Consider the following 60,948-nt stretch of genomic DNA (forward strand, 5'->3'; position numbering starts at 1 on the left):
TTAGTGGAAATGATTCACCCAACCCAAGTCCACAATGTCCTTCCCAATCAAAATTATTTTAAGGTGGAAGTTCATGACAAACAATTGCAAGATGAGTTGGATAAGATTGGCACATATAGCAATAGAACCTATGATGACAAAACTAAAACGTGGACCTACAACTTGTTCATTCTGTCAGGCTATTATTTCAGTGGTCATCATTTGGTCAGCGCCATAGCCTCCAAGTTTAATGGCGTGTTCCATAAAGCTTTGGGGAATGTCCAAAAAAGTGTCACCCTCGAATACCACAAAATAGCTCGTCGCTTTCTGATGAAATTTTCTGAGGGGTCCAAAAAATTCATGTCTTTCTTATTTTGTCCTGAATTGTTTGACATATTGGGCGGTGACACGGAGATGAGGAAGATAGGAGAACAAAAAAAGAGCCCCGAATTACCAGTCATTTATGACAACGACTCTTTTGCCAAGTATTTTCGTTTCCCGGTAGAACTGAACCAAGGACTGAATTTGATCTTTGTGTATTCCGATGTGGTGGAATACAACGTGGTGGGACACACCTCCGTGCCGTTACTGCGTGTCATTCCTTTCAAAGTGGATTCTGCCACAAACGCTGACGAGGAAGGTGGAAACACTTATCACGTCCACCGCGAATTTGTCCATCCTCAGTATTTACCTGTCAGCAAGTCGTATTTGGACACGGTCAACATTACTATAAAAGGAGATTTGGGACAAAATATTCCATTCACCAAAGGAAAAGTCACGGTGAAACTCCATTTTCGAAAACGGTTCTCTCACGACTCGTAAGCAAGTCATGTATCCAGTGTACCGAGGGGTGGCTCGACAACGAGGACACGGTTTAGGAGACATGTTAAAATCGGCCTTTCGTTCAGTGGCCCCGGTGTTGAAACCGATGGTGACACGCGGATTGCACGCCTTGAAAGATGCGGCACTGACGCAAGGCAAAGAATTTCTCCAAAATGTCATCATCGACAAACAAAACCCTAAAGAAGCCTTCATGAGGGCTGGCAAAAATGTCTTGCTGCAAACGGGCAAAGACATTTTAGGCCGACGAGACCTACCTATAAAGTCCCTGCACGCTACCGAGTCAGGCATTCAGCGAGGACAAGGCAGAAAGAGACGTCGAAGAAAACACCCTTTCACCAGACTTCAAGCTAGAAAGGCCAAGAAAAGAAGAACCGTTCGAGACTTAGACGTTTTCGATTATTGAAACACAGAAAAATGATGCACCGAGAGTCTTGCGCCTGTTCCAAGACGGAACTGGATCTGTTTGCCATGCCCCCCACCATGATGACCATGCAAGAATCCCAATGGGTGGAATTTTACCCCGTCTCCTCACTGACCGATTCCGCTCCCATCGAGTTTGAAATCAAAGGACAACCCGAAGATTACATCGATTTGAATAGCAGTTACTTGTACTTGAAAGTCAAAGTTCTAGATAAGGGAGGAGATACTATAAACGGCGAAGAGAAAGTAGCTCCCATCAACAATTTCATGCATTCCTTGTTCAGCTCAGTGGACTTGTACTTGAACAACAAACTGGTTAGCAGCAGCATGGATACTTACCCTTACCGTGCCTACCTGGAAAATCTCTTGACGTACGGAATAGATGCCAAGGATACTCATCTCAATGCCTGTGTGCTGTGGCAACCTGACGAAGCGGGCGAATTTGATAAAACAGGTCTTGACCCTGACCCTAAATCAAAAACAACCACCAATGAGGGATTTGTAGAACGAAGAAACAGAATCAAAGATGGACAGAGTTTAGAACTGATGGATCGTTTGCATTTGGACATGTGGTTGCAAGAGAAATATTTGCTAAACGGAGTGAATGTTCGCCTGAGACTGAATCGTAGCAGTTCCGCTTTCCATTTGTTGGCTGATGGTGATGCTACTACTGGTGGCAATCCCAAAAGCAAAATCGAGGAGGCCAAACTCTACGTACGACGCGTAGAAGTGTTACCCAAAGTAGGTAACGACATCAGTCAAACGTTGAGCAGAACGACCGCCAAGTATCCCATCCGACGCGTGGAAGTGAAAACGTTCACCATTCCCCGTAACAATCAATCCATAATCGAAGATCATCTGTTCCAAGGACAGTTACCCAAACGTTTGATCCTTGGTATAGTCGAGAATGAAGCCTTCAACGGAGCCTTCGCTAAAAATCCTTTCAACTTTCATCACTTTGGCGTGTCCAAGATCGAAGTCAGTCGCGATGGCAAGACCTTGTGTACCCGACCTTTCGAACCCGACTTTGCCCAGAAGAATTACTTGAGATCGTACTTGTCCCTGTACGAAGCCACGGGACAGTTAGGAACCAACATCAGTCACGGCATTACGTACGACGATTATGACGGAGGCTACGCTTTGTGGGCTTTCGATTTCACTCCAGACCAAGGCAGCGACGAGGGACATTTCCACCCTATAAAATCTGGCCAGATTCGTGTGGAACTTCAGTTTGCAAAGCCACTGGACCAGACAGTGAACGTCATCCTGTATGCAGAATTCGATAATACCATAGAAATCAACAGTTTGAGAGAAGTCATTCTAGATTACTAGAAATCATGGAAGACTGTCATCCCTCTTTACAAAGTGGCGAAACTTTGGAGATGGAATGTGAGGAGACCGTGGAACGAGAAGAATCTCAAGATAAAGACGAAGAAGTTGTCATGATGAAGTCAAGATGGCCAGAACAAGAAGCCCATTTAGTCTCCTGTTTTGCCAAACACTTGGTCGACAAAATGACGGAATTGATCAAGAAAAATTGCTATGGATGTCAAAACGATCATCCCAGTCAAATTCAACACGATAAATGCCTGATGTTGAGTCAAGAAGAAAAATTGGACGAGTATCTGGACGAAGCTTGGAGTCTCATCTCGAACAAAGACGTGTTGCACCAGTGGTATAAAGACTTGCGTGAACATTCTTGTCCACCATTAACCACTCAAGAGATCCATCGTATCGAAGCTCTCCTGAATCAGAGTGAGGAAACAGAACGAATAACCGTTTATTCGTCAGACATTTTCAAGCAAAAAGTCAGGATCGAATTGACGACTTATTATTACCTGTGAAGAAGAAAACAAACACAAATGGATACCTGGGAACTTTATTACCTTTTGAACCACAGTTCGTATACGTCTTCTTGGAATCCTGTCGTCTGTGCTAAAGATGAACTCCCTCATCGCAAACCTAAAGACCATCAAGCTTACGTGATCAACACGGACGACAGTCATCTCCCAGGAACCCACTGGGTAGCCGTCTACTTTCCTCAAGAAGGCTGTGTGGAATATTTTGATTCGTACGGATTGCCCCCTTTGGAAGACGATATCATCGACTTTATGAGAAGAAATGCTCAAACCACCCGATTCAATAATGTGAAATTACAAGGCACAGATTCCTTGGTGCGTGGACAGTACTGTGTGTATTTTCTGCATCATCGCAGCCTGGGCTATTCCTTAGAACATTTAGTGACTCATTTTGATCCTCGTTCTTCTTCAAGAAACGATGTGAAAGTAGATCGATGGTTCTGTGACCATTATGCTTATCTTTTGTCTCAAGCTAGGAAACGTAGTGTCCATCAATGGCCTAATGATTTCCAACAGTGGAAATCACAATTTCATTCACAACGTTGTCAGCCCTGTTCAAAGTAAATTGTAGATTGAGAAAAAAATGTTTGTGATTTGAAAAAAAATTGTTTGATGTTATAGTGTTGGATTATTATTAAAAATGTTGTTGTTTAGTGTTAAGTGATTTTTGAATAAAAAATGTTGTGTTTTGAAAAAAATGCCTTTGTCTTTTGTTTAGCTATAAGAATGTTGGATTGATGCTCTTTCATTTCTTACTATCCCTCTCATGAACGTTGCGGCTCGAAAACCGTGTGGGATGTTTTCCTTCACGTCCGCGCTTTGACTTTAAGAACCGGGTTGTTCCCAGTCTAGCCATCCATTGTCGACTCATCCTCCTAAGAAGATGTGCTCCAAACTAGCTAAGCTCAACGAAGCCTACGTGAATCTGCATAGGGTCAGACACAGTCTGATACCGAAGCCAGAAGAAATAGAGAATGTGAGAATGTTAAAAATCACTGAAGACCTGATAGAAGAGCTCTTCAGAGAAGAAATGAACAGGGAAAAAGAAGAATGGACAGAGAAGTACAGACTTCAGAGACAGCAGCAACAGCAGCAACAACAACAGCAGCAACCTGAACCTGACAGAGGCTTTGTCGATTGTCGTATCGACACCAAAGAGTTCTTCTTCTCTTTCCGAAGAAGCAGACCTATCGCCAGAAAGTCTATCCTCAGAGGCCATCGTATTCTTAGAAACTAAAAAAGAATGCCATAGCAAAAAACAAAAAAAAGCCCTTTTCAGGGCTACCCAATACTCTAGAAAAGAAATAACGATCAATTTGCCAATGTGTGTAGGTAGAGTGGTGTGAAAATAATCACTAACTCTTTTTTAAAAAAAATGTGAGGGTATGTGTTTGTGTGTTTGTAAGTGGTTAAGTAAGTTGGTATGGGTAGTAGATTAAAATGATGTTTGTTTTTTTGGCTGTTAGAGGTGTATATTTGGGGTTAAATTGGATTGCTTTGCGTATGTGTATAGTCTATTGAAGTGATTTATAAAAAATTTTATAATAGTGGTGGGTAGCATAAAAAGTGAGTGAGTGTTTCTTTTAGGTCCGCGCGTTGTTGTTGTTTTTTTTGGTTAGTTAGTTAGTTAGTTGGATTATAGTGGTTTTCGTTCTTTTGAACATGTACCACTTTTTTATTCACGCACTGCGTGATTTTTAATTACTCCTGGGGGAAGGAAAAGGAGCCTCATCCCCCAGGCTTTTATGTACTCAAAGAGTACTTTTTAATTTAGCCACTCAGGTGTAGGACTAACTAGTCCTTAACAACCTGACTGAAAGGCTAATAGACATGAGTGGGAATAGTCACACCACACACTCGTGTTTTTTTTTTTGGTCATGATCTAGGTAAGATGAATTTTATGTTTTTAGGGGATGTTTTCCATCACGTCCGCGCTTTCAGTATAAATTGAAACTCGCTGGGGCAGTCTAGCTACCCTTGTTGATTGATCAACACAAGAATGAATAATAGAATAGTGAAACTGTTAGAACTCCAGATGCACCTGGAATATGCCAGGCGCATAGTAAACGAACTATCAGCGGAGGCTATCGTAGAAGAAGCAAGAATACAGAAGGAAGAAGAGGAGAGAAGACAGAGGGAAGAGGAGGAAAAGAAAAGAGAAGAGATGATGTCGTTTAATATTCCCGAGACAGAGGATTGGGGTGCTGAAGCGAATCATCCTCCCTCTGCGCTCCCCAGAAGAAAGGTGAAAGAAGACTGGGGAAGAAGATGCGTGTGCGGCGCATGGCCAGGAAGGTGCAACCATTAGATAGGTGCATCTGGAGTTTAAAAAAACAGCCCTTTTCAGGGCTACCCAATACTCTAGAAAAGAAATAACTATTAATTTGCCAATGTGTGTAGGTAGAGTAGTGTGAATATAAACACTAACTCTTTTTTTAAATTGTGTGAGGGTATGTGTTGGTGTGTTAGTGTTTATAAGAGCTCAGGTATGTTTGTGTGAATAGTAGATTATGGGTTTCTTTATTGTTTCTTAGCGTATGTGAAGAGTATAGTTAGGGTTTTATTATATGAAATGAAAAAAGTAGGGGATGTTTTCCTTCACGTACGCGCGTTGTTGGGTCATGATCTAGGTAAGATCCATTTTATGTTTTAGGGGGATGTTTTCCTTCACGTTCGCGCTTTCACTATAAGAACCCACAGTGTTAGTTGTTCAAACCATTCTGCAAAGAATAAAAAGAAGATGGCGTCAAACCAAATGGACAAAATACAAACCTTACAAGACGTTTTAGACAACTTAGGAATAATGGAACAGATGCTAATAAGACTGGTTGAAGACCATTATTCCTATAGTCCCCATCGTGTAAAGATGGAAATTAACAACTTAAGAAAAGCAAAGGACAAGATTAGTGGTGTGATGAAGGAAATAAAGGAGGAGAAGGAGGATGAAGAGGAAAAGATAAGAATAAGAACATGGAACGAAAAAATTGAAAAAGAAGAAGAAAATGAGAAGAGGAAGAAAGAAGAAGAGGAGGAAGAGAAGAAAGAAGAGGAGGAGAAAAAAAAAGAAAGAAAAGAAGAGAAAGAGTGTTGGAGATAAAATAAGAAGTTGGTGGAGGAAAAGAAGAAATTAGAAGCAGAAGAAAACCCAAAGGCCCTTTTCAGGGCCCCCATATTTCTCGAAAATAGATAGCCTTTCCATTGCCTACCCCTTTTTTTAAAATTTAAAAAAAAAAATCCCATGTTAAATTCCCCTTGTACGTAATGTGACCCACGATTTATTCCCATGTTAAATTCCCCTTGTACGTAGATTGTCCCACGATTTATTCCCATGTTAATTCCCCTTGTACGTAGATTGACCCACGATTTTTCGCCATGTTAAATTTCCATTGTACGTAGATTGTCCCAAGGGGTTCTGTAATGCTAATTCCCATTGTACGTAGAGTATCCCCCTTCACTACTGATGCCAAATCAAACCCCAAAATCTACCATCCACACACGGGAGAAGCTAAAAACATAACCACAATCTACTATCCACACACGGAAAAGCAGAAACATAACCATAATATACTATCCATACACGTGAAGGTTTAAAAACCATACTCTCTACTATCTACACAAACGTACTTCAGCGCTTACAAAACCCAATAATCTATCATCCACACAAACGTACGTGAGCGCTTACAAACACATAAACACACACACACACACACACACAATTACACCAGGAAAGGAGGGAGTGTTTATATAAACACTACTCCACATTCTCACATTGGCAAATTGAATAGTGTTTCTTTTCTAGAGTTTTTGGTTAGCCCTGAAAAGGGCTGTTTTTTGGAACTCCACATACACCTGTTAGTGATGGCACCTTCCAGGTCTTGCTCCACAAACACATCTTCTGCTCCAGTAATTATCCCAGTTGATTGTAGTAGATGGGAGTGCAGAGGCTTGATGATTAGCCTCAGCACCCCAATCTTCTGTCTCTGGGATAATATAAACTTCCCTCTCTCTTCTTCTATGTCGCAGTCTAGGATGTTGTGGCCTTCTTATTTCTTCTTCCCAGCTTTCAGTTGGGCGAACCACAGGTAACTGTACTACTGGTGGAAGAGTCTGTGGCTGTGGTTGAGATTATGCTCAGAGAGCCGATTCCAGTCTTATCGGTTCATGCTAAATGTGATATTTTGTGATCAAAGGTCCAATAGACTATATATTTGGTTTCCGCTCCATATCACCCTTACATGTTGAGGGATTTTGAACAAATAACACATAATATTAGCTTAAATGTAGCAAAAACTTAAGAGATTTTGCTTGTTTTTTGGAAACTTGATTGCTCCCAACTATTCAATTATATTCTTCAGAATTTAAAAGATTAATGGAATGTTCGCTACCCAAGCACAATATAATTTAATTCCAAGTGAAGGATGCCATTTTTGGAAATCTTTAAATATAGATAAATCGTGCTAAATTAGCGATATTTTACGGCCGCGGGTTTTACGTTTTTCTTGTAATAAAATTAAGGAAGGTATTTTCAAAATTTAAATATATATATATATATATATATATATATATATATATATATATATATATATATATATATATATATATATATTGTTTACATTTGGTCTAAACGTAAACATTGTCAATTGATCTCTGCTTCTCTGTATTGTCGGCTGATAGTTACATGATAACCGTTATAAACATTGGTGTATTTATAGGGAGATAAGTTATATCCATGTATATTGATAACAGCTGAAATGATTCGCATTAAAATGCATGCCATTGTAAGCTTTTAAAAATCTTGTCTATCAAGAAAGGGTCATTGTTTCTATTCCCAATCGATATGATTTAAAAAAACAATATAATGCATAATACATGCCGATGCATATCTGAGATTTTTATTTGATGTAATATCATGACAAAACAGTTAGCATTATCGATTTTAAGAGTACCGGTGTGCAATTTTAAGATCGTATCAAAATGTCTTAAATGCACGTATATATAAACCGCAAGTGAAGGCGCGGTCACTTCAGAAACATACACGGCATATTAGGTCAAACAAGAGTTCCATCGCCACCCCTTTTTTGTCGTATCGCTTGAATATTATTTTGTAATTTAAAATGCAGAATGTTTACGAAAATAAAATAATATGCATTTCCCAAAAATAATTTCAAAAATACATTATAAACTAGAAAACGTTAGAACAAATTGCATATCAATACTTCAAAATTCAATTTGAAATAAATTAATAAAAGAGTGCCCTCACTGGGATTCGACCGCTTATACACATACTAAACATATATATATATATATATATATATATATATATATATATATATATATATATATATATATATATATATATATATATATATAACCTGCATTTTCATTTAATAAAATCCTAATTTTACCCGATCTACCTACAGTAACAAATAGACAAAGTCGTTCATTAGTATGCATCTTTAAACCGACTGTAGAAGGTTTTATTCATTATTCACGGGTTCTTATTTACTGTTATAATTATCCTCAGGGACGTAGCTAGTATATGATTGATGATTAGGCATGTTGAACGGCGAAGCCTCGAACTGCTAGAGGAGTGGGGTGTTTGTGGGTACGGGGCAACATTGTTACAATCCAGAGGCTCTGAGATAGCATTTCATGCATCTTGTTGAGACTTTCTGAACCTTGGTACTGTTTTAATACTGTAAAAATAAAAAGAAAACATCAAATTCTTATGAACAGACTCAATAAAATCAAGTTTGCTACTATCTTGTTCGTGTTTTTGCTTCTAATGAATCCTCTTTTCCGTATGTATTGTATTATATAAATATAGATTTCATATCGGTTTCGTGAGTGAAACTTAAACCATTGAAAAAAATCGTCAAAATTCTGTGTAGGCAGCTACGCTCCTGATCATCGCTAATATACTTACTGTTCAGTTGTTTACCTGACCTGTTGAACCTTGCGACTTTACCGAAGTGAAACATAGTCATTCATTTATCAGTTTGTCTAATTTGTCCAAAGCAAAGTTCAGCTATTTTGAAAATGTTCCGCATTTTGGGACATTTAAAAAAAAAGTATAACGGAGAGAATTACGATAGTGACAGATTAAGAACATTCTATTGCACACAATTGTTTCCTTAAAAGAAACAAAAATTAAGAAAGACACAGCTCAGTGAGTAATAAGTTGATTTCACTTTAGAAGTGGTTCAAAAATCAACGTTGAGTTTTGATAACAGAACATTTTACCCTAAGGTCATAATTTCACCTGAACGGGTCGTTATTTAACAGGACATTAAAAAAGGGTCAGTTTTTAACGTGAAATTTTGATCACGTTGAAAAATTACCGACCGGGTCAGAATTCAACGAGGGTCAAAATGTGATACTACGTCTGGGTCGTTATTTAACAGGACATTTAAAAAAGGGTCAGATTTTAACGTGAAATTTTGATCACGGTCGTTGAAAAATGACCCGGCGGGTCAGAATTCAACGAGGGTCAAAATTTAACACTACACCGCCTCTCCTCTCTTGCTATGATGGGGGAGTAGATCGATATCACTTAATCCGTGGAAACGTAGACAGTCCCTTCCCTTCACATCTAATGGTTCAGTTTGCTGTTGTGACGATGCTGTTTCCTCGACAGCTAACCGCAGACTGAATGTGAATGACCGACTGAATTTGGATTAAAGACGCGTTCGTCCATTCGAGCATGTACGTCTAGTTAATTCCCACACGGTAGGATCTTTAGTTACTCGTACGGGAGGGAATCAGAGCAACCCTCCCGTACACTTTAATGTATACACCGTATGCTTTTTAGTTGTGTCCGATTCCGTGACAATTAAGTCCCACGGAACGTTTGATGAGTGGGAATTGAAACACACTTACTCTTCATGATACAGTCTGTATAGCTGAACGACGCTTGGTGAGGATTATTACCCCACTCAAAGTGCTACCCCGGTTCCGTGCATACATGCTCATAGGGGGACCTGATTTTGTAGACGAGTGAGAATCGTCCCACACACTCGTTTTTTAATGTCCCGGCCGGCAGTGGAGTTGAGGGATCCGGAGAAAGGCACCAGACGTCAGCCGGAACGTTCCTAAAACGCCCATGAATACTAGATGTCAAATTATATCCAATTGTCTAATACGGGATATATCCTATTGCAAATTGTGTAAGCCACACTCGTAATTAGAGTCACACTAGTTAGATGTGAATTTTCCTATCAATGAATTTTGGACTAAAAAGTACATTGTGTACATATCATAATGATTAAAAAATATTGAAATAATAGGTCTAAGAGACCAGATGAAATTTGTTCACCGTATTAGAAAATATGGTTTTAATTTATGGATATAGATAATTGATCATGGTTGGTTAATAAGCATTATCGAATTGGGATTTCAAGCCAAACTGAAATTTCTTGATATGAGGCAATGGTTGTCTAGCCATAAGAAGGGCCGAGGTTAAACCTCGTCCAAAATCAGTTCTTGATGATTCTCAGGCGGTAAAAAAAAACAACGTAGGTCGGTAACCGTGACGTGACGGGTTGTAATGCCGCCACTGTGGTAGGTGTGTTATGGTTGGGGTGGGGTGCTCCCAATATTCTATTTAAATTATTATAGAAGTCCCACCCAGGCGCGATTATGGTTGGAAGTTAAATTAGTGAAAGATAGATGTAAAGCTCCGAGCCCCCAGTCAGCAATGCCAACAGTCACATGATTGAATATGATTGAATATGCAAACAAGTGAAATTCAACGAATAACAATTTAATGACAATTCAATAGTCAAATGATTACAATTTCTCAAATACTCTACTTCTACTCGACCCTGTGATATCATATTGCATCATTTAATTAGCAGCGTGAGATAGCTTTCCACCTGCCTTTGTATTCTACTCATCTGTGTATTCTTCTCTCCCATTCCTCCAATTCCTTCTCCTCTTCCTCCCGACATCGCCCAAATTTCTTCTCCTCATCGGCTTCTCTATACTCCGCCTTCTCCTCCTCGACTCCTTTTCCTCTTCCTCCTCGACTCTCTCCACCGACTAGACTTGTCGACTCCGACTGCTCTGCTATTCTCATTTCCGTCTCCCCTCTCAAAGACGCTTGACTCAACTGAACCGGACGTTCTGTCCCCCAAAAAGCTTACTGTGAAAACACGCATTTCTTTACATTATAATTCATACAAAGTACACAAATATTCAAATATCCATGCTCCGATATATCCGTACATCCATATTAACTAATCTTACAAACTTCTACCATTTTCCAAATTTACAATTCAAGCAAGTGTAAAATAACATATCACATGAATAAATGAACTAGTTTACTACGAAGTAACCTAATAGCGAATTATCAAATTAATTCTGACCACAAGCTAACAATCTTCATAATTCTCTACATAATACTCAAACACGCCTGTAAATGAACACTACAAAGGTAGTTCTATGTACTACTATCCTAGTACTTAAGTATACATACTACACATAATTCCAATTACAATGCTGTAATATTCTGAAAAAATCGAGCTAATAACTCACTGACCTTTACGAAGCTTCGTATTTCCTTAGAATCTCCTCTCTACATTTTACTGCCAAATTACGAGTGGCTTCCTCGGAGTAACCCTATATTGCTCAACAATCTTCCTAGGCGAGACTACGTTTTCGCTTGCTAGTTAGAAGTTATAATTCTGATCGAAATTGTTATCACACCCTCTATCTCAATTCCAATTGGGGATCGCTGTGGTCCGATCCAATCAAACTTAGAATGTCCTTCTCGCTATTTGTCCACGTGGGGACGGATTTAGAACACGCCCCGTTCACTCGCGGGTTCCTCTCATCTTAGGACAAAGCTGTAACACATAGGCTGGAAGTCGCTCTATCTAACTAACCCATGTGCCGATCCAAGGTCGGGTCTTCTCTCTGGTCACAGTAGCCTTGCGTACTATCCTGCGGAAATATTCAGACATCAAACCATGGCTTGTAATAATACCGTTGTTTATACATGACTTACGAAATGGGACTGAGCAAAGGTGACACCAACTACTAGGTCTTCCCAGTCTGACCTCATCTGGAGTTTACTTTGTTTAAACTATTGACTTTGATCAGTTTAATCGACATTATTATCGCTCGAATGTCCGTGATCGCGCCCGCTTAATATGCGAGATCCCACTGGATGGAATACTGTCCTCTCATTAGTTAAAAGAAAATGACGTCCTGTATTTATTTATAACATATTTTCAGTTGGCGAGTGAGAAGGTAGTATTCCATTCAGCGCGTTGTTTTTGCATATTAAGGGGGCGCGATCAGGGCCATGTCGAGCAGTAGCGTGGGTCGATGACTTGGCATTCCTTAAAGGTATTATATGAAGTCAGACTTTTGACAGGGATAAACAGTTGAATGCCTGAGCTAAATATCGGTACCAAATTTATTAAGCTACGCAAATCGTAGCTTGAAATATCAGCGTTTATTCTTAAATAGGTCGCGCGAGCAAGGAGACAAGTGTCCTCCTTTGTAGTTATTACATAGTACATATATGACAGGTCAATTGTGAGCAACGATACGAGCCCCTGTGGCTGTTAGTACCATTTTTGTAATTCTTTGGTATGACTCAGCCGGGGATCGAACCCACGACCTCCCGCAACCATTAGGCCATCGGAGCGGTCCATTATTGGAGGAAGAAGAACCCATGTATTACCAACAAAATGACAGGGGAAAAAATACTCTAAAAATGAACATGAAGTAATTGTGACCAGAGTCTCCTGTCGTATGTATGCCTCTAATTACCATTATGAGCGGTAACTACATCCGGACTGTGGACCAGGTTATTTTTAAGGCCAACTCTGCGTGAAAAAACAAGCTGGCCGACTCTCTCTTTTTGGAGCAGATTCCAATTCTCCTGGACTCTGGAAATTCGATAGGTGGCAACTTGATTATTCTTGGAGATTTCAACTTTCACTCTGACTGTCCCGGAAACTCAGATACATCAAAACTCATAGATTCCATTAATGTTTTCAACCTCAAACAGTCAGTTAACCAACCCACCCATGAACATGGTCACATTTTAGACTGGATTCTTCATAGACCTGATAATAACATTCTACGGTCCTCCCTGGTATCCCATGACCTTGCATCAGATCACCTCTGCATTATATGCCATCTTGACGTATCAGTCCCAAACCCTCCACCTTTATCTGCTACTAAGACAAACCTCCGTATGATAATCAGAACCAAACTAATGCACGACATCCAATCTAACCTAACAACGTGCTTACCTCCTACCGCAGAACAACTCGATAACTGTCTGCGTTCATTGCTTGACAAACATGCCCCAGCAACCAAGTGCAGACTATCAATTCAAAAGAGTTCTCCATGGTATAGCAGTGTTAGGGACCAACTTCGCACTGCTAATAGAGACCGCCGTAAAGCTGAGAGGCTCTGGCTTTCCACCAGACTCACTATTCATAAGCAAATCTATGAAGTCGCTAAGAAGAATGTCACAAATATAGTCCATGCAGCGAAATCAGCCCACGACACTACTAAGATGATGGAAAGTTCCAGATGCAAAGAGCTCTTCGAGATTACTAACAAGCTAATGTCGAGGAACAAATCAACACCACTTCCAACTACCTTCTCTCCAGTCGACCTTCCGGATATGTTTGCAAATTTCTTTCGTGACAAAGTACAAACCATTAGAGATGTGCTTGACACCACAATTTCAATAGACTCGTCGTCACCATACAGTTGGGATACAGAATTTTAGCGGCAACCATTAGCAGCATTTGAACCTGTCTCTGTGGATTTCGTACGTACAATCGTGATGAAGAGTGCACCAAAGTCATGTGAACTTGATCCAATTCCAACATCACTGCTGCTTGAGTGCTTAGGTCCAGTATTGCCTTCACTAACTGATGTTATTAATACCTCTCTCTCTCTCTCATCCGGGGAATTCCCATCATTTTTAAAAACTGCCATTGTAAAGCCTCTCCTGAAGAAACCAACAGTAGACCATAACGATTTAAAGAACTACCGCCCAGTTTCTAATCTCCCATTCATATAAAAAATCTTAGAAAAGGTTGTTCTATCCCGGCTTGTATCTCATCTAAATTCAAACAGTCTTTTTAGCAATGTACAATCTGCAAATCGCCCTTGCCACAGTACTGAAACTACTCTTCTAAAAGTAGTTAATGACATTCTCTCTGCTTTGGATAGCGGAAAGATTACAGTCCTCACCCTTCTTGATTTGTCTGCAGCATTTGACACAATAGACCATGATATATTACTTCACCGTCTCCAGCATGTATTTGGCATTCATGATACAGCCTTAGTGTGGTTCAAGTCCTACTTAGTTTTGTATCTGCAAATGGAATACACTCCAGCCCAGTTAATCTATGTTGTGGTGTTCCACAGGGGTCTGTTCTTGGACCTGTTCCCTTCATTCTGTACACTCAGTCGCTTTCAAGTGTCCTAGATCATCATCCAGTGTCTCACCAATTGTACGCTGATGACACACAAATATACAAATCTAGCCACCCAACTGAAGTTGATGCTACCATCCAAGGTGTAGAGAGGTGCATTTCTGATGTGAAATCATGGATGACATGTAACAAGCTGCAGATGAATGATGATAAAACTGAGGCCATTCTGATAACAACACAAAGACTTTCTCATTCACAACCTTTACCTCAAACAATAAATATCAGCAACACCAACATTAAATTCACACAATCAATACAAAACCTAGGTGTTACTCTGGACAGTACTCTCACATTGAATCAACATGTCATGAACATATGCAAGGCTGCATATCTTGAGCTGAAACGTATCAGCTCAATTCGCAAATATCTTTCAGTTGATGCCACTAAAACACTTGTGTGTTCATTAGTACTTTCAAGACTGGACTACTGTAACTCAGTTCTGTCTGGTTCATCTCAATATCTACTCCAGAAACTTCAAAAAGTTCAAAACACAGCTGCTCGGATCATAGTTAGAGTATCACGATCAGAGCACACCTCCCCGCTGCTCTGTACCCTACACTGGCTATCCATTCGATCCAGAATCAAACACAAAATGTGTTCTCTGTGCTACGTTTCACTGTCGGACTCTAGTCCAACATACATATCCGATCTCACCCATGTGTACACACTAGCAAGATAATTACGCTCCTCTTCTGACAATCGTATACTCATTATTCCCACTATGAAAACAAAGTCGTATGAACAGCGTTCTTTTGCATACCAGGGCCCAGCAACGTGGAATGAATTGCCCACTGAACTTAGACACAAAGACACAGTGATTACATTCAAGAGGCCTCTCAAAACTCACTTATTTCGACTGCAAGAACAAACTTATATCCCTAATAATGTTTCCTACCTGAAATATTCTCAGCATGTTTTTTTATTTTTTAATGTTTTTTTTCTTCTAATTTCATGGTGTTTGAGCAGCAGAGAGGGCGGACAGCCTCTAATTGATTCACCCGTATTTCGCCAAAATAGACCCTCCTGGAAAATCGCAAAATAAAAATAAAAATCGCGATATCCCATCATATCACTGATAAGTTTTTCTAATCGCCATACATCGAAGGAAAATACGCGATTGTGTCGGTGCCAAGTTGGAGACAGCACCCTCTCTGCTGCTAAATATTAAATCATTATTATATCAATAATGGCAAACATCGGAGAAACACATTCCGCTAAATTATCTCGAGAGCGATTAGAGGCAGGAAAGAAATATCTTCCTGTTCGTGATTCTGTAAGACAAAAACTTCAAGAACGTCAAGAAGCACAAGTTGAATTTGCTACGGGTACAGAACAGTTATTTAAACCCATTACAGCGGTTACTGAAAGAGCTATATGGGGAGATATTAAGGATGAGGAGGAGAGGAAGAAGGTTATTCTTCCGGTATTAAAACAAACCGCTGAGCAGACTGAAAAAATAGCAGCGAGAACTTTAAAAAAAACACAAAAAAGATTTTACGAGATCTTCCAACTGACATAGCTGCAGCTCAACCTCCACCTGATGAAAAAATACTTGAAGGTATTAACAAAATTCGTACTGAAATAGATGATATGAAAGATCGTGTACCAGAAACGGAGCAAAGGGCCAGGGTTGACATAACCGATAAATTTAACTACAGCAGTATTGATCAGATAAGAGGATCTAGAAACGTAAGTGAATTAGCTGGTTTTGCTGTAAGAAGTTATGATAAACGAGATAGCGTTTTAAAATCCGAGTATGCCAATGATCCCGTAAGTTGATCAAGCTAGAAGCAGTGATACTAAATATATTGAATTTATTGACAAAATAAATGAATATTCTACACTATTACAACAACGACGATCTTCACCGCGGCGACGAACTACTCAACGACAATCTCCACCGCAGCAACAAAGTACTCAACCGCAATCTCCAGAAGAAGAATTTCATGATGATGCACCTGGAGCAACCGGAAGTGGTTTTATTACCTGTCCTAATAATATCCTCGATGACGTGCAACGGTTAGAAGTTCTCATAGGAGGAAAACGAGCTGGAAATAACTCACCGGAAATAATTAACGAGGCAGCTGATATCTGTCCATGATTATTTCAAGGCGGTATCATGGATACTGATATTTACCGAGAACTTATTGATGAGCTCGTTGATGATTTTCATAGTGACTAATTGTATCAGTGATTGGATAAATAAATAATTAAATAAAAATGATCGTACATAGTTCTCATCGTAGACCAATCATGGTAAGGGTTATAAACTCACGATTACCAGTATACTGGATGACTTACGGAAATGGATTAGGTGATGTTGTTCGGGGTTTATTTACGAGGATGGCCCCTAAAGCAATGCCAATTGCAAAACAATTATCGATGAAAGCAATGGATATTATTCGTGATAATGCTCCTGGTGCTATTGGTAACGTTGCCAGTAAAGCGTTCTTGGCAATCAAGGACACACTAGCACGATTAATATGCAGACCGCCACAGCCAGTCAAATTACCAAGCATTAAAGTGATGCCCGAAAATGTCAGTAAAGTAATTAATCAAGCCTCAAATCAAAAACTAGCAGCGCTGATAAATCAAGGGGCTGAACAAATAAATACAAGTCTGATATCAGGAAGTGGTCTTAGTTTTAGAAGATAACAAATTATAATAAATGTTTAAACGTACATCTGACCCAGCGTTTGACATGGATGCACCAGTACTCAAGGATGAGTCCGTGCGTGATTATCAGTATTATTCTTATGAAGCAATATCGCCAAATCAACGCGGACGAATTGAATTACGAGTTCAGGATACAAATATATATTTCTTGCCCGCTGAAGCGTTTATTGAAGTCACGGGTGAACTTGTAACAAACTTTGTCTCTAATACAGAATACGGAGCTAATGTCAGAGTTGGATTTGTTAATAATGGCATCATGGCGTTATTCAAAAGTGCCATATACATGATTGATGGAAAAGAAATTGAGACAACCCAGGATAATGTTGACGTTGCTACAGCGATTATAGGCCTAGCAAGATATTCAGATGATTATACTAGATCAGCTGGTCCGACTATGATGTTCGCTAAGAATAATTCTGAACATCCCGATGGGAGGCCTGATATTGTAAGACGACCAAGAAACTTTGCCAACAACGCTGACGCTGATGTGTGGCCAGTGGTTCATAACAACCCAGATTACAATTTAGGATTTAGAACACGTCAATTAATGCTGAAAACTAATCGTAGAAGATTTTCATGTGCAATCCCACTTTCCCACATCTTTGGATTTTGCAGAAATGTCAGAAAGGTCATTTTTGGAGCCAAACACACAGTTGTACTTGTGAGAAAAGGTGATGATAATGATGCTATCTGGCGAGAAAATGGCGCTGCTGATGGTAAAGTAATATTATTTAAACCCTCATTGTGGATGCCGGTAATGACTCCATCGATCGCTGAAGAACAGCGGCTACTTTCTTTTATGGATCAAGGCGGTAAATCAATATTATCATTGTTAAGAACAACTACCGATAGTAATCAAAATCACGTCAATGAATTTACTTGGCAAATATCATCAAAGCAAGGTGTTTCAGCACCAAGACATATCTTTGTTGCTTTTCAAAATATTGCACGATTAAACAATCAAGAAGGAAATCCAATGGTATTTGACCAATGTCTCTGAAGTATCTTTAAGGATAAACGGATATCAAGGACCATCCGAGGATATATTATTGAATTTTAACGATAATCAGGTAGCGCGTGCATATCATCGTTTGATGACATTTATGGGACGCGATCAAAATATTGATACTGGTTTGCAAATATCACAGTTAGATTTTACATCACTGTATCCGATTTATTACTTTTCGCTGGAACACCTTGATTTAGTTAAGCAACCTGTCGTTCAGAGCTACCGTAGCCCCAAGTGGTCTTAATTACAGAGCAATTGCTGTTATAGTCAGCGATAAAACAATGTTACTTGAAGGTGTTGGTGGACGAATGAGAGTCATTGATACACCAGTGGAAAACATGTAGATAATTAGATCAATCGTGTTAATTATGAAAATGTCATACAATCACGTTAATGTCACTCTGACTCCCGGTCAGGTGAAAAAATTTACAATCGAAAAATGCGAGCGCGGGGGTAACAATAAAACTAACGCGGGATCAAATTACCAATGGTGGTCGGGTCTAAGACTTCCAAAGGGAACGGGTCTAAGACTTCCAGGAACTCCGTATGGAGCGGGTCTAAGACTTCCAGGAACTCCGCATTCATGGTACTCCAGGCGCCGTTGACGCCGATGTCAAATTTTGATTTACTCGATGCCGCTAAAAAATTAAACATAAAAAATTTCACAGGTGTTTTTATGCGAGATCAGTTACCGCGTGAACCAAATAATCCAGAAACTGGAATTATTAATCCCGATAACAGCGATGGTCCAGGAACTCATTGGGTTGCTTACCCGACACATCCACGTGGAATTGTTTATTTCGATTCGTATGGGTTAGCATCGCCAGTTGAATTTCTAAAATACGTACAAAGCACTCCCATTCCAGTCTGGTATTCAACGCTACCAACACAAACATTAACTGATCCACCAATATGCGGCCGTGAAGTAATTAATGTACTTGACGCGTTATCGAGATCAACCAAACCACCTCACAAAGTCGTCCACGAGTATACCACGGAACGATTTAACATTTTAAACAATCCCTAAAGAATAATGGTTGATATTTACGGAAGACCTCTCATCAAAACAAAGACAACAAACGCAACGACGTAGATTTATCAAAATATGCGACCAAGGATGACGTCGACAATCTTTTAAACCTATCTGGAATAGACCCAGATGAAGTTGTTATTTTTACAGGACCGACATGGAAAGCTAAAAACCAGCAATATCAAATGGAATGACATAGTTCGACGAGTACTCGATACGGTCACATCCCTGTGTTTACTGACAGCGGAAAAATCAGAGACTCAAATATATCGTTCATAACCATCAAAGATGAAATTGCAAAAAATGTCGCTAATCGCTTAAAAAATACCGGTGACTCAATGACAGGTGAACTCAACATGAACGGAAATAAAATAGTGGTGTAAGAGATCCAACATCCGACGAAGATGCCGCGACGAAAAAGTATGTTGACGTTAACTATGGCACCGATGATGGTAAATTATCCACGTTGCGGGCCGAGTATGATGTTCACGTAAGCGCGTTTACAAATTTCCGTAGAAACTTTGGAAAAATTAATGAAACCGCAGAGGAATTCTTCGGTACTCCGCCCGCCGCTTATATGAAACTTTCTGATATCAAAACTAACATTGACACAGCCAAAAAAACACTAGAAGATGTCGTAAATGGAATTCCTGAGATCGTTAACAAAATTAGTCTGATTAAAATTCCATCCGGAGTAACTCCAGGGCATATCACCAATATCGTATACACGGTATCATCTGGATTCGCAACATGGTCAAAACAAAATAATACCATCAAATATACCGCAACAGTCACTGGAGTGTATAGACTGTCTGTGTTCAGTGCTGCAAAATTTGAGATTTTCACAACATATCTTTGGAGACATTCAACTGATAAGTTATCCGGGGTTGTGACTATCATATTAAATAGCGGAACCGAAGAAACATTTATACTGGAAGCATCCGATAAGAAATTAACCGCAACATCTTTCTGGTGGTGTTCGGAATTCGTAGCTGAAACACCTCAATTGGTCACTGCGTAAAATAATAAATGGCCCCCTTAACAGAGTTAAGGATGACGAAAGTCAACAGATGCGCAACAATATAGATACGATCAAGTACGTAAATGGCAGTCAGAGTTAAAAACCATCATCGATAAATACACAACAAAATTAAAAAACATACCGGCGACGTGTAATTGCGCTTGATGCGCTAGCTTATTCAGTATCCGCGTTAGTTGTGTCCACTGGGGTAGATATCAGCGCTGACCCCGGTAACAACTGCAATCGCGGTAACAATATGTGTTTCATCATCAGCGGCACTTGCAGGTTTTTTTAATATAATCACAAAAATATATCAACGTGCACGAACACAAAATACCATGACGCGGTTACACGATTAAACACAGCAGCAGCAGCATACTCAAAATTATCGTCGCTGATATCATCAAGCCTCAACGACGAAACAATATCAGATTCCGAATTCGCGTCAATAGTTAAGACATACAATGAAGTCCACCATTTGAAAACAACGAAAATGAATAATGACAGAATTACTTCAGCAGATAGCCGCAAATACAACTCCTGCAAGGACCACGATGATAACAGTGAGCTTAACCAAGCCTGAATTCAGTATTAATTTTCCAACTGCGATTCCGGTAAGCGAGTTCGCGCTGGCACAGTTGCGAGTATATCACAGTTGGCCAACTATCAGATCAAAATCATTTGGTGGATTACCAGCAAATAATTCGTTTGTGTTTGCAAATAAAAATAAACAAGATGGTACACCCGACTGAAATGTTGTTGGAATACCAACCGGGTGCTATCAAATCGAAGAAATTAATGAGGAATTGCAACGTCGAATAAAAAATATCACAGGGAAAGAATAAAAAATAGCAATAACAGTCCATGAACCAACGCTGTCTTCTGCAATCTAGATAAACTCTCCCGACTACGCCGTAGATATATATCAGAGTTCGATCAGAACAGTGTTAGGTTGGCCTGAAATTGCGCCAGAATATCATGGACCACCAGAACCACGTCGGGATGATTTTATTACAGATGAAAAGAAATTTATAACAATTCCATAATATAGAGAGAAATTTCCATGGAATGGAGCCGGTGTGTTTAAGCTTTATGCTTTTAGTGGTGAAGAAAGAAATTTGGAAGTTTATGAAATGTATTCCTGCCCTATTAATTCTGAAGTCAAACAATCAATCGACAATATACAAAATCTGTTTTTGTCGTTATCGCAACATTATAACGATGATATAAAACAACAAATCATTGAGTCAATAAAACATCTAAATCAATTGGAATCAGATCATAATTATGTTAAGGAAACTTTCATTAAGGAAGTATATATCCATACTCTTTCTTTTCCCCGCCCTAGAAAACCATTTATCAATTATTATAGAATAACATAAAAAGAATATGAAGGGGAAGGCGATTTTAAAATTTTAGTACCAAAATTTAATAAAGATGAACTAAAAAAAAATTATTGATACAAATTTTCCTAAAATCATCGAATCATGGAAAACAATAGCTCCACCTCCGGTTATTCTCCGGTACAACAATGATCCACAAGGGCAAGGACGACATGTATCTCCGGAAATCGTAAATATAACTTCTGTGGTCGCGGTCAGTCTTGCGTGTGATGTAATTCGTAACATCTACAGCACAGACACAACAATATCAAATCAAGCCCAACAAGGATTTATTCTTTATTCATTCACGCCAAAAGACCCATCTGGATTTTTGACTGTGCAAGAGCCGGTCTATCCGCGATGCCATAATCAACTGTTACCAAGAATAAATTTCAAACTAACAGACCAATCAGGCCACTTGTTGGATTTGGGAAATAAAAATGTAAATATTAAATAACTTTTGAAATCATGAAAGTTTTAAATCTACGATTAAAAAAAATATAATTCTCCTGACAGTCAAGGTGGATATTTTTTTTTACTGACTGTCGCTCAGAAATTAATTTTTTACTGAAAATCTGTCGAATTTGTTAATTGTGAAGGGTATTTAGGTAGTCAAAATCGTGCAAATAGTCGGATTTGTTAATTCTGGAGGGTATTTAGGTAGTTAAAATCGTGCAAATCGTCGGATTTGTTAATTCTGAAGGGTATTTAGGTAGTCAGAATCATGTGCATTGACTGATTTCACAAGCAAGTATAAAATTTTTATTTTGGGGGACGGGCAACATTTAGTTATATATATTTTATGCACATCATTCGATTCGCTAATTCTGATAGGGTGTTTGCTAGTAAATATCATGGAAATCATTCGATTTGCTAATTCTGATAGGGTATTTACTAGTAAAAATCGTTGTGCAATGTGTAACCGTAGTTATTTTTTCTGTTTGGAAGTTCGAAACTATAAATATCCTTAATTATGACGTAGATGGTTAATTATTTAATTACGACGTAGATAATTAATTAATTACGACTACAACTACGGAGAAATCTACGTTACAGAATTATCTCCCTTCGCTCACGTCGAAAAAATAAGTAGTATGCGAGTGGATGCTGACACCCAACAAATAAATAGTTAATAAATTTAATTCGAGGTAATTACTTGCTAAAGATGATACTTTATCTCCATCATTGATATTGGAAGATGATTCTTTGTTTATATGTTTTGAAAGGGTGGACTTGGTTATATTTTCTGCGACGTATTTTACCACCCGCCGGTTAATATCAAAATATTCTGCAGCAGCATTCATTGATTGAAACATTTTCTTTTCGCCGGTCACCATGTTTATAGACACAACTGCTCTGACACTCTTATCATTATAGCCAGTGTTTCCAAATCTACAATTCTGGCTTTGTGTGACAAATAATTATGGGTTTTTATACCGTCGATATGATCGATCACAAGACCATCCTTGATCTCTCCAAAGAAACATTGGAAAATAAATCTATGACAAAGATAATTTTTCTTCCCAACAGTAAACATTAGATAGCCATGATTATTAAGAAAACCAACTGGTCTTTTCAACCGACAGTTTGTAGTCACGCCATCACGATTTACTTCATAATTCTTGATGATGTGATGCGGGACAAATTCTTTTTGCTCCATTATATATAATGTATTTGTCTAAATCACAATTTGTCTGAGAACTTATTTAAATAATCCTCTTCACGTTTTATAACTCTGTCACTGTCATTATTTTTCTTGTCATAATATCTTTTAAGTTCCCTGTACCGCTTACCAACGCAACGCGCGCACATCTGTGTTTTTCTCGTACTCCAACACCACATCGCAGACACGGTAAGCCATTTACATTGATTCATTATATATAATATTTGTTTTAAATGTTTGTCTTAATTATATATGGATAAGTTTGAGAGATTATTTGCAATCAAGCCCTGGAAAGCTTCTAGATTCGATCTTGACAGACTAACCCCTGACAGACGAGCTCTGACTGATCTGATTGATGTTATAAGGGAGGCCAAAAATGAATTTCGTGATGATGGAGCATCTCACGTGTGGTCGACATTCAAAATTATACGCAACACCGAAGTTGTTGATGCTACAATGAACGATACACGAGCGAAAACGATTATCGATTACCTTAATCAGAAATATATTTTCAGAATAATTTTATTGTGCAAGCAGATTCCGATACGTGGATTATCCGTGACAAACGTGATCCTGTCCTTGCTAATGGAAAAACTGCTGTATTAAGTAAAGATTACAAACCAGGAATGTTAACTGGGATTGACAGACCATATTACGCTCGATCGTATCCTGTGTTCGCGGTTATTTATGGAATTTATCAACTAAATGATAGACCTAACATTAATGATCTTGCCCCGATGAGATTTTCATAATTGAATTGTGTAGCCGAACGAGGAACAGAACATTTTTAGAATGCGAAACGTGGAAACGGTTTAACCGATGTTCGACGTGAAAAAATAGCGAAGTGGGCTGAATCGGTAAAGGATACCGGAGCGTCAATAAACGATGTCGCTGAGTTATCAAGTAAATTAAAATTTCCAATAACTGTAAAAACATTCACCGGAGAGGTCTTATATGAATCGCCGAATAAATCGGGTAGGACACCAATTGAAATTATTGATCATAACGCTCATGCTTGGACCTCCGCGGTAACAATATTTCCACGAGATCGTGTCGTGAGATTTTACTCCCCAGAAAGTATGTTTGATTTTATTAAACAGATAAGTAAAAACGATCCCGTGTCAGTGTGGTTGTTTAAGAGTTCCGAAGATGAAGAATACGATCAATTTGTAAGACCCAACGGTGATTTATATCGTAAAGAATCTCTCCAACTCGCAATTAGAAAACTCGCGGAAGGATATTCAGAAAATACTGAGCAATTATTAAAACATTGTTTTACAGTCCGTCAGTTGCTGCCTACGCCGCGAGAGAGAGAGAGAAATTCATGGAGACCAACACGCGCTGAGTTCCTCGAAGATGTTTAGGCGAGTTGTATTGAATATGGACATGGCGGTTTGTGGAATACCCAATATAACCACAACGAGATGATATCCGTGGACGTGGTCGCGTGTTATCCGGGAAGTTTTCTCGGGATGGGTGAATGCGCTGGATATTTTAAAAGATTCGGACATCCTACAAACGAGGTGACATTAGTGGCGATTAATGGTCCATTACCCGATTTTGACCTGACAGGATTCGCTCGTGTAATGTCGTTTGAATTCGCTAAGAATCTTCATCCGTGTTGTTATGTTTGGTTTGGTAGACACTTCTCGGAACGACGCTGGGCACCAATAGTGTTATTACGATATGTGCTTGACAGTAACGTATTAATATCGTTGACGGTCAGTGAAGCAATTATATCATATCGGACGCAGACTTCCGTTTGGTTAACAGCACCGGAGCATATCAGTGTAGATGAGGTCATCGAAGAATATAAGCAGGAATGTCCAAATACTCCTGTTGATATCATCGTCGATATTCTCAGGATTAAACTCAGCAACAGTGAAAAAACCGCAAAAGATCTCAGTAGAAGAATAATCGGTAAATTTACTCAAGGTGGAGCATTTGATCATAAACGGCATTGTGCAAGATTGATTATGGATGATGTTGAATTAGATTTTATAATTGCTGATGCCGCTGCCAGAAATATATTTTGTAATCGGGAAGACGCTTACTTGTCTGACGGAACACGGTTGGGCACAATTGTTAGTTACACTGATGGAGAATCTTCTCAGTATACACATGTAAGATCTTCAATGCTCTCTTATGTTTCTATAAATTTGCTATCGATGATAAATAGATTTCCTGACACTGCAGTTCGAGTTGCAACGGATTCATTTAACTTGAATAAAAATATTCAGAATTACTGGCTCGTTTCACAAGCACTAATGAATCATGGGGTTCGTGGAGAATTAAAAAGGAAATGTTACATTGCTATTGTGAATCCACCGATGTTGCGGTTAAAGATGAGAATTATCGTCGGAGCCATCCGTGTATGATCCAGTATCCAGACACAAAACGGTTTATTCGAACGGACCGGGAGGTTCTGGTAAGACAACTCGGGTAATCGAATTATTTCGACAGAAACACGATGATATGATTGTGCTAACACCAACACACAGACTTGCCAGGGAGATGAAACAACGAGGAGTTAATTCTTGTGTTTATCACTGATTGTTCAAATACAGAGATGGCACATGGACTCCAGATCGAATGGGAGAGAAATATATTCCAAAGATCATCATTTGGGATGAAGTGTGCACAGTATCGTTGGAAATATTAAAAACATTTCTCGATTGGTTGTTATTGAAAAATACAGCTGTGATAATGTGCGGCGATCACGGTCAACCACCTCCGTTTGTTGGGCCATCTCCACACGATTGGTTGAAGAATTTTGTTGATTATTACTCGGAAATAACTGATGATCACAGATCTCTTGATGCAGAATTAAACGAGTTCAAGAAATTAATCAGACTACAACCGAACAAAATTCGATGTGAAATAGCGCGTAAAATAATTTCAGACACTTCTATGAACGAATTTCTACAAACGTGGAGACCAAACGATTTGATAGTGGCAAGTAGAAAGATAGTCAGAGACACACTTCAACAACACTTATTTCAGCTACATAAAGAAACGTTTCCAACGTTTCCAGTGCCGCTGTGTTATGGACCAGCTGATACGCGACGGCAGAATATTGACGTTGATATACCAGGACAAACCGAGAAACAGAATCTCGTATTAAATGATATTGTCGCAGTTGATGTCAGTGTTGTTCAGGATGCTCTACACGCTGACCAATCTCCGTGGACGCTAGGATACGCAATGACGATTCACTCATCTCAGGGATTAACTATTACTAATACAGTTGTTTGGATCGTTGATGATCGCATCGAATGGTCGATTTAGTTTATCTCGCGGTGTCTCGAGTCAGAAGAATATCTCAACTGCGGAGAATCGTCATGGACTCGTCAGAAACCATTAATGATGATATTGACAACGATATAACAAGAAAAAAATTGGCTGATTATAAACAAAGTGACAAAAAAAAAAATAAACGCGACTTTGATCTCGACGTTGAATTTATTAACGCGCTGAAACAACGGCAGAATAATCAATGTGAGAGCTGTAATTGTATAATGGTGTGGCAGTACTCGAGTAATAATCCAAGACAATTTACCGTGGACAGAAAAGATAACAGTCGCGGTCATACACGAGAAAATACGATGTTGACCTGTCTTGAATGTAATCGATGTAGGGGTGCTAGTTAAGTGATCGTGGTGGTAATTGTGTGTTATAGGGAATTACTTGTACTTGTTCACGTGTGAATCCGCGCTGAGGAGCAGTTAAATCCAGTCTGTAGGTTGCGGGTCTACCCGTGGATCTTGTTATGTTAGATATCTTGTGTGTTGTAATACTCCAAATAGGATCAGTTGCTCTTTTTGTACCGCCTTCAGGTTCACCGGGTTCATATAAATATCTCACAGTGTCATTGCCCAGCACTTGCTGTGTTGAAAAATCATGTCGTTGTATTGTTATACGTGCACGCTTGATTGCATTAATTGGTTTCAACGCAGTTGTTCGAGTTATTTCATTATTTAGAGCCGTTATCACATTCGGTAATCTTGCAACCCATTCAAGAGATCTCTTGTCTTGAATGAATTCCTTCGCGTATTGATATCCAAATAACCGCTCAGCAAGTGTTCAATTAAATCGTTCAACGATTGCCTGATCACGGTGAATTGCAGTATGTCCTCGTTTGATGGTGACGTTATGTTGCTTCATCAACGACGATACTGCACCCTGAAATTCTTTGCCAGGATCAACATGTAACAGTTGTGGCCATTGCATGGGTCCTCGTTCATAAATTCGTTCAAACGCAGAAGCTAACTCAGTTGCTGTCTTTGTTGACAACGGCTCTGCTTCTTTATATCTACTTGCAACATCAACTACAGTTAGCGCGTACTTGCATGCTATTTGACGTCTTTGGATTTTAATAGTATCATGTGGTAAAAATAAAATATCAGCCTGATGAACTTCATTAGGAACTCCAACATCAAAATGTGCAAAGTGAATTTGTTTAGGTGGTGGTAGATAAATTTGCCATATTGCTTGTCGTGCCAAACATTTCTCAGTAGTGGCACGTGTAACTTTTGCTGCTTCGGCGAGTTTACTAATCGCTGTTTTACCTCTCCAGTATCCTCTTGGGGAATAATAAATCGATTCCATTATAACTAATTACCAGCTCCTAATACTAGTTTACCTATCATTGCAGATCTTACTAAACAATTAGGGGCCCCGAATGGCCGAGTGGTCTAAAGCGCTCTCCGTTACGGATCACTGCCATCTCACCTCTGTCTGCGTAGATTCGAGTCTCAGATTCGGCCAATGTGAGTATGTGAGAAAGCTTACCAGTAGCTTCTCGAGGGTCGGTGGTTCTTTCCGTGGATTTCTCGGGTTCTTCCTCCACCATTAATACTGGCCGCCATGTGTAGCCTATCGTGTGCTGAAAAATGGCGTTAAACCCTACAACAACAACAACAACTTACCAATTAGCCAATGATTCCTTGAAAGATTTATTCGTAATGGAATTTAGCGCGTGAATCAATTTCATATCTGCTATGTGTCTATGCTGCAGATCTTTACTTTTATAAGCTACATCATGAGCATGACACGCTTTATCAATAGCGTTTATCGGATACTCACCTGGTTTTGGTTGGTCTTGGTTCTCAAGCCTGATATCAAGTCGGGTTCCAGGGCCACAGTAATTATATCCTGGGAGATGTTTTTTTTCCCTGGGTATTTAGCCCACGGAGCTCCCGGCAATTTTGTTAATTTTACTGCAATATCACCTCCTCGTTTTTTTTAAAAACCCGACTGCACTGACTTGTCAGCGGGAATAAATTTAAATTTCTTTGTACCGCATCGTTCACACTTACCCGTAACCGCTGATCTGTTTTTTTGTTGTTGTAATAGTTGTTAGATCACCTGTTGGGGTACGTGTCCTGCATTTCACATACTATAAATCCATATTATTTTATATATTTCTTTAACATGGAAATCACTGACTTTTCTGCAACAAGAAAACGAGAATCAGTCAAGCATCATCCGATGCTACCAAACTCTGTTCGTATGATTATCATAGGTCCATCTGGATCGGGTAAAACACAACTGCTACTCAGTTTGATAATGAAGTGGATGAAGTGGGATAAGTTGTATTTGGTAACACCATCATTTGATGATCAGTGTTGTTATGATGTACTTAAAGATTTTAATGAAAACGCAAGATCGTTAAATGAGCGGCATGATGATGTTATTGATTTTATAACTGATATCAATGAAGCGCCGAGTATTGATTCCATTGATGGATTTGTTAACAATTTAGTAGTGTACGATGATGTAATGCTTGATAAACAATCAAACCCTGCTCGGATATTTTCTCGAGGCAGGCACAAAAACACTGATGTGATTTATGTAACTCAGCGGTATACACAAATACCAAAAGTGATCACGGATAATTGTAATATTCTTACTGTGTTTAATGGAGTTGATACACATACACTGAGAAATATTCATCAAACCTGGTGTAGCGGTGACATGGATATAAACAAGTTCAAAAATGTATTTAGTCATGCTCAGTCAAACCCGCACGGATTTATAACGATAAACATACATGATCCTCAAAAACGATACTGAGTTGGTCTTGATACAATTTTTAATCTATAGCAGCAGAGTGGGTGCTGCCTCCAACTTGGCACCGACACAAATCGCGTATTTTCCTTCGAAGTATCGCAAATAGAAAAACTTATCAGTGATAGAATGGGATATCGCGATTTTTTTTTTTTTTTGTTGCGATTTTCCAGGAGGGCTTATTTTGGTGAAATACGGGTGAATCAATTAGAGACTGTTCGCCCTCTCTGCTGCTGTTTGTTTATGGTTTTTTTTATCTTATAGGTGTTGTCTAATGTTGTAAAGCGCTTAGAGCTTCTAAAGATTAGGCGCTATACAAAGTCCTCATTATTATTATTATTATTATTATTATTATTTTCTTCTTTAATTTAATTAAATTAAGGCGGCAATAGAATTACGTTAGGCGGAATTACCGGAACGAACCGGAAAGCATCTTTTACAGAAGAAAAAAACAAAACACCGGAACGAAGCCAAAACTAAATCCAATTATGACCCCCCAACACACACAAAAACACACGCGCGCGCGTGAGTTAATGTTTTTAACTTGTTCTAGTTTGAAACATAATTAATAAAAAATCTACTGACACATAATACAAATAGTTAAATAACACTGGATCATGCGCAGGCTTCACGTGGAATGAAATGGATAATCGCTTATATTACCATTATAAAAACAAAGAAGAAAAAAAAAACCCACACAAACAAAACAAAACAACACAAACAAAACACCCACCCACCCACCCCCACCCGAACAAAACAAACAACAACAAACAAACAACAAATGACAGATATGCATAAGCAGCAGAATATTTAAAATTTTCCAATACTGAGTATAACTGGTTTGAAAAGCCGCGAATCACATAACATATTAACTGATAGTAACATATCCCCCCCCCCCCACCCGATGGACAGCAACATTTACATAAAGCATGAACAGTATGATTATTTCCAGTCAGATAGAAATGGTTTCTACTTTATTTTCATCCTTGTATCGTTATTGTTCTTTTTAAATTAACCCGTCCCATTTTCTCGTATCCAATAATGGTCACTAATTTACTGTATGAAAAATATATTACCAAATTTATAAAATAAAATAAAAATCACTAATGTAGCATAATCCTTATATAGGTCAAAGCACGTATTTTTCTTACTTGTTCCTAAAAGAATGCTTGAACATCATACATATACTGTATATTTTGTTTAGGTGTGAAAACGTTCGTTCCGGTTTACTCTAGTTCGTTGTGTTTATTCATACATACTTGCAAGGACAGGTGACCCAAACGGATTTAGAATTTTTCTTGCATCATTTTTCAACGTTTCGTCAAAAAATGTCAACGAAATACGACAGGGTTTCGTTCCCAGACAGCGTTAAGTTCGCAAGCCAATCTGACAATGAATTCGAACCAGAAATGGATGCGTATTCAACTGGTGTTTACCACGACCACACCATTTATCCCAGACGGCGAGACCGCACTGTTTTCAAACTTGCGTGCCTTCGAATACGTAACCGCCAAACTCTGTTTTTCTTAATAGCCGGACTTGTGGTGGCTCTTTTGACTCTTGTGATTATAATTGGCATCACGGCTATGCATACAGATTCATCCAAAAACAAAACTTCCGAAAGAACGACAAATAATAAAAACTATGGTGAGGAAACTACATGCGGATAGTCCTAAGACTATAGTTGTAAATCGGTGTGGGGGTTGGGGTTACTAACAAACGGGAAGGTATCTTCAGACTATATCACGTTAATTGTTATTTATGTTTTTTGGTGCTACGTCTTACTGCCCAAATAACGACCTTGTGTAGCATGTTCAGATGTTGACTCATTGGAACTAGCGTCCAAATTTTAAAGAATATCTCGCACACTTGGCAGCACATATCGAAGCTTTTCCACAAATTAAAATCCTGTTGATTTAGGCGGACTTTGCATACTTAGATGTATTTTTTTTCTTCTCTCGAATAAATTCAAATTCTCACACAAGCAAATGGATGTGTTTTAAGTTAAGTTGACCAACATTTCATGATAGGAGTTTTGACAAATGTTGCTGTTTGTGTGAATCGGCATTTACCATTGTAAACAAGTGTCATCACTGAGAGATGTGTTGTCATAAAAACTTGGCATTTATGACAGTGCATCAGAATTTTACAGTGCCTGTCAGATGAGTGAGAGTTATTTTCCAACAGATAAAATAAACTTGCCTGCTTCCTGTACATTTGGTAAGCTCTGTATGCTTAATGTGCAATTATAAATAGGACATTGAATCAGCCATGAAAATTTAGGTACATATTGATGCAGCTTATCTTGTCTTCCAGAAAATTATCCTGGTACTCACTGTTCTGGGGTAAATATGGGGTAGAAAAATTCTGAACGTCCCTGGTTATCCTTGGTAAATTACAGAATTATTGCAGTTGCCCCAAGATTGCTGTAATTGAACTTCCACAACTGTTTTCATATATTTTTAGATCAAATTAGTTGTGGATCAATGATCTTGTATCCTATAATCAATAAAATATCAGTTGGAAGTTAAATGTTTTCCATTTAAAATATTGCTTGTTACATAATTGCAGTCATTTACTTATCTCACATAACAGGATGGACAAATTAGATATTTCTTTTGTTAGATTTCTTTTATTTTGTAGATAATAATTATCATAACTCTATTTCAACTACATAATAAAATTGGCATCAGCATCTGTATGAAGATGTGCACAAAATGTGTCCATTTATCATGTGCTCGTAATCCATCTAGTAACAACTTCAAACAAAACATTAGGAATTAACAAATATTCTCATATGAAACATTTTAAAAAAAAAGATTTTATTGACATTTGCAATTAGCACAAAACAAGAAAAGATACATTATTGTTTCATGTTCCATTAAATTGGTATTAAAACTTTAATATGGTAGTAAATGTAACTCGTGTCACAAGGACGGACAAACAAAACTTTATTTCTCTGTTTAACTCATTCAGCATTGGAGGTTTTTGTCATTTTCGCCTGAAATGCAAGTAGGAAACACATTTTGTTGGCTATTTCTGAATACATCCTAATATATCGACTTTCAAGAGATTTTCCATTAGCCTAATGCCTAGTTTTATTCGAAACATTGTTTTCCATTGGTTATTTTGCTCGCGCATGAGCAGAAGGAAGTTGGAGTTTTTTTTTTTTTTTGTGGACCCATCATTTTCGTATGGAGATGACTCTTTATTCCAAATGCACACCTTATCCTACTTTTTGCAAAGGTTCACCTGTCTGTGTGCAGTTCTGACTGGTCTGCCTTAGATCTGAGGCCAAAAGGTCTAAAATCTAGACACAAAATTGGATTCCGACCACGGGCGAATTTTGGGTGAAAAAAATACAGGGTCCAAAAACTTAGGATTTTCCTTCTGTATTTTGTAGTGTAACTAGAACATCCAGATTATTTGGTACCGTTTTAGAGCTATATCGGTCTGCTTTTTTGTAATACCACTGACTTTGGTGTATCTTAAATGACCTTGATGCTGCAGAGATCGGAAGTAGGGTACAGCCTCATCACACCTACAGGTGGAGCTGGAAGCAGCTACACCACATCTGTTGATAACATTTTATATTCAGATTTTTCATTGCCTCTTAATTTGCCAACTTTCTTGACAAATTTGGCCACCTATGGTAATTTTGACTTAATCTGAAAACTAATATTTATGTACAATGCCTTTTTTCATATTGAAATTACATAAAACTAAAGCTGTTTGGTAAAAACTTGTGTATTCTGATTTCTAACCCGTAAAAATGGTCTTGATGGTTGGAAAGATAAATTAAAAAAATTAAATTTTTATCAGCAAACTGTAACATGTGATGCATGTGTCTGATAGGTTAAGTGATGTTCAACAACTAGCCCTTTCATAATACTTGCAGTAAATTAAACAGTAAGATGTGCATTGTGGAGTAATTTTATATTTTGTCTGAATAAATAAAACTTGGATACTTTTCATATACATTCAGCATTTGACAAATTTATGAATTTACATACCAACTGTCCGTATCCATCCGCTTTCACCATTACGTGAGTAAAACATTGGATTCTATTTTTACCATAAACCTAAACAGTTGCACTTGACATTCATTTTGCACACAGCACACTTGCTATTATATTGTGTAAAACATGTACCTGATCATAGTTTTTTAAGTTAATCGGGATGCTTCTTGCTGTAGATGAGAATTGTTTAAACAGGTAGCAAATTGACTTAGCATAAATTGTTTATCTTTAATTGCAAATACATTAAAATGAATGTATTCAGCAAGGAAACACCAGTATTTTCTCAGCCTTCAAGATGGTTGTTTATGACTGACATCAAAACCAGTCTCTTGTAACATTATGGAACAGAAGTGATCATCCATGTTATGTTGTTGTGCATAAACAGCAGTAATGTTAATAAAAGTAACTGAAATTCTATACCATTTTATCCAATTAACATGCCAGAAAGTTGCCTTAGTACTGAAATATGATCTTTTGCAGCATAATCAAAATTTACTATTTTTTTAGTGATTCTTGTCTATTATTATTTTAAGATGATAGAACTCACATGCATCTAAAGAGAGAGAGTTTTTGTAAACCAGTCACATTTATTTAGATGGGCTCTTTGTGATAATGAAAGTAACAATTTTAGTTTATATATTGTTCATAATATGTACATGGTCATTTTGGATGAGTCTGATCAGTTGACATTTTGGTTGTAACATTCAAAGTAAACCATTTTGCCTAATGGTAATTTATATATATTTTAGTGTGGATGTTTATCTCTAGGCTGAGAATATGAATTTATGTTGGAAAGCCCAATATAAAGGGTTGTGTTGGCAGTATTTTTTCTGATCGCATACAAGTCAGCATGCTGTACCATGAAACATGGAAAATATATTGTTATTTTTTCTTCAGTTATTCATTGGACTAGAGTAAAATCTAGTACTACAGTAATTGGTTTAGAAATATTAAGCGCTTTTCGAGCAGTCAAATCAAATTCAAAATTTCTGTCATAATAATGACATGAAGTCATATTCTGTTGACCTTTTCAATTAATGTCATGTTAGAAAGTTCATATTTATGAATGTAAATAATTTAATTCAGAACATAATATTTCTAATGACAGCTTTCCCCAACATGAAATGCAGTGCTTAATCAGATGAGTTGCTAAATTAAGTTTCCAGCAGTCACAAAGAACATGAACTTTTAATTTGTTCCTGACTGTAGGTTTCTTTTTTAACTGGCTTGTTTTTTTAGCTGTTTTGAATACAGTTGTTGATATATATATCATGTGTGCATTATCCTTTTTCAGGTTTATTCTTCTACCCTGAAGTTGATGGCAGCTCATTTATCAAGTTTGACCCTACATCTTCAAGTTCCTACAAACCTTATGTGGATAATTTGGACTACCATATGCATGGTAAGGGTGGAAAATGACCTTTGAGAACTCTACCAATTCATAATAATGATTCTTTCTGAGACGAATTAAAATTTCAAGTTGGTGTTGCAGAGCATTTTAAAAATAAGTCTTTGTTTTTGGCATGCATGATATCATCTGACCATAGGGCTAAGGGAGATTATAGTATGATCCTGTGTCTGTCCATCAACAATTGCTTGTTAACATTATGGAGTCCATATTTCTGATTTGATTTCAATCAGATTTGGAATATGGGTTTATATTATCAAAATCTAGGATGACTTCGATAGTGGGCAAGATCAGTGCATATTAATAATGAGATCTTGTACATGATTGGCTCCCCTTGTTATGACTCTGGAGGCCATATTACTGATCCTGATTTTGATCAAACTTGGAATGTATGTTTATATCCTTAAGATCTTGGACGAGTTTGATAATAAGCTTGATCTGTTTATACTAGTGTGTTCATCTTATAACTGATTGGCCGAGCCTGTTACCCAGATGGGAGACATCAAGATTCACTAACAGGTTCCACACATATTAATGAGATACTTATGTGTTTGAAAAGCTGAAGTGGTTATTATTCTTGATGCCATATTTCTGATCTGATTGTGGTCAAACTTGGGATATATGCTTAAATCATTTAAGATCTTGGGTGAGTTTAGTAATGTATGAGATCCACAAGTATTAATGAGATGTTCTTGCATCTCATTAGCTGATTTTGTTACCCATCTGGAAGTCCTGTTTCTTGTCCAGTTTTGGTCAAGCTTGAAATACAAGCTCATCATGGTCTTGGATGTGTCCATTAATGATCAAGATCCCTGCATATTAATGAGATAATGTTGCATCTGATAAGTGACTTTGTTAAGACTGCAGTTAAATACAAAAATATCTTTAGGAATGTTCAAGTGAAACATACATGGGATCCAGGGAAGGCACTTTTAATGTAGGGTATTCACCCATAGATACAGTTTATAATTTTCTTATCATTTTAATTTAAACTCTGTGAAATCAAAGTTGTCTGGCATATATTTTAAAAAAACTGCCTTCCTTGGGTACCATGTATGTTTAAATGGAACAGCCCTTAGAAGAAATGAGGAAGATTCTTTTGTTTCTGTATAGATTTTGAAAAGGGGTTTGATTCATTGGAGAGGGAGAGGTTTTGATAAGCATAATGACATTAAGTCTTGAGACACAATAAAAGTTGGAACATCCTTAATTATTTTCCAGAATTTATTTTCATGCCATGTAATATTTGAAACAAAGTTATAGCAATTTTTTCTTGTACTTCGAGTGTTGGGACACCTTAGAAATTTCTTCCATGTTGTTAATCTTTTTGATGATAAAGTTACTTTCTTTTAAAACATGACTTGGCAGTTATAAAGGGAGAATAGTTTGTTCTGAACAGAATGTCGAAAGATGTCTGCATCTGTTTCCTATTGAATTTTCACTTAAGCATCTTATAATGTTGCTAAATTTACTGAATTTGTTTTATTCATGAATGATTTAAACTTAATTCATATTGCTATACAGCGCAACACCATTCATTTGATTCATTCTGAAAATGATTGTCAGTGCTTATGTAATCCTCCATGTTGGTCCTGAGTTTTGAAAGAATCCATTTTTTATACTGCAAGGAAATTAAAGGGAGAATAGGAAAGCTGTTCACAAGTTGCTTGATCAAATGCCTGAATACCTTAAAGTTGTTTGTACATAGGCACTTTTATGGTACAGATTAGTTGGAATATACCCATCACATGCTCTTACTTACCACTTGGCTCACTGTTAAGGCATCCATGGACAGCATTATAAAGATGGAACTCAGCATTTTTATTTGTTGTAAAAAATTTATTCTGTTTTCTTTCAGACTATAGTCCTGTACCACAGATGCATGATGCTAACAGATACATTGTGTGCACTGAGAATACAACCCAGCCTCTGCCTGATGGAAAAGTTTGCAGATTTACTGCGGAAGATTTGGGTGAAGAATGTAACCACATTAATATGTACGGTTACAACGAGGGTCGCCCATGCATACTTCTTGTTCTGAAATTGGTGAGTACTGCATTTTAGCTCACTTCTGTTAGCTATTATCCGATTGTACAGCCTGAATGAATGTCTACTATTCTCCCTTGGTTCTAGGCAACAGTTATGAGTGTGTTTCATATCAACTACCACAGCGGAAGGGGTTGAAGGAGCTTGATAGGTACTATTTATGCATTAGGTTTTTTGCACACAGTACAAAGTTAAAGAGCTTGGTGCAGGTATGCATCCTGTTGAGTACTAAAAACACTAATTACAAACAAGAATAATGTTGGTACCAGTAGAGGACACAAACACAGTTGCATGGAAGAAGGAAAGAAAGTTAAGTGGAAGGTAAAATGTAATTATAGAAGGGTCAGTCAACCATTACAACAATTGCCTAAACAATAATTCCACAAGAAAGACAGTAATGAAATGAAACTGAATGTAAGGACTTGACATTTGTACAAATAATAATAGAAGGTGAAAGTGAAATATAAAAACATTTATTAAGAATGAAAATTATAACAACATATTAAAGTAAAGTTGTAAACAGTCAGCAAACCTGTGTTGGAAAGATAAGCGGATGGTTGAAAAATAACAGTATGTAACATCCTATATTGAAACTAAACTTTTATAAGTAGAAATCAGAAAACTGAAATGTGGCAAATTTTTATGGAAGATGTTCAAGAAACACTAATATGCAATTCAAATATTATGAAGAAAAGCAAAACATGAAAAATTGGTTGAAAAATTCAAAAATATCTAACATCAAAAATGAAATATGAAAATGAGGAAAGAATAATAAATACATTAATTGACAGAAAAAACAGAAATGATTGGGAAAAATACTGAATATGTTTGCAAAAAATTCCGAATTTAATATCCAACAAGAAATCTTTAAAAATTGGAGAAATAATATGGGAGAAATCAGATGTATGTAATATCTAGCATGTAAGTTAGGTAATAATGCAACATTTTGGTACGCTAAACTGCAATATGTTCAGAAACTGTAATTCAGAAAATGTTTAGCAAAGTCAGAACAGTTATTTATTATTAGGCCAACAGGTGTCAGACAATAAATATCTACTAGTTTGCAAGATATGCAACTAGTTATCAGTTACTATTAGACTTAACAGAACTGAGAAGAACCAACTATTGTTCATTCACTTTTAGAATTAGCAGAACTGAGAAAAACCAACTAATTATCAGTCACTTTTAGTCTTAACAGAACTGAGAAAATCCAACTAGATATCAGTCACTTATAGACTTAGCAGAACTGAGAAAAACCAACTAATTATCAGTCACTTTTAGACTTAACAGAACTGAGAAAAAACAACTAATTATCAGTCACTTTTAGACTTAACAGAACTGAGAAAACCCAACTAATTATCAGTCACTTTTAGAATTAATAGAACTGAGTAAAACCAACTAGTTATCAGTCACTTTTAGAAGTAGCAGAACTGAGAAAAACCAACTAATTATCAGTCACTTTTAGAATTAACAGAACTGAGAAAAACCAACTAGATATCGGTCACTTTTAATCTTAACAGAACTGAAAAAAGCCAACTAGATATCAGTCACTTTGAGAATTAACAGAACTGAGAAAAACCAACTAATTATCAGTCACTTTAGAATTAACAGAATTGAGAAAAACCAACTAGATATCGGTCACTTTTAGTCTTAACAGAACTGAGAAAAACCAACTAGTTATCAGTCACTTTTAGTCATAACAGAATTGAGAAAAACCAACTAGATATCAGTCACTTTTAGACTTAGCAGAACTGAGAAAAACCAACTAATTATCAGTCACTTTTAGAATTAACAGAACTGAGAAAAACCAACTAGATATCGGTCACTTTTAGTCTTAACAGAACTGAGAAAAACCAACTAATTATCAGTCACTTTTAGAATTAACGGAACTGAGAAAATCCAACTGGTTATCAGTCACTTTTAGACTTAGCAGAACTAAGAAAAACCAACTAGTTATCGGTCACTTTTAATCTTAACTGAGAAAAACCAAAGAAAAACATAATTTGTGTTGAAATATAGAAAATGTTTACCTTCTAAGATGACATAAGCACTGATTAAAGAAAATACATGTCCAAAGGTCCTTGGGTGAAGAAATGTCTAAAGGTTAGACTTAGAAGAAAAGAACATTATCTTTTTTTTCTGATGCAGCTGTCATTTCAGGAAAGTCAGTAAATAGCATTTGTAACTTTAATTAATAAAGAAGTAGTGTTCTAATTGTTAGTTGCAAGTTTGACTCCAGTATTAGTTGAACATTCTGGTTTTTGGCCCCAAGCAGGACATTTGTCATCCTTCACTCTTCTGCAGCCTGAGGTACAAAAAATAAGTGATGCAAGTTAAACCAATATTTATTTTGATAGTCAATGGAGAGAATGATTGTGTTGAAAATTTCTGTGTACCTTTTTTTCTGTTTACTCATTAACACCTGGCGCCTTGTTTACGTGGCAGGAGGTAGTAGCCTACTGACGAGCTTTGTGGCATCAAGGTCATGTATGGTACACTAAAGTGGGTGGTATTATAGAAAGGTAGACAGATGTAGCTTTTACAATGGTACCAGATAATCTGGAAGTTCTAGTTGCACTACAAAATACAGAGGGAGAAACCTAATTTTTGGACCCAATTTTGTCCACCCAAAATTTGCCCATAGTTGGAATCTGATTTTGTGTTCGGATTTTAGACTTTTTGGCCTCAGCTCTAAGGCAGACTGGTCTGAACTGCACACAGACAGATGAACCTTTGCAAAAAGTAGGATAATATGGGCATTTGGAATAAAGAGTGGTCTTGATATGAAAATGATGGGTCCATTAAGCAAAAAAAAGGACTCCAACTTTTACCCTTCTGCTCATGCACGAGCAAATTAGCCAATGAAAAATTATGTTTCTAACACAACTAGGCATTAGGTTAATGGGAAATCACTTGGAAGTTGATGTATTAGGATGTATTTAGAAATAGCCCACAAAATGTGTTTCCTACTCGCACTTTAGGCGAAAACGACAAAAACCTCCGGGGTTTAATGAGTTAAAGATGTCATAAGTTTAGGAAAAGTCAACCAGGTACCCGTTGATGCTGATGATTGATTATCCTGGTACCCAGTCAATGAAAAATTGTATTAAATGTGAACCTGCACTGTTTTGTTGTAAGTTCGTACATGCCACCCACTCATTAAATATAAGTGTAATGTGAGTGGCAAAAAAGTGCAGTCTGTGCATAAAAAGAGTAATCTATATATTACATGCCATAATTACAGAAAACTGTTTGAAAAACATACATTTTTTTTGGCTACTTACCTGGATCTATAGTTAGTTAAAATCCTTCTCACAAGTCGGCTAAATCCATGTGAATTGGTATGAAAATACAGACACAAAACAAAATTATAAATTATTTATACACATCATTCACTTAAACTAGTCTACATCACATGTTTAACTTTCACTGAAGGGTTGTAAAGTCAAGTCCACAAATTTTGAATGCTGTTTTATATCACTGTCGAATTCCTCTTTCAAAATTTGTAAAGCGCTATTGATTTGTCCTTTTCCTGATGCAACATGTTCTTCAGTTTAACAAAATCTCCTTTAACATTTTTTACTCGCATAACATCCACAAGTTACATGGAAAAAGCCTGTTTCACTTAATATTTGGTGCCATGTTTTTTTCAATACGTACTGGTCTGCTACTTAAGTGTATATCAAAACTATAATGACTCAGTGACACGTGGTTTCAAATTCAAGAAAAATATTTGTTTTCTTGGAAGTATGTCATATACAGTTACTATAAATAGAAAATAGGGAAACTGTTTGACATACATAGCCAAATAATCACATACATCGAAAATATATTATCAGTAGCTGGAGGTCCATGATGGATAAGAGTGCAGCAGCCATAGTCATATGACATGAGCCTCGAAATGTACTTGTTATTCTGTTTCTTGCTCACTCCTGTGTTGAAAGATATAATCTTTCATTTGATCTTGGAAACTAGTTCTTTTTGTTTTGTTTTGTTTTGTTTTTACATGAACTAGCCCAGTACCTTGTAGCTGATTTTATTACCAAGGTAATTATGAACACGTGGGTACCTGAGTTCCTGGGTACTCATTCCTGTCCCTGAAAGGTATAGTTTGAAAAAATAAAGGATCAATTGGAATAGTTGGCAGTTATCACTGGAAGTAATTTTTGTGCGCAAGAAGATGGTATAAGGAGGCAAACCAATCTGATTTTTTGATTTATGAGGACTTTTCAAACAGAAGGTAGATTCAATGTTTTTAATGCAAATGCTCACAAGCAAAAGATGTAAAAGTTGCTGTTAATATGGCATAAGACCCTGTAGTGCACTGCTATCACTGCCAATATGTGAAAAAGAATTCAGATCTGGTATTCTATTTTAATAAAAGCCCAATGTTTAATTTCATTGATATTGAATATGTTTCAGCAAGATTTACTGAGTATAGCTTGATTGGAATGAAAGAGTGAGAAATTTAATTTGAATCGGTAAAATGATACTTTTACATATTTTTATATGTGCAGAAATATTACATACTGTTATGTGCAATATGTTTAATTTATGGAAATTTATTGGTAAGATAGATCTGTATGTAGAAGTTAGGTGATGAAAAATATATTGATGAATATTGGACATTTATATTAAGATGTACCTATTCTTTTCAAAATCAGTGGGAAAAGTTGTCAAGACAACAGTTTTAAAGCCAGTAGTGTGCATACCTGCTCCAGCTGCCTAGTGGTTAGAGCGTCCACCTTGGATGCGGGAGGTCGTGGGTTTGAACCCCACCAAGTCATACCAAAGACTTATAAAAAGGGTACTACAGCTGCCTTGCTTGGCACTCAGCATTAAGAGGTTAGTGTTAGGACTGGTCAGCATGGTTTCAGGATAATATGACTGGGTGGAACATGATGCTACATGTCTGCAGCATGATGCCCCAATGCTAGACTTTACTATAAACTCCCACACTGCTGACATCATACTGATATGACTGAAATTTTTTAAAATTTGCGTTAAGAATCCAGATCACACACAGTAGTGAGTACAGATCATTGACCAGACTTATCAGTGATTGCCTTTAATATTCATGATTGTAAAGACAGTAGTATTCAAGACAACTAAAGGAGATGCCAGTTACCAGTTGCATCACATTGTTGAAATAGTGAAGACTTTTAAGATGGAAATTTCAGACTCTTCAATGTCATTCTTGTCTGAGAGGAAATCATCATGAGAGTCAATGAAATTCAAGTCATCAGATGTGATTGTTAGGTGCTGTTAGTGGAAATGTGAAATGAATATTTTTACATTTATAATCTGATAAGTATCAAAATAAATATTTAGTTAAAATCTGATAAGTATCAAAATAAATAATTTCAGTTATAATCTGATAACAAGTATCAAGATGAATATTTTTACAGTTATAATCTGATAACAAGTATCAAGACATCTGTTTACAATCTTTTACCTTTATAATCTTGCCCATAACTGTTGAGGTATCACTTGACTTAAAATATACTTCCCTTGACAATCTTGCCCACAACTGTTGAGGTATATATATATATATATATATATATATATATATATATATATATATATATATATATATATATATATATATATATATATACACATACATACACACACACACACCATGATGGCAAGTGCTAAATTTTGAAAGGCTTTTATAGATGAGGGAAAGGCATTAAGTTTGGAGGGGAAGAACTTCGTGATTACTTAGAGAAAGGGTTACTGAGAGTGAAAGAGGAAGCAGAGAGAGATTGTTACTGGAAGCAACAGAGGATGCTGAGTAAAAGAGATTATTGTTACTAGAAGCAACAGAGGATCTAAAGAAGGAGAGATTATTGTATAATGAAGAGAGAATTCCAGAGGCAAATGGTATTTAAAGAAAAAGAGATACAGATAAAACCCATAGAGATAAGGAATTCAGAGACAAATGAAATCGAAAGATAAGGAACTTGAATTGGAAAATATCAGATTAAATTTAGCCCAAGTTCAGTCCCAAGAGTATTTCGAATTCCAGACAAGAAAAGATATTAAACGATAAATGCCTATATTTAGGGAGGAAACAGAAGACTTAGGTGCATATTTGTATTATTTTGAACAACATACTATATATGGTAAATGGCCTCGTGATAACTGGGTTACATTTCTTGCCACCTTCCTTCCTGGTAGAGCACTTTCTGTCTATCACAATCAGGCTCTTAAAACTGATATTACTTATGATGGTTTAAAAAATGGGTTGGGTATGTTTCATATGCCACTTTTATAGCGTTATCATAAATGTTAATGGTATTCAAGTTTTGTATCCAGGCTGTAGCTCTGAAGCTGTTTAAGATATGAAGAATGTGTATACACTGATACATAATGTGTGTTGCATACAGTGTTCTATATCATTTCTCTGGTCAAGGCAAGAACACTTTGGTCTCATACTCAATTATGATGTGACCATTGATACATTTTTACATCCATCTTAACTCAGGAAAAATTATGTTAATGCTATATCCATCCATCCTTCAGTTAATATTTGCTTGTGCAGCCCAAAACTTTGTGAGAGTTTGAGAGATTTGGTGAAACTGTCCATTTTTCATGTCTGGTAGATGTGTCGCATGTCATACACAGACCCTTCCCTGCCCCACCATAGCAAGGCAGGGGAAACTGTATTATGACTTTAGTCTCAAGGTCAAGGTCACAGCCATGGAAAAGATAAATCACCGGTCCATGTGCAAGTATAACATTTGAACCAGTGAAAGTATATTTTCATGCAGCTTTAGCCTGCTGTATATCTTGACTTGATCATGTCTCGTGTATTCATAGTCCTATCCTCTGCCCCAAGGAAGAGGTCAAAAACAAGGCAAGTCGCTGTCTGGCCTCTTAAAATTTCCTTTTGTGAGTTCACTGCGACTGAACAAACCTTTTCAGACCACATCTTTTGTAACCTGTCTTTAAACAGCTTGTTTAGGCAGACCTCAAGAGGTTGTTAACCCTCCAGGTATCCATATATGCAAACCGTTACACTTTTGGCATAATGATTATACTCTTTTTCACCAAATTACATTTTACACAAGACTGGGGCCCCGAGTGGCCTAGTGGTCTAAAGCGCTCTCCATAACGGATCACTGTCATTTCATCTCTGTCTGCATGGGTTTGAGTCTCGGATTCAGCCTATGTAGGTATGTGAGAAAGCTTGCCAGTAGCTTCTCGTGGGACGGTGGTTCTTTCCGGGGTTTTCCCAGGTTCTTCCTCCATCATTAATACTGGCCACCATGTATAGCCTATTGAATGGCACTAAATCCTACTAAAACAACAACACTAGACTGTATATAGATTATGGTTTTTTGGTACATTAAAAAAAATGAAAATAAAGCAATAAAAAGTTGTTTTTGTCTTTTTTATTATCATCTCTTTAATTCCACTATTGTAAATTTGAGAATATTCTTTAAAAGGTGACTGCTGCATGAGATTATTTAAGAGTACCTGTTCGCTTTTTATACAACTCTATATGAGTCATTTCCAAGAAAACACGGGTTTCTTCAAATGTGAACTTTGCCTGACAAATTCATTTTATTGATAAGGTAAGTAGTTAGTGAACCAGTCTATAGTTTTTAAAGAAAATGGCACCAGATGTTAAGTGAAAAGTTTTACGTTGTGAGTTGTGGATATTATATGACGGAAAGTGTTAGAGATGGTGAATCTTTTCAAACTTCAAAACATGTCAGACCAAAAAAGGACAAATCAACACCTCTTTACAAACTTGAACAGAAGAATATGAGAGTAATGTAATGCAACACTCTGAGCTTCTGATCACGATTGTTGCAGAATTCCAGTTTATGATCATTCGGCAAAAGTTGCACATTTTAGATTAGTAGAAGTGAGTGCTGAACATAAATAATCTTTCAGAATATTTTATGTTTGTATTCTGGTTATAATCTATATGGATTTTCCCATTGTGACAAGAATTTTGACCAGGTGCAATACATGGTTAGTACTAATAAGTTTCTTTTTCATATGTGCTATAATTCTGGTATGTAATATATATTTTACACTTTTTACACCCAAATTACACTTTTTGGCCACTTATAAGAGCAATAATTATGCTTATACTTTGCAGGGGGGTAGGTTTGGCATGTATGGGTGTTACAGCTAATATAGTTTTCATTTTTTTGGCAACCTTTTTGACCTCGTCAATCTTGTGTGCTCGAAACATGTCTGCAGACAAGTATTAAAGGTTTCTTAAGAAGTGTACCTGGTCTCTTATTCACTTTCATCCATCCATCCCTTTTGATGTACATGAATGATAACACCAGCAGATTTCATGCTTTTCAGCAAGGTCTTCCTTTTAAAAATGATGACAGGAGGCAGCTTTGAACATCAGCTAAACTGGCCAAAAAAAACGTGAAATGTGATTTTTCATGGACTGTTCCTTTTTGTCTGAATAGTTTTCTCACCAACAGCATTGACTGTTTTTTTTTTTGTTGCTCAGAAATTCAAAGGTCATGGGCATCTCATCCATATTTCTGGCTGTGATAGTTCAAATGAGCATTTTCTGTGTTGGATGATAACCTTGCCAGAGACAGAAACCATTCCTGTTCATGAAACATGAATACCAACCAGCCACTGCAACAAATTTTGATGAATCTGGCAACATGTATTTGTCATCTTTTGCCATTTGCATAGAACACAGATGAATTGCAGTTCTGGTGATTGTATCAATTTTGTCAACATTCACCAACAAAATCACAGAGTTCATTATTCTCCTATTCAGAGAATGAAGTGATCCCATTCTGACATGACATCTTTGTTCTTGGTATGGAAGAGACACTGCTTTGCTTTTTTAAGTTTGAATGCTGCATCATAAGCAGAACACTTTCCACCACTATTCATTTTAACTATTGCCTTAAATTTTTAAAAAGAACAAACTTTAATAACTTTTGATAATGGTAGTTTCCTATTTATACTTTATCATGTAATTTTTCGCCTGGTGGTTATTTAACAGACTGTATTGGATAGCTGGTGGTATATGGAATTTTCTTTGTCCGTGCTGAAACTTTTATACAGCTCCGCTGATTAACATGAAACTTTCACTGTGGGTAAACTTGGGACGAGTATACTGTGTACCATATAGATAAAAAGATAAGAGTTCATCCATTTTTTATTTTATTTAAAGAGACTGAGATGAGATTGCATATGTTTTTAATCAGCAGCACTTTGAGATGACCCATCATGATTTCATTACACAAAAAATTACTTGTTTTGTCCACTGCCATTAAAACTGCTTTAAATCAAGGGGAATTTATTAATCTGTGATAAAACTATTTCATCCCATCAGTGACAGAAGTAGATAGTATTTCATAATTAATGTGCAAGCATTAATATCCACTCTCACATCATTTGTGCCTTCGATTAATATTTTCCCATCAGTGACAGCAGTAAATAGTATTTCATTATCCAATGAAGATAATATTATGCAGCATTCAGCATATTTATCAATTTAATTTAAAAAATGGAAACTTTAAATAGCCCGTACAGTGTTTATAATGATTTTATATTGCTTGGATTATAGGCTCTTTTTCAAATACATATACTACATCTTAAATGGCCCTTTCCATGACATTGTTTCAGTTGAATATTTGGATTTGTTAAAACTCACATTTGTTTCCAATTATTTCTTCTTCCAGCCAGATAACATGACACCCAAGCCTTTTGATGCAAACAACTCATTTGTCCATAGAATCCTGAATGACCGACTTTCTCCCTATCATGTTGGCATCTCGTGTGCTGGTGAGGTAAGTAGCATAGTTTTGCTTATATTATTAGTACATGACGTATGACTTCATTCACCTAAAAGCTTCAATAACCTGGGCCAGTTCAAGAGGTCGTTTTGTCTCCCCTGAAAAGTGTTTCCCTTTTCAAATTCTTCTGCACTAAGAATTTAGATATGTAGTCAAGGGCCCATTTCTGGGTGGCAAATGTAAGAGATGTAAAGGAGGACAAGACTCTTAGTGTTTCTCCTTCCATAAATGACCTTTAGGATACAGTACTTGATAGTATGATTGCTGACTATCATGATAATGTCAATAATAGTAATAATAAAAATCATATGTTAGGATATATAAATAGCAAAAATATAATAATGGTAATCATCTATTTTTACTTGTCATAATATTAATAATAATATCAGTCGGCAAAAATCAAACCAGTGTCTGTTCACACCCCCTCCCATTTATACCCCCTACTGATTTTAAAAATGAAAAGCACCAAGGATAGAAAAAATGCACAAAACTTAGTCATTTCATTAAGTGATTTATAATTTCTAACCTATCAGTTGCTAATGGGTAATTAACACTGTCGACTTATTGGCGTTTTATAACAAATGGAAGCTCCCAATGTAAATAAGCAAACAGACTGCTCACTGTCCTTTCCAGGTTTCTAGAATAGTCCATTTCAGTAAACACTGTGTCATCTGCATCCAATATTTGCAATGTCTGTTTTTAATATTTCTAAAACAAATTGAACAAACACTTGTATACATATCTTCAAAGAGATGTAACTCCAAAATGTACAGAATTATTGAGATTATCAGAGATGGTGAACTAATTACATCTGTTGCTTGAAAACATAGACTTGGCCATGCAAATATGGTGACCGTGTTACTAAAGAAACTCCCATTTGATTTGAAATGCCAACAACTTGACACTGTTTGTGACCCCCCAGGGCAACAGTCAGGTAGGAACTTACAAGTCAATGAATGGCATGATTACATTTTGTGCATTTTTTATATCCTCAAAGCCTTTTTGGTTTTAAAATTGGTAGCAGGTATGAACATATGGGAGGATGTGCCAATATTTTAATGGCCATGAGAAAGTAAATAATTATAAAATGATAATAGCAAGGACATTATCATTATTCGTCATATAGTGATAATTATCACTAGAATGAATATATATATATATATATATATATATATATATATATATATATATATATATATACACATAAGTATAAACCTGTTCGCATATAAGCCGACCCACCAAACTGAAGAGGTATAAACACTAAAAAGTGCATGACCTGCGTATAAGCTGACCAAACAGTCGGAGACGACATCACAAGATGCATGTGGTAAGTTCTAAATGCATTTATGATGGCAAACTTACATTAGTATAAAATGCCCATATAACTCTCTTGGGGTTGGCATGTACGATTATTACATAAAAATGGTATAAATTTGTTTGAAATATCAAGAAATTTATTAAATTTTCTGTTTTCTAATTGTTTCTGCCTAATTCAGATTCATGATTTTTGGATGATGGCAAGAATTGAGCATTAGCTGGTTGCTGTAACACTACAACTCCCTTTTGACTCAATTGTTTGTTTATGCATTATTGCATTAGAATTTTTATATCAGTGCACCAGTAATTTTGGGTTTGTTTTGCCTTTAAATTGTAAATACCTAATTCGTTAAAATATTATCCCAGTATGACAACAATGAACAACAATAAGGTTTGATTCAATGCTCGCAATTAGGCTGGTGAGCATATTTACATAACTGCACCACCGCATGTACATTATATTTTTGAACACGTGCTGAATGAAGTACATCCCTTGGATTCAAATCATGGCCACAACTGCACTAAACTTTAATGATAAATCCACAATACAATCATGAAGTTTCAGAAATAATGCTTCGAAAATTATGCTAATACCACAAGAACTGAATTGTAGTTTGCTTTCGTGTAAGCGACCTTACACCCAGTTTTACAAACCTACAGTAATTGTGCTAATATTAGGGACTGAAAGGCAATTGCACATCAAAGTACTGGTATAGTTGCCAGTCAAAATTCCCTCTTAACCCAAGGTAGTTTCAGGGTTTTAATGATTAACTGGCCTGTATTGATGTCGGAAAACAAATGACAAATCCACTAATTATAAACAAAGGAGACGCAGAAACATCCATCTTTCCATTGTGTAGAAAATTATGTTTTTGTTCAGCCAAAAACACAAAAGTTAAATAGATTGATGATGATCTTAGTTGATCTGTATTCAGAATTTTAGCTTCTATTATTACCATTCTTTCATGAACATGTAGCAGTAATGCTAGCTGTGCTTTGCACAATTTAATATGTGTACCTTTTCATAAAGAATACCTCAATTTGTAGCATCACTTATATTATTGAATAAAGAGTAACTCGTTAGCATGCGGATCAGCGTAAATGAAATGGCTATTAGCAGATAGTTGAAGTGTTATCTGGAAGAATGCGATTTGGTCAAAAAATTAATAAAGCAAAGTCTACATCTAATATGTTTGGGAATACACAAGGATTAAAGTGACACCAGGCCTGATTTCACTGTAAGTACTGTACATTACAGCCTGGTCTCCCGGGTAAACTCATACCTGCCCCTTGAATTATGTAGTCTTTTTTACCTTTATTTAATTTCATGTTGGAGAAGTCAGAAAATATGCACATGCAAAATAATAATATAAGCAATCATATTAGTTTATAGTCTTCATCAAAACTTTATTTTATTCCCATGCATATCCATCTTAGGACACAGAAAATAATTATATTTTCATGTCCCAAAATTTACAACCAAAAAATCTTACAAACTTTAAAGTTAGACCTTGGCCTTGGCCCGCAAATAAGCCCATCTCCCTTCTTCCAGGTCCTTATTTTTCCTAAATTATTAGTATTTTTTATATATATATATATATATATATATATATATATATATATATATATATATATATATATATATATATATTAATGGTGATGATTAATGAGCATTTTTAGTATATTATTATCAGCTGTAGAATTATTAACTCAACTGGTCATAAGCCTAATGAACCGCTCTGGTGGCCTAGTGGTTAGAGCATTCACCTCGGATGAGTTACGTTGCAGGTTCAAACCCCGACAAAGTCATACCAAAGACTTAAAAAATGGTACTGACAGCTGCCTTGCTAGGTGCTGAGCATTAAGAACTTAGTGTTAGGACCAGTCGGCCTGGTATCAGGATAATGTGGCTGGGTGGGATGTGATGCCACATGACTTTGGCATGATGCCCTGGTGCTATGTTAAAAATCCAAATTATGCACACACACACACACACACACAAGCCTATTGTGAGTTTATGGCATGGATATTGTTATCAGCATCTTTCATGAGCATGAGCAAGAAACTGTATACTAATTATACCTTCATCTTATCAAGATTTGGAAATATAGGTACAGTGAACAGAATATTGTTTGGGAGATAGTTTACACAGCATGTGTTCTTACACTACTACATAAGGCTGTGTAGTGAAATGGTCAACAACTAAGTGAGCAATATGAGGCATACTTGGGCCTCTTGTTCTGATTAGACAATGACCTTACAAAACTAAGGCAGATGGACTTTTAAGGGCCTGATTGATAGAAGTATCATGCTGTGTAAGGATTGTGTATCAACAAAATGATTATTTACAAGTTTCTGATGAAGGTAGATTTGAGCAAAGCTTTAAAAACAAATAGAATTTGTTGATTCTTTTAATTTTTATGATTTTGTTCCCTTTTTTTCTTTTAAAATTCAAGAAATTAATTTAACATTATCTAAAAACATTTTCTTCTAATAGACTGATAAGGACCAGAAAAGTATTGGAACCCAGCAGACTGTTGGTCCACCCATGAAGTACATGCCAGATAAAGGATTCATGACTTCCTTCTTCCCAATGCAACCTGACAACTCCTTCTACATCCCTCCAGCTGTCTCAGTACAGTTCAACACAATTGCTACGAACCATGTTATTGCAATCAAGTGCGTAGCCTGGGCAGAGAATTTCAACAATGGTCAGCCACAGAACAGTGAACTATATACTGCCAGATTTGTCATCAACATGGGTTGAAACTAATAGATTTTGTCAGCCATTTGAGGTCAATGAAATATGCCTGGCCCTGGCTCCAAAATATTTTTCAAAATTTCTCCTTAACTTGAAAAAATGTCTTTGATTGAATTCCCGAAAATGCTATTGAGGTGAAGTTGATTGAGAGGATACAGATGTTCTGTTTCAGCAAAGTCTTCTTTTTTTTTTTAAATGAAAATAAAGTTGCACAATTTTGTAGATTTACAGATCATACAGACTTTTAGAAAGTCTGAAAGTCATGTTGAATTTCAGATTTGTTTGAGAAGGCTTCAGGATACAAGAACTTGCTTTTATTTCTTGGTGACAGGTAGCTTATTTATTCATTATTTGGAAAAATAATAGAATTGTGTTCTAAAACCAGGGTCTTAGTGCCAAGAAATAATTTTTTTAGATTCTATCATTCATGATTTTTCAGATTAAAGTTGAACTTGCTAAAATGATGTTCATAATTTCTGAATGAGTTTCATTGATGACATCCTGTTTTTAAAAAAAGAAATTTAATATAAAGAAATTACTGAAATTAAGTGGTTGCTTGTGATGAAGCCACAAGTATACTTTTATCTCATTAAATTTTTGTATAATGTTATTATCCGAGTGGGTATAATGTGTTACCCATTTTTGTCCATGATGTTACCTCCTGCCTGCACCAAATATGGTTTCCACTCAGTCATTTTTTGAAGAACTTTATTGATTGATATTTGTTTTGAAACTTTAAGAAGACCTAGATCAAGTTTAATTTTTATACATTTCTGATGAAATTCAGAGTTATGGACTCAGACTTGGAACTTTGTCATTTCAATGGCTCTTGTTTCACATTGCATTTTGTTACTATGGAGACATTTTTAATTCATGTATGAATTGACTGTCTTTAGTTTCACAGTTATACTAAACAAAAAGAAAAGTATTTCCTATTGCACTTTTTTTTAGGGTATGCAGGTCATTTAAATATATGATGTGATTTTTTTTACCATGGGGGGAAAAAGTGCTAAGGTTGGCAAAAAGAAACATACATGATTGGCAGACTAGAAAGACGTTTTTTTGTGGTTTGGTCTTAGCTTTGTTTTGTATTCTGATAGTTGTTCATTTATCAATGTGTTAAATATTGTAACTCAGTTGATAACTGGAATATGTGCAAACCGTCAATTATAAATTTATTCAGCTGATCAATTTGTTAATTATTTAATCGTCAGCTTAAAGCTGGGAATACAACCTGTTGATCCTATGAAGAACATTGTTTTAATAATTACTTTTCCAGTTATTTAGCATGCTTATTTGATTACACAACAATTAGACCTTCTTATAGAATTAAATAGCATGATAATAAATTTAATATCTAATTAAGTATGCCATTACTAGGCCACTCACCTTTAGGACAAAGTACATTATTATTGCTACAGTACATTTATATATATGGCTCAGTTGTGTTCCGTAAAAGTTGCCATAGGCAGTGGTAGGTTAACTAGCAGTTTGTGTTGTTAGGTGGTAAAAGCTAATTGAGAATTAAGTTTACATGACTTGCATATAGAAATTTCTTTACAGTTGATCCAAGTGAAGTAATACAGAAATCTGATACATTCCCAAGTATCTATCAGACAAACTATTCTCATTCAGTTTATATTTTCAGTAAAATAAATGATCTGCTAATAGTTACATTAATAGTTCCAGTCTCTGAAACGAATGCAATGTTCGAATAAAAAAATTTGATTAACAAAACTATACTTTACCTGAGTTGGCTAAGACCCGTGTCCAATTTCTTTATGAATGTTAAGTTAGGATTGTTTACTTACATAACATGCATTTGTTACAAGTTTGATACTATCTTATATTCAATTAACAGTCTATAAAGCATATCTCAATTACCCTATGCTTATATTAAAATTGAATCTGCCAGTTCACAACGTGCAAGCAGATTAGGATTTATTTTGGATAAAATTAACAAAATAGACTGTAATCTAGTATTGTATAATGAAATGGCAGATCCATCCACATAACAATTAGGCATACATTGTCACCAAGAAAATATGCTAGAACTAGAAAAGCATAAGATAGACTGCACCTGATGGCCCCTTTAAATTTAGATCAGGCCCCTCCAGTATTTCCTCCCAAAAGAAATATCTCATTTGTCTTAAAGAAACTAGGTTGTTATGAACAAAAGACCATTGCCTCACCAGCTTCATTTCAATTTCATCTTTGATTGCAAACCATGGATATTTTTGTAGTCTTTGGATAATGAAACTACTTCTAGCCACCCCCCCCCATGCTTATCCCTACAATTCATAAACTACATTAATATGAAGGCATACATAGATCACAAAAGCAGAGGTATATGCAACAATTGTTCAGAATTCTTTACCTGAGCACAAAGAAATTGTTAGATTGTTGGAAATTTATTAGTTATGACCCCTTCTTCAGCAGAAGGTTTAGTCTTTTGAACAATATCACAAATGTAAGGGATAGACTCTTTAATGGGGTGGTGGTGTCAAAACAATGGTAAAAATATCTGACTTTGTTGGGCAAGTGGATTTTAAATTAGGGTAAATTATTTTTTTAAGCCACTTGCCCAGGACCTGTGTCTGAAAAAAGATGTCATTGAGCACTGTACAGTATCTTAGGATTAGGAACTTGGATTATTTTTGGCAGATCAGATTTAGAATTTTTAGTGTTAAAAGGTGTTAGATACTTTACTACTATTGTATATACCCTGTAATAATGTTTGTATCATTAATGTATATGACTTTATAAAATTGTAGAATACATGTATTAGTATATGGGAACCTAGATTGTTTTTTTAAATTTTGTTTTTCAATTCAAGTGCAGTTGCCTGACAAGTTTTACACAAGAAATGAACAGTGATCTTGTAAATAATTGTCTGATTTTTACAGGAATCATTATTATATAAGCCATGTAAAGATATCTGTTGGCTAAAGAATAAATTTACCTGCAAATTTTGATTAATAATAATCATTAGAATGAATTTTTCATGGTCTGTTGATGCTAATTTAAATTGTCAGTAGAAAAGATTGTAGGAAAATAAGAAAATGATACTTTTTAAGTTAACTGACCAATATAACATTCCCATGACTCTTATATGAGCCTAATTTAATAGCTTTGGACAATTTTCAATACAATTACATTCCCAATATATTGGACAGTTTACAGTACAACTCCATTCCCAGTATATTGGACAGTTTTCAGTATAACTACATTCCCAGTATATTGGACAGTTTTCAGTATGACTACATTCCCAGTATATTGGACAATTTTCAATACAATTACATTCCCAGTATATTGGACAGTTTTCAGTACAATTACATTCCCAGTATATTGGACAGTTTTCAGTATAATTCCATTCCCAGTATATTGGACAGTTTTCAGTATGACTACATTCCCAGTATATTGGACAGTTTTCAGTACAGTTACATTCCCATTATATTGGACAGTTTTCAGTACAGTTATATTCCCAGTATATTGGACAGTTTTAAGTATGATTACATTCCCAATATATTGGACAGTTTTCAGTACAATTACATTCCCAGTATATTGGACAGTTTTCAGTACAGTTACATTCCCAGTATATTGGACAGTTTTCAGTATAATTACATTCCCAATATATTGGACAGTTTTCAGTATAATTACATTCCCAATATATTGGACAGTTTTCATTACAATTACATTCCCAATATACACATGGTTTTTACTGAGCATTGGAATCCCCTACTTGGGCAAATGCATTAAATATATGTAGCATATATTGAAAAACTGTCTGCTATGATGGTAAATGGATTCTCATATTGAAAACATTTATTCATTTGACATTTTTATAATCAGTGGAAACAAAATGTATTAATCTTTTTTTTAAAGTTTATCAGGCAAAGTGATGATTTTTGTATGCATTATATATTTTTAGAGATGAAAAGTTTAGTTAATAATATGGTATATTTTTTGCAAGTTGTTGAAGCTGATGTTGTATTTTAAGGAAGTGCCTTATTTAAAGTATTAATTTGAAAATATGGATATGGCAACATTATGTAATGTTATGCAATATTTGTAGAAAGGAAAATACCAAAAATATTCATGATAAGATGGATAATTTTTGCTAAAGGTCAGAGTCAATATGCCATTTTCATAATTAGACTAAAATAAGTGAGTACATGTATTTTCCTTTGTGGATTGATATCCCTTAAGTAGATCTATAGTAGGAAATGGCATACATATTGTTCTTTGTGACAGGGCGATCATTTTGTGAAGGTGTCCACTGCATGTAGATTTCATTTTTTCTTTTCCTTTTCTTTTCTCAATTCATTCCAGTCACACACACCTTGGTTAATACACTTTTTCTTTGAGCTGATTATTATAAATATAATCAGAAAAATGGCACTCAAAGATAGTGTCATTTTCTCTAAGTATATTTCTCTATATTGTTTGTGTATGTGATTGAAAAATTACAATACTGTCAAATATGAATAATAATACTAAGCTTAAGCTTTATTAAGCTTTCACCAAAGCACAGAGAGAGATTTAAAGCAAATAATAATTTTTTGTTTACTCACAATTCAAAACTATGTGAACACTTATCCATTAACTGTTGTCATGTAGTCACCTTCAGATCTTCGACATGCAACAGAATATTTGAGAACATGTATTTTTGTCCATCTAAATGTTTGCCAAGCAGTCTGTATCGAGTCTCCTGTAATTATTATGTAAACAACATATCATAAACACCGACTGTGAGTCTTTCATTACCTAACAAAAATCATACTTTGAACTAAATCTTCTTGGTAGTTAATTGTTATGGACAAGTCCATTTATTTCAAACACACACCTGTCGAAGAAATCTGATAACTTGCATTTTTAGCAAGTAACACCTACTTGCCATCAAATCAGTGACATGCATCAAAGCAGTCTTTGAAAAACCAATGTTTTGAGTTGGCAATTGGACAAAGAGCCAGAGGCTAACTAAGCATGTGAAATTCAGTGAATCCCCGCTTTGCACAAATATTAAGAATTTATTCCTTATTTATCAAATCTTGCTTTCTGTTGTAAATATTTTATCATGTATGTGTGAGAAGATGCAGGACTGACCTTGACACATTGACTACAAGATGGAAATGACATGTAAAATAAATGAAAGAGACCAGATGAAGAATGCTGTACTTGTAAATGCTAAATAAGGTGTTGATATGTACATTGTGCAGCAATTGCAGGGTATAAAACTTGCAGGACATAAAGCATTCAGAATTGAACACGACCTGAATTTGAGCTTATCGTGGGAGTTGGGCAAGTGGATTTATGTTATAACATCCATGTACATACACTTCGAATAAGAAAATTCTTCTTTTATTGACAGTAAACTGAAATTTTGAAATATTTAGCATGTTAGAAACAAAGCAAAGTTATTCATATACTAGTATTACATATCACATGAAGTTATTGAAAATTTTGAATCATCTGTATGATAAAATATTGTGATTTACAAAAGTTTTGGGTAGGCTGCTACATCTGAGATTTAAAATGAGACTTTGGTGAATGCATCTAAAATTTGAATACAAATTTTGGATGCTATTTATGGGCTTATAAGTACCCTAGTTTGTGAGCAGTCAAAATTTGCCTGGCCTGTAACTCATTTCGAAAATTGTCTGAAAATGAAACTTCTTTAGTATTGTACAGCATATTAACAGAAAATATTTGTGCAAGATGCTCATTACTATATACATTATTTTCAAGTGTCAGAAGATTAAATCAATATACAGCTCCCTCTCATTATAACCTGGTTGATTATGGTATGATTCCAGATAAAATGCTTTGTTATAATGATTCCAAATATAACCTGGTATAACGATGGACCCTGTGACCAAAATCATACCAGTGTATAACAGTATGAGTTGCAAGAAAACAAGATAAAGCTTAGAGTTATGTCTTTTTTTCCTTTTCAAAAGTGTTATTTAATTTTTTTATAGTTTCTTCTATACTGCATGTCAGTATACACTTTTCTTGGTATATCATTTGTTCTGTACACAATGTAGTTCAGAACATAATGCAGTTGTTGGTTATGGACCCCGACTACCATGTTATAATGAGGGAGAACCATATTGGTTTGTTTGAATAATGTCATAATTGTGCGCCATTTCAATGAAGAATAAATGAAGGAATTTTTATTTCAACATCCATTTTTCCCCCATAGATGTGTTTTATTAATATTAGTATTAGTTTACATTAGAGTAGCATCCTTTACATAAAACAGTTTGAGTATATAAAAAAAAAAAACATTACACTCAGTTTATAATGTTCTTTCACCTATCACAAATGTTTCACTTTATCGCTTTTTACAAGTTTGGCTGGTCAGCATTTACAGGATGTACACCATTAGTCACACAGAACCAGTCAGTGCTTGACGATGTAAGGTTAATACTGAAAGAACCTAATGAAAATTTCAGTAATTATAGCAAATTGCAGGCAATTGAAAGAGTTAACAAATTTATTTCTGTGCTGTGTATTTGAATTTGGATTGTTAGGTTGTGAGTACTTTTTTCAGATCTGTTGTTTGCTGTTTTAAACGTTATTGAAGATTTGAGAGAAGTGAATATTTTCATTTGTAATTTTTGTATGAGTTATATATATTTACACATATATATATATACACACATATGCATTTTACGCCATATCAGTATACTCATTTGGAACATTGCAACTTTATATCAATATTTTTGTTGTCTTTTCCAGCAATTGATATATATATATATATATATATATATATACACACACACACACACACACACACACATATATACACACACATAGAGAGAAATACTTCTCTCACTATATATATATATATATATATATATATATATTTACAGATATACACACACATCATCTGCATTCTTTTTATTACACATCATTCCAATTATTTTCTGGTATATAATGCTGAGACAGCTGCAAGTAGTGTAGATCAAAGTTGTTATCGCATATTGAGACAGCAGATCGGGGTCTAAACTTTAATGATTTGCAGTTAAACATAGAACTGTGAACCTTACATGATCTGTATGTGCATTATTGGACAGGCGGCAGGTCCAGGTCTGCATAGTTTCTTTTGATTGTGCATTAAAAATGGATAAATGGTACAAATTGTCATACCACTGCAGTGACGAAAGAACATTCATATTTGCGATAAATTGTGTTTATTTGATAGCATAGTCTAGGTTAAGGGTCTACTCACCTCTGTTTTGTTAATTGTTCTCACTTTTCATAGCCATCATGGAAATAGTATTGGCATTATGTATGATTCCACTGAATTTTTTCCTTTTATCAGTGTTTATGAGATCTTCATTTTAGTATGGAGAACTTGTAAAAAAAAAAATTGAAGAGAAGAAAAGAAAGACAAGACCTCTTCCACGAATTGTCTGCATCTGATACAATACGATTTCTGTATTCAGCTATTAAAAAAGAATTTTATTAAATATTGAAATAGGTCATCTTTTTTAACATCTGAACTTAAATCAGTCATATTTATATTATCAGACCATGGGCAAATCTGAGTGTCTTATTAATGGGTGTTAATTTACAGTACAGGGGGTTACAACTCTGTTTTTTTGACTAAAACATTTTTGGGGAAGATCACATTGCAAGAGTTATCTGATCTTACACTTTTCATTCAAAATATCTTTTGGTAACCAAGTTTTTTTTGTGATGCTATATATATGTATAATGTGTGTTATTCACAAATCATATTTTCTAACGGCTCTTTTATAAATGTATTATCAGCTGTTGACGACTTTTACTGACAGGGAATAAAATTATCTTTTACTGAATCAGGAACTACTAGAGAGGCATTGAGATCATTTATTTTGTTCCATAGTTTTTTGTATTAAATTCATAAAATTGCATGTAATTTCATTATGTGCTCACAAGGTTAGGCCTGTAGGTAAACAAAATATTTAGGTATGACTTAGAGGGGTTTGTTTTGGTGGTTATTATTATACTGAAGGGTTTTTTTTTTCTTTGGAATTTTTTGGGGGGAGGAGGGCAGTTTTTCTCTAGATTAAGTATTAAACTATCTAGACAGTTGTCATTATTAGACCATTTCCTTGGGAGATTAAAATGCCTTATGAAAGTGTCCAAATTCAGAATGTTCAGTGTTAGTGACAGATGAAACAATAGGCTTAAGCATTATTCATACACCCAGTTGTTATTTTACAAGTTTTATACATTGTAATTATCACTTTTTAGAGCATTGATATAGGTTGTGCCTTCAGCTTTGCTTAATTGCACTGTGATGTATCTGCAATTGATTCCAAAGTGATTACATTTGCAAGTAAGCTCAATGCATTATGCCCCATTCTCAGGTCAGTTATAAATCTGATTAATTTGATTCCAAATAATTTCTGACAAAACCTTTCAGCACTCAATACACTATGTCTCCTGTTGGTTTTCATGTTTCGTGGTAGATATAATGAATAATTTTTATTTAAGAAAACTGTTCCAAAATGATGGTTGCTTATGAAAAATGATTTTTTAAGGCTTAATAAGAGTGCTAGCTGTCCAGTATGAATCTGTACGTTCTGCATCCAGCTTTCTCAGAACTGAGAAGTTATGTGTAATGATTTTGTTGTTGGTGTAATAAGTTATGATACCTGAAGATTTTTAAAAATTAGAACAGAATATACAGTATGATGCAAATGCAAATTTAGTTTTAATACACACCAGGAGATAAAATGATACAAACTTACTGGATAATGATGTAATTGACCAACTTTTTGCATCATAATTCTGCTCTCAGTCTGAGACAAGTGGGAAGAAAACACTTAAAAGTTTTCCAGTCAACCAAATGACAGAAATAATTTAAAGACTCTGTTATCATTTTTTTAAATAAAAAGTTGAATGTCTTTTATTTTTTTAAAGTTCGAGCAGATTTTGTACATTTGAAAATAAAATGCATTGCAAGATGACAAAGACAGAAATACTGTTAGCTTGTAATTGACCTGACAGTTTGATGAAGTTTTAAGTTTTACTGCACGTTTCTTCAAATATGCCCTTGAACTATGCAATTAGCAAATTTCTCAGGTCAGTATGAGAATGCAAAATTGCATTGAGCTTATTAACTGCACAGTTATTATTTTAATCATGCTGTTAATAATTCATATGGTTTATATAATAAAATGACTTCACTAAGATATGACTTTTATTGTGTTGTTGAAGTAATAATGTAAGGTTATACTAGAAGACCTTTCATCAAGGGTGTATGTTTTTCTTTGCTCTATCATACGGGTTGAAACTTTTTGTATATCTTACTTTCGGTTGTCAACACTTTGTATTGGTGTTAGCTCAGGTTATAAAAGACTATTACCTTTATTTGTTTAACTTCAAAAAAAGACATTGAGAAATGCTGCACTCTCTTCACCAAAAACAGGTCACAATGGCTTGTATTTTATATATCAATGATTCACATTAAGTTTTGCGTTAAAGTCACTTCTTAGACATCAATGCTGTGAGAGTAAATTAATTGGATTAAGTGTAATTTATAATACTTTGGAATAAACCAGGTAACTGTGATGTCTGTTGTGTTAACATGTGCATTTAGATGAATTTCTCAGCCACCTCTGTCAGAAGAGTAATTTTAATATAAATGTAGATGTCTAAATGATTACTACATCCCTTAAACAAGAGACCCTTGAAAGAACTTGTGATATACTGGTCAGAAGGAACCTCCAGGAATTCAAGATAAGACATTTTCTTCCTTCAACTGCTGAGAATTTAATCCATTTTTTATATGTTTCATCAATAACAAGATTTTCTAACTAGCTGTGGTGGACATTTTGGGCATCAGATTGGCACCATCTTCATTTAGGAATAGGACGAGGACTTAATTTAAAACATGATAAGAAATCTTTTGGTGGAAACCCTTGTTGATATGATTTTATGTTTGGAGAAATAACAAGATTTCCAGGAAAGCTGCCATGATGGTTATATTGGATATTGATTGGCACCATTTTCATTTAGGACCTACTACTCCTGTGGAGAAAGCACAATATCAATATGGCCTGCAATAATATTTTTAAAATGGCTGTTGTGGTGGTCATAATGGAGTTTGTTTGGTGGGTTTAAAGCCATTTTTCAGCACATGGCAGCCAGTGTATTTGGTGGAGGAATAACCCTAG

General features: G+C 35.9%; 1 protein-coding gene across 1 annotated transcript; it reads left to right on the forward strand.

Moving 5' to 3' along the window:
• The first annotated feature begins 30,682 nt into the window (after positions 1–30,682).
• LOC149796456 (sodium/potassium-transporting ATPase subunit beta-1-like) lies at positions 30,683–59,962 on the forward strand. The gene is made up of 5 exons (XM_089961162.1): positions 30,683–31,069; positions 34,736–34,843; positions 36,708–36,895; positions 46,582–46,689; positions 50,510–59,962. The coding sequence occupies exons 1-5, from the start codon at positions 30,751–30,753 to the stop codon at positions 50,777–50,779; spliced, it is 993 nt and encodes a 330-aa protein (XP_089817288.1). The 5' UTR covers positions 30,683–30,750; the 3' UTR covers positions 50,780–59,962.
• The last annotated feature ends 986 nt before the right edge of the window (positions 59,963–60,948 follow it).

Source organism: Sinohyriopsis cumingii, chromosome 6 (assembly GCF_028554795.1).
Source record: "Sinohyriopsis cumingii isolate HCF-2022 chromosome 6, ASM2855479v2, whole genome shotgun sequence".
Taxonomy (NCBI): Eukaryota; Metazoa; Mollusca; class Bivalvia; order Unionida; family Unionidae; genus Sinohyriopsis; species Sinohyriopsis cumingii.

Coding starts and splice junctions, on each gene's coding strand:
- LOC149796456 (XM_089961162.1), top strand. CDS start 30,751: ATGTCAACGAAATACGACAGGGTTTCGTTCCCAGACAGCGTTAAGTTC. Junction 34,844..36,707: donor TTTGGACTACCATATGCATG/GTAAGGGTGGAA, acceptor GTTTTCTTTCAG/ACTATAGTCCTGTACCACAG. Junction 36,896..46,581: donor TACTTCTTGTTCTGAAATTG/GTGAGTACTGCA, acceptor TTCTTCTTCCAG/CCAGATAACATGACACCCAA.